Consider the following 72,089-nt stretch of genomic DNA (forward strand, 5'->3'; position numbering starts at 1 on the left):
AGGCTCGAGGTGACTGCTTTCGTCATCTCGAGGAGTCCCCATTGTCCTGGTGGAGGGGCGTAGTGTCGAAGAGCGACATTGCCTTCTTTCAGGCGGGGGTTACTGACGCTCAGAGGGTCAGTATTTCTATTCATTCAGTCGTAAGCATAGGTTTAGTTTTAACCCTTGCTTTTTGTCGTCGCAGGCGTATGTGAGGGCCGTGCGGAGCGACATGATTTTGCATGACTTCATACGGCGCTTGGGGGCTGCCCAGGAGGAGCTTGCTCGGACGAGGGCTTGGCTAGCTCAGGTCGAGCAAGGTTCACGCCGGGGGCGGAGACCGAGACACTTCGAGACCAGCTTCGTGAGGCAAAGGTGGAACTCCAAATCGCGCGGGATCAGCGCGACGGGGCCCCAATGTCCGTGGCCAAGATGGTAGGGGAGTTGACCGAAGAATGGCGAGCTTGCGAGGTGGCGTCCCGGTCAGCGGAAATTTTTCGCACTGAGGTTACCGACCTTCGGAGGCAGCTGAACGCCCGATCCGATGCTTTGGAGACGTCGCACCGCCAACTCACTTCGAGCGAAGTGTTGTCGGTCGTTTTCGGAAAACCCGAGACGCCCAGAAGACGCGTCGCTCAAAGGGCCGATGGTTAGGCCGGAGGTCCTGAAGAGCGACGAACCTTCGAGCCCTTGCCCTAAACTCTTGACTCCTTAAGTCGAGCCTAGCCCCTCGAGTCGAGACATGAGTCGGCTCCTCGAGTCGAGCCTCGCCCCTCGAGTTGAGACTGATTAAGTCTCCTTGAGTCGAGCTTCGCTCCTCAAGTGGAGCCTTGAGTCAGTCTCCTCGAATCGAGCTTCGCTCCTCGAATCGAGTCTTGAGTCAGTCTCCTCGAGTCAAGCTTCGCTCCTCGAGTCGAGCCTTGAGTCAGTCTCCTCGAGTCGAGCCTCGCTCCTCGAGTCGAACCTCGACTCGAGTCCTATCCGTCGAACAAACATTTGTGTCATAAACCCTGTTGGAAACGATCTAGGGTTTGAGAAAATAATTAACGCTTCGGTAAGCGGCGGAATTTTAAAAATTTTCTTTTACAAGTAAAACAGTTTTTACTAACCTAGACAAGTGCAAGTACATGTAATTAAAAACCAATATGAGCTAGAAGTTTACTAACCTTTCTTGAAGCTTGAACTTTGAAGAAGCTTGTGGAAAGTTTGCAACGCTTGTCTCCCCTCGCAGCACGTCTCTCTTTCTTTCCTCGGCACCTCGAGCAACCACGAAAGTTTCTATCACTAAATCACTCGAAAAGAAGGAATCAGTGAGTGGGCACTTTTAAACACTACGACTTAAGACAAGTCTCGAAGTCGCAGAGCTAAACACTAGGTCGAGTGAGGACCTAGGTGCCAAGACAAGAAAAAATCCAAAATAAACTAGAGAGAGAGAGAGAGAGAGGATTTTCGGCCACAAGTTCTAGAGAGAGAGTCTCTCAAATCTCTTAAACTTAGGATGAATGAAATGTGAAGAAAAGGGGCTCCTATTTATAGGAGAGGTCTCACCTTCTATGAGGTAGTTTCCTCTTCTATAGAATATACATATTCATGAGCCAATTACCTCTTTTCCCACTTGAGACACTCGGCCAACTCAAGGCTTCTAGAAGCCTTGATTTGTTTCCTATTTTGTTCAAGGCCTTGCCTTGTCTATCACTTGGCCGATTCCCACTTTCCTCTTGGAGGAAATTTGTTTCCTCTTTTTCATTTGGCAAGTATCTAAATACATTTATGCACAAAATAAACTCTCCTATTTCTCTATTAGGGTAGGCGCCCAAGTCTCTCTAGAAGGTGCTTCTAGAAGCTTCTTCATTTGTTCATGACAACATGAGAAAGGCCCATTAAGAATTTTCAATAAAATTCTTATGAAATGAAATTAATTCACAAGCCCCAGTTAATCATATCATGGCCGAGTGACATTAAGTCATCAAATGAACTTGTCAAAATTTATTGACATCCATTTCATCCTTATGTCTCAAAAGACAAAAATACCCTTTCGACAATTTTCGTTCTTGTTTTGACTTAGCTTCCAGTTTAACTATTCCTATCGATGTGATTCGTGACAGTGACCTCATGGACCCAAATGAACAAAGCTTGAGCTAAACACTTGGACTCAAAAGTTCACAAACCTTTTCCAAGTTTAGCTTAATGCCAACTGACTCCACTAAAGAGCTGACACTGAAAATCTCTCGGTTCAAATGAATTTGTTTTCTACTCAAGAATTCACCTAATTGTAATGAGCGGATCCACTGAATATTATCTATGCTTACCCTTCATGAATGTCATCAGCTAGTCAGGATTTACTAAATTACCATTTTACCCTTCTAGCTGTTATTTCCTCAACTCCTTTGTCGCTTGTGAATAAGTTAGAAACAATGTATTGACGAGGAGCTAACAAGTCACATTGTTTCATCCAAAAGAGTCAGGACTCAATTTGGACACTGGCCAGTTCATTTATTCACACTCCAAGGAACAAAGCATGAGGTGACATACATTGCATTTCAGCAATCTTGTACATGAATTCCATATCTATGAGAACTTCACAAAGTTACTCATGACAGACTCACAACTTAGTACTTCACCAATAGGCCTTGTTCGGAATCACATAGTGAGTCCGAACTTTGACTTTCTCAAATGAGAATACTAAGGTGTGAAATGGCATTTCTCATTTCAGGATTAAGGTAAGCATGATGCAATTCATACATAGTGACTTCGAGACATAAGAGGTTAAATGGTTTGTTCTTATATTGTCTCTAGAAGTGCACTGGTCAATTCAGTACCTTCAGAAGATACCTAGAAGAACTATAGAGTCCCCAACTCTCAATGCCTCATAACCAGACATCATAGATTCTTCTAACAATCATACTGAGGTCAATAGTCCTTTGACCCTAAGATTGCGAATATATCATTTTAAGCAAACTACGAAGAGTTTTTTCATGCAAATCTACATTTGTCTCTTCGTAAGTTGTTAAGTTTGTTTATGGACTAAAAGACTAAGGTTTTATCATAAAGCTTCAGACAAGGAAGATTGAATGAACGTTTCAACTTTTTATTAATGAATAAGCAATTACAAGCAAGAGTCTTCGTAAGACTATATGACATCAAATGTACATCAATAGACACTACTACTCTTCTTGTGGGCACCATTGACAACAAACCCGAAATACCAAGCCCACAATAGCTCAACGGGCTCGGAAGTGAGACGATCGCGAAAAGACCGCAAAGATGAAGCCCAGCGCGCGCCACGCCTGGCAGGGCCGCGCCGCGCATTGAGCAGCGCAGCCTGCGCGCCGCGCCCGGACAAGGCCGCGCCGCGCGCTGCGGGTTGTGCGCCGCGCGCCGCGCATGTTACGCCGCTGCTCCTTTGTGCGCCTCCTCTTGAAAAGGAGCGCGTTCCTAGTCCCACATGGACGCTAAAGGACCCCGTTAGGGTCCCCAAACACCTATATAAACCCCCTCTCACTGAGGGGGAAGCCATCCCTTCATCTCCTATCGATACGCTCGATTTTTCACTCTCCTCTGCTTCTATTGATGCCATTTTTGGCCTGAAGCATTCTCAACAGTCTCTCTCGTTCTCAGAGGTTCTGAAGCACTCACGGGAATTTCCCGGACGTCGCTCCCTCTGACCGAACGCCCCCCAATGCTCAAGCACGCCCCTAGGATTCTCGACTAGAGTTCCCCTCGCATGTCTAACACGTTAGACACGCACGCGATCTCCGAAGTCCTGAGACGACGCCGAGGACTCCTCCGCGCTCCATCTCCTTCGTCGAGTACGCTTCTCCACCAAGGTTCTACGCCTCATACTGCGTCTTACACGCCTGAACTACGCTCTGACCTGATCCCACGCACGGGTAAGTAGGCAGCCGACAGCCAAGGCACAGTCACTCCTCCTCCTCACCCCCTACCTCTCCCGAGAGGCGGGTTGATCGGAGAAAACGTAGCTCGAGACTTTCGAGTTCACATTCTTGGCCCGGGTACGATCACTTGGTCCGACCTTGGATCGAACCGCTCGAGGTTTTCAATAGTTGTTCATTTTCGTGCGACAACATTTTGGCGCTTGAAGGAGGGGACTTCCCGACCAATTCAGCCCGAAATCCCTTCTGTTCATCTTCTTCTTTTCTTCTACAAACTCAACTTTCTCGAACTTGAGAAAAGATGAGTAGTCAACCACCCGTACGTTCTAAGGGCGTTAACAACCCCGATAACGTCACTGGGACCAAAAAGTACTTCTTGCGCTCCCGAGCGCATGGTGACGAAGAGTCGCTCCACGAAGAGAGCTCGACCCGCTCACCATCTCCATCTCCTGATAGCAGGGACAACCGCATCATGGAATTGGAGGAGAGTATCCGCCGGCTAAAGGCGAGGAACGCAAGGTACCACAGCCGACTGGCTGCGAAGCAACCTGCGCACGACACGGTAATCCCCAATGGGGATCCTGACAACGTCAACGAGGAAAGGCGCGATCGCGACCCTGACTACGAGGGTACTGGCGATTCGGAGGATATCGAGACTTCTCTCACGAAGGACGGGGGACCCCCGTCGTGTTTGAAGCCGGTCCATCGAATCCCTTACCCTGGACAGGCGACGCGCCGACAGCTTCTCAAGAGGGGAATTCCCGACGTTCAGCCCTCGACCGACTACGTCCAAGGGAGAATGTTGCGGAAAGTCAGGGCACGCGGAGAGCGCGCCGTCGCAGACGAAGCCTACGCCTCCGTACGACCAGCCCAGACCTTAGGGACCGCCTCACTGCTCAACGCATCGGGCGTGGCAATGATCTGAGAGAGTGACTAAGCTCTAGACCCAACGTCCCGCTGGCAAACCCAACTAACGGGAACTCCCGCATAGGTCAGGGATCTAACGAAAGGCGACAGTGTTGTCAATGGTGCCCACAAGAAGAGTAGTAGTGTCTATTTATGTACATTTGATGTCATATAGTCTTACGAAGACTCTTGCTTGTAATTGCTTATTCATTAATATAAAGTTGAAACGTTCATTCAATCTTCCTTGTCTGAAGGTTTATGATAAAACCTTAGTCTTTTAGTCCATAAACAAACTTTTCAACTTACGAAGAGACAAATGTAGATTTGCATGAACAAACTCTTCGTAGTTTGCTTAAAACGATATATTCGCAATCTTAGGGTCAAAGGACTATTGACCTCAGTATGATTGTTAGAAGAATCTATGATGTCTGGTTATGAGGCATTGAGAGTTGGGGACTCTATAGTTCTTCTAGGTATCTTCCGAAGGTACTGAATTGACCAGTGCACTTCTAGAGACAATATAAGAACAAACCATTTAACCTCTTATGTCTCGAAGTCACTATGTATGAATTGCATCATGCTTACCTTAATCCTGAAATGAGACATGCCATTTCACACCTTAATATTCTCATTTGAGAAAGTCAAAGTTCGGACTCACTATGTGATTCCGAACAAGGCCTATTGGTGAAGTACTAAGTTGTGAGTCTGTCATGAGTAACTTTGTGAAGTTCTCATAGATATGGAATTCATGTACATGATTGCTGAAATGCAATGTATGTTACCTCATGCTTTGTTCCTTGGAGTGTGAATAAATGAACTGGCCAGTGTCCAAATTGAGTCCTAACTCTTTTGGATGAAACAATGTGACTTGTTAGCTCCTCGTCAATACATTGTTTCTAACTTATTCACAAGCGACAAAGGAGTTGAGGAAATAACAGCTAGAATGGTAAAATGGTAATTTAGTAAATCCCGACTAGCTGATGACATTCATGAAGGGTAAACATAGATAATATTCAGTGGATCCGCTCATCATAATTAGGTCGAATTCTTGAGTAGAAAACAAATTCATTTGAACGGAGAGATTTTCAGTGTCAGTTCTTTTGTGGAGTCAATTGGCATTAAGCTAGACTTGGAAAAGGTTTGTGAACTTTTGAGTCCAAGTGTTTAGCTCAAGCTTTGTTCATTTGGGTCCATGAGGTCACTGTCACGAACACATCGATAGGAATAGTTAAACTGGAAGCTAAGTCAAAACAAGAACGAAAATAGTCAAAAGGGTATTTTTGTCTTTTGAGACATAGGATGAAATGAATGTCAATAAATTTTTTTGACAAGTTCATTTGATGACTTAATGTCACTCGGCCATGACTTGATTATTGGGCCTTGTGAATTAATTTCATTTCATAAGAATTTTATTGAAAATTCTTAATGGGCTTTTCTCATGTTGTCATGAACAAATGAAGAAGCTTCTAGAAGCTCCTTCTAGATGAGAGATGGGCGCCCAAAATACCAAAGGAAAGAGAGTTTATTTTGTGCATAAATGTATTTAGATACTTGCCAAAAGAAAAAGAGGAAACAAATTTGCATGTAGATGCACTAGGGTAATCGGCCAAACAAGAGAGAGTCAAAGGCATGGAACAAAATAGGAAACAAATCCAAGGCTTATTGAAGCCTAGTTTGGCCGTGTGACTCAATAAAGAAATAGGGAAATTAGCTCATGAATATTTTATATTCTATAGAAGAGGAAACTACCTTATTGAAGGTGAGACCTCTCCTATAAATAGGAGCCTCATTTCCTCACATTTCATTCATCCAAGTTTAAGAGATTTGAGAGACTCTCTCTCTAGAACTTGTGGCCAAAAATCCTCTCTCTCTCTCTCTAGTTTATTTTCGATTTTTTCTTGTCTTGGCACCTAGGTCCTCACTCGACCTAGTGTTTAGCTCTACGACTTCAAGACTTGTTCTTAAGTCGTAGTGTTTAAAAGTGCCCACTCACTAATTCCTTTATTTCGAGTGATTTAGTGATAGAAACTTTCGTGGTTGCTCGAGGTGCCGAGGAAAGGAAGAGAGACGTGCTGCGAGGGGAGACGAGCGTTGCAAACTTTCCAAAAGCTTCTTCAAAGTTCAAGCTTCAAGAAAGGTTAGTAAACTCTTAGCTCATATTGATTTTTAATTACATGTACTTGCTTCTTTGTCTAGGTTAGTAAAAACTGTTTTTACTTGAAAAGAAATTTTTTAAAATTCCGCCGCTTCCCGAAGCGTTTAATCTTTTTCTTAAACCCTAGATCAAATCCAACAGACAGGTGACTCCTCCTGAACATGGGGTTACTCCGACAACCGGTCTCGATGTGGTCACTATGATCCACAATCTTCGAAATGAGGTACGAGATCTCCGAGAATACGGAGTAGGTGGAAGCACCTATGGGGTCGTTGAGGAGAACTCCTCGTGTTTCACGGCTCAGATATTGGCTGAGGTTTGTACAGGGAATTTCAAACTCCCGAACCTCACTCCCTATGATGGGAATGCAGATCCTGCTTACCACATCCACCACTATGAAACCTGGATGACGATGCAGGGTGTTTCTCCTGGCGCCATGTGCCAAGCTTTTAGTTTGACCCTCGCCGGACCTGGTTTTGAGTGGTTCAAGAACATAAGGCCAGGAAGCATCCACTCGTTTAAAGACCTGAAGGACATGTTCCTAGCACGGTTCGCTACATCTATGGTCCAAAAGAAGACCAAGATGTACCTGTGGTCAATCAGGCAAGACCTTCATGTGAGTCGAAGATTACCTCGACGGCCGCAAGAGTAACAATCACAGTTCTCGACGTCGGGAAGAACCTAGCCACGAGCAAAACGAACCTCGTAAAAGGCGAAACAAGGGAAACCAGGTTTCTAAGAACCAACCCACTATACCCCAGAAGCCGCGACTTGCGGAAAACTTCAAAGGGTACTCGTCGTTCACGCCGCTGAACACGGCGCCAGAACGGATCCTGGCTCTGGCACGTGACCAGTTCACGCCCCCGGCTCCAATGAAAAAGGATCCCGCAACTCGCGATCGATCTAGATATTGTGAGTTCCTTAGGGAATACGGTCATTTGACCTCGGAATGCTACAACCATAAAAGGCAAATCGAGGCTTTGATCCAACGGGGTGAGCTGAAAGAGTTCGTGTTACGCATGATTAGCGCTGCGGGCCCCACCACGAACAGACAACAGTCTGGTCAGGGAGGAGGAACAGCCGCTTCTGCCGACCAAACCGCGGCTGCTGCCAACGCCAATCCACAGCTCCACGTGGTAACCACCATATTGGGAGGACCACAAGATAGAGATTCAGCCCGACAACGGAATAAATTCATTAGGGCCGTAGCTCAGGAAGACGCTGCTATTCATGTTAATTTCACATATGAAGAACCTCCGTCCGTGCCTCACGAGATGATGTATTTCACCAATGAAGAGGCCAAGCGAGTTGTGCATCCGCACAATAACGCAATCGTGCTCAAAGCCCAAGTGGCCAATAACTTGGTGAAAAGGGTTCTCATCGACAACGGCAGCGCTGCCGACATAATTTTCAAGTCCACTCTAGAGCGCATGAAGCTCGGGGGGCTGCACCCGACTCCGACCCAAACGCCCTTGTTTGGGTTCACTGGGGAAAAGGTTATGACCGAGGGCATCATCGACTTGCCGGTCACCTTTGGGACCCCTGGACGAATTGAGGCCATTCACATGGTCCCATTCCTAGTGGTCAATCAGGAGTCGCCCCATAACTTAATCATCGGGCGACCCACGTTGAACCGGCTAAGGGCAATCACTTCCACGTACCACCTACTGGTGAAATTCCCCACCGAAGAGGGAATTGGCATTATGGCCGGAGACCAATCCTAAGCCAGAATATGCTACGTGCGAGGAGTTGATGCTAAATCCGTGGGAAAAACAGTCAACACAATCTTCCAACTGGAAGACGATTACCCATGCGACCCAAGGGACGCAAGGAAGTTCGGAGAACTTGACCCCCGGGATGAAGTCGAAAGACTCAAGGTCGAAACCTCCGATGATCTTGTGCCAATCGTTCTGGACGAATCTAAGCCTGACTTCCACTCGCCATCAAAACTCAGCTTACTGCTTTCCTCCGGGAATTCATGGATGTCTTTGCGTGGACTCATGCGGACATGCCCGGAATTGATCCCGAGGTAATAGTGCACCGATTGAACGACGACCCAAAGGTCGCCGAAAAAGTGCAGGCGAGACGAACGTTCAACCCAGAACGATACCTGGCCATAAATGAAGAGGTCGAGAAACTCCTCACCGCAAACTTCATTCAAGAGGCTAAGTACCCCAAGTGGGTCGCCAACGTGGTAATGGTGAAAAAGCCTAATGGGAAGTGGCGAATTTGTATAGACTACAAAGATCTTAACAAAGTCTGCCCTAAGGACTGCTTTCCACTCCCGCGTATCGAACAACTGGTGGACGCCACGGCTAGCCATGAGCTTCTCAGCTTCATGGACGCCTATTCGGGCTATAACTAAATTCGAATGCACGATCCCGATCAAATTAAGACAACCTTTGTCACCGATCGAGGTCTCTATTATTATAAGGTCATGCCTTTCGGCGTTAAGAACGCGGGAGCAACATACCAGCGCTTGGTAAATCGGATCTTTGCCGATCAAATCGGCAAGACAATGGAAGTGTACTTAGACGACATGCTCGTTAAAAGCCTACTTGAAACCAATCACGTACACGACCTAAGGGAGATTTTCATGATCCTCCGCCGATACAAAATGAAACTCAATCCCAACAAATGTGTGTTCGGGGTTGAATCCGGGAAATTCCTCGGATACATCGTCAACCGACGAGGGATAGAAGCGATTCCCAAAAAAATCAAGGCACCCCTTGAAATGAAGTCTCCAAGATGAGTCAAAGAGGTACAAAGCCTGACCGGTCGGGTCGCCGCTCTGACACGCTTCGTGTCTAAAGCCACTGACAAGTGTCAATCGTTCTTCAAAGATTTAAAGAAGGCGGACGGCTTTGAGTGGAAGGACGAATGCGAAGATGCCTTCCAAGAAATGAAGGCTGACTTTGGGTCCCCACCGTTCCTCTCTAAACCAAGAGAGGGCGAGATGCTATACGTATATGATCTCGTCGTCTCTGAAAGAGCTGTAAGTGTTGTTCTTGTCCGTGAAGAGGACAAGGTCCAATGGCCGGTTTACTACGTGAGCAAAGCCTTACTTGACGCGGAGACGCGCTATACTGAGATAGAGAAACTTTCTCTGGCTCTCGTAACGGCAGCTAAGAAGCTACGGCCGTACTTCCAAGCTCTCCCAATCGTGGTGCGAACCGAGCATCCGATCGGTAAAGCTCTTCAAAAGGGAACACCGACTCGCATGGCGATCTGGTCCGAAGAATTGAGCGGGTACGGGATTGAGTTGCACCCAAGAACGGCTATAAAGGGGCAGGCCTTAGCCGACTTTGTGGCAGAATTCTCATATACTCCCGATATGGGAAGAGCATGAAAAGATCTAAATGATGATGCGCTAACTCGGAAAAGAAAGGTAGACCCAACGGGTCCCATATGGGAGTTATACGTAGACGGAGCATCTAATGCTCGGGGAGCTGGCGCCGGAATAGTCCTTATTAACCCTGACGGGGAAAAATTGCGTTACGCCCTGCACTACGGCTTCCAGGCCTCCAACAATGAAGCCGAATACGAGGCACTCATTGTGGGGATAGAGCTAGCTCAGAAGCTCGGCTCCCATAACCTGCGAATACACTACGACTCGCAGTTGATCGTAAACCAAGTAAAAGGAGATTACACCACCAAGGAACCTAATATGGTTGCGTAACTGGCTAAGACAAACTCCAAACTCGATGCCTTCTCTTGGTTTGAGATTCACCAAATCCCGAGGGAACAAAATTCAGAGGCTGACGCACTTGCTCGCCTTGGATCTGGCATCGACGAAGAGGGATTGGGGACCGTACCCATTGAATCTCTCCCACGGCCATCCGTCTCCCAAGAAAAAATCGGGACCATAGAGGTGGCATCTCACCCAACTTGGATGGACTCGATTATCGAGTTTCTGCGAAGAGGCGAATGTTGTCGCACGAAAATGAACAACTATTGAAAACCTCAGGCGGTTCGATCCAAGGCCGGACCAAGTGATCGCACCCGGGCCAAAAATGTGAACTCGAAAGTCTCGAGCTAGGTTTTCTCCGATCAACCCGCCTCTCGGGAGAGGTAGGGGGTGAGGAGGAGGAGTGACCATGCCTTGGCTGTCGGCTGCCTACGTACCCGTGCGTGGGATCAGGTCAGAACGTAGTTCAGGCGTGAAAGACGCAGTATGAGGCGTAGAACCTTGGTGGAGAAGTGTACTCGACGAAGGAGACGGGGCACAAGGAGTCCTTGGTGCCGTCTCAGAACCTCGGAGATCGCGTATGCGTCTAGCGTGTTAGACGCGCGAGGGGAACTCTAGTTGAGAACCTTAGGGGCGTGCTTGAGCACCGGAGATCGTTCGGTCAGAGGGAGCGACGTCCGGGAAGTTCCCGTGAGTGCTTCGAAACCTCTGAGAACGGGAGAGAGAGTAGATAGAATGCTTCAGGCCAAAAAATGGCATCAAGAGAAGCAGAGAAGAGTTAGAAATTGAGCGTGTCGATAGGAGATGAAGAGATGATTTTCCCCTCAATGGGGGGGGGGGGTTTATATAGGTGTTTGAGGACCCTAAGGAGGCCCTTTGGCGTCCATGTGGGACTAGGAACGCACCCCTATTCAAGTGGAGGCGCACAAGAGGCAGCGGCGCACAACCCGCGGCGCGCGGTCTGCGTCGCTCAGCGTGCGGCGCGGCCTTGTCCGGGCGCGGCGCGCGGGCAGCGCTGCTCACTGCACGGCGCGCAGCCCTTCCGGACCCGTTCAGATGCTTGGTATTTCGGGTCGTTGTCACAAATGTTTGTTTGACGGATAGGATTCGAGTCGAGGCTCGACTCAAGGAGCGAAGCTCGACTCAAGGAGACCGACTCAAGGCTCAACTCGAAGAGCGAGGCTCGACTCGAGGAACCGACTCAAGTCTCAACTCGAGGGGCGAAGCTCGACTCAAGGAGTCAAGAGTTTGGATGAGGGTTTGGAGGCTTGCCGCTCTTCAGGACCTCCGGCCTAACCATCGGCCCTTTGAGCGACGTACCTTCTCGGTGTCTCTGGTTTTCCGAAAACGACCGACAACATTAGCCCCCCAAGTTCGTCGCTCGGGAGGTTCCTAGCGATGAACTTTTTGTCCTTTTAGTTGGGTGTTTGAGGAACATGTTTTCCAAGTCCCGTCATCCAAGGAAGTTTTTTTGTTTTTTTTGGCGCTGCCGCGCGGCGCGCGGTCTGTGCAGCGCGACCCGCACGGTGCGTGACCTTGGCGCGCGGGGCTGGTTCGCCTTGCGCGGGGGAACTCAGAATTTTTGGAGTCTTTCTCCGTTTTTTCTCCTTGTGGGAGTAGGATTTCGACTCCTACCCCCATAGGAGTCTATAAATAGACCCCCCCTTCTCTTATTCCCCCACTTTATTTTTTCTCTCTTTCTCTATGCTTGTTTCCTTTTTTACGTTTGCATTATGGGTGTGGTGTCCCTCCCCTTTTCTCAACTGAGAGTCCCGAGATTGATTTCTCCCTCTTGTTTCAGGATTCTGGACATGTAGAGGATGATCTTTTCACGGGATTAGGGGAAATTCCTCTGCACGTGGAAGAGAATCCAAGCGGAGTAGAGCAGTGGCTCGAGGAAGGCGAGCTGGGCGTGACCGTGCCTGTTGCTCAGCCTAAAGAAGAGTGCGCGCCGGCTAGGTGCAAAACAGGTGGGGAGTTCGATCATCCCACGTCCGGGGGACCTGCCCCTCGTCTCGTGATCAACTTAGTGGGCGAGGGGGTTCGCGACAAAGCCTGCCTCAGTGTGCCGCAGTCCGACTTGGACCCCCATGGCGCGTCGGGAGATATTGCGGGCGTGGATGCAGTGACTCCGCTAGATTCGGTCCTCGACGAGATTGACTGCGTGGATGACTTTGGTCCCGAGTCTGAAGATCCCGGAGGTGATTTGGAGACATGTCCGGGGGCCGAAGGCCTCGCATCGGAGTGTCCCGAGGCGCCGTCGGCGGCTTCCGTGCCCGTGCCGGAGGGCAGGGGCCCTTCCATGGAGCCAGAGGGTTCTCAGCCCGAGACCCCTGACGCAGAGGCGATAGTATCGGCGAGGTCGCTTGCTAGGACGGAGTGGTATCCGGAGGAGGGCTTTGCTGCTCCCGAGGACTTCGATTGTTCGGGGGTCGATGCTTCGAGCTCGCTCACCTACCGAACAGTCATCGGTCTCAGGGAGGCATTCGCCGTTCCATCGTCCGTGGCACTTCTCCGTCCCTTACAGGGCGACCGTCCTTTCCGCCCTCGCCGTGGGTTTGTCGCAGTTTCAGTTGCGAGTCTCAACTGCGGGTTACGGTTGCCGTTTCAACCCATCATTCAGCAGCTTCTCGCCCGTCTGGGGGTGCACGCGTGTCAGATGAGTCCGGCGTTTTACCGCATCGTGGCGATGTGCCACATTGAGTGGCATTGCCAGACTGAGCGGGTGATGACCGTGAGCGACTTTGTTAATCTCATCGCGATCTTCACTGCGCCCGGGCAACCCAGTTTCTTCATGGCCCGCGATCGTCGGAACACTAAGCTGATCACGGACTCAGAGAAGTACAACCGACGACCCTGGGTGTGGGTCTCGACAGAGGCTTTTGGCGATGCGCCGCTCCGATTCGGCCCCTTGACTGAGTTTTCTGCTGACGCGGGGGCCGATGATCTCGACTTCGTCAAGGAGATTCGGGGTATGTCGGAGGCTCGGAAGGCCGTCGAACGATGTCGTTCCCCGGAGCTGATGGCTTCCACTGGGTGGTTCCCGCCGTTTCCACCTAGCCATGGCGACAGTCAGTGGACAGAGAGTGCTCCCAGTGCCGCATCATCTCTCTCGAGCGGCGGTCCTCAAGGTATGTCGTCGTTTCGCATTTTTTGTTTTTGTTCTTAGCTTAGGGTTTTGACTTCGTCACTTTTGTAGTCTCTTCGGCTAGGGTGAGGGCTCGAGCGCATTTAGCGAACGCTTCTCGGGACCCGAAGTCGTTGGCGGCGGTCCGTTGTCGGATTGCTACGCGGAACGGTCGGGAGAAACCCGATACCGATCATCGGACGGAGAGCGGTCCTCGCGCTTCTTTGAAGCGACCCACCTCCTCGGCTTTACCGGACACGTCTTCGGACTCCAAGCGCGTAAACTCGATGGTCGACGTGGAGGCTGCGGAGGTTAGGGGGAATGTTCCCTGGGCCTTTCTCAATCTTCGATGAAGATGTGGAAGAGCGTCGTGGCTAGCAGCGACGTGGAGTTCTTCCGTCACGGCGTTTCCGATGCACAGAGAGTAAGTTTCTCTTGCTTCGTTTGCTATGAATCTATCTTTCGCTGAATTATCTTTTTGCCTTCTCAGGTGCTTGCTCGAGCGACCCGGGGCGAGAAGATCCTTCACGATCTCATCACGCGGATGAGCCGGGCCCAGGAGGAGCTTGCTCAAGCGGAGTCTCAGCTGGCCCACGCCGAGCGAGGTTCTCACTCAAAGGCGGAGTTTGCGAGTCTCCGCGAGCAGATTCAGGAGGCTCGCGTGGAATTGGGAGTTACCCGCGGCAAGTGCGACCATGCTCAGGCGGCGGTGGCGAAGATGGCTGAGGAGCTAAGGACGGAACGTCAAGCTCTCGAAGTGGCGACTCGATCGACAGAGGTCTTCCGGAGCGAGGCGCGGGACCTTCAACGCCAGTTGGAGTCGCGCACAGAAGAAGTTGGCATTCTCCAGGGCCAGCTTACATCGAGCTAGGCTGCCTGTGTTCGAGCGGAGCGCGAGCATCACTCCTTGGCGGAGGAGGTGGCTCGGGTAACCGAGGAGAAAGCCGCGGCGGAACAGCTTGCGTCCGACCTTCAAGACGACTTTGATGTCGGAGTCGAGGAGGCAAGACATGCGGCGGCGGTGGAGTGTCGGGATGCCACAGCTACCGAGAATGTTTCTCGGGGGGTCACCTTCCACTTCTTCGATTCGTTGTTCCCACCACTCGACGGGGCCGATCCAGTAGGTGACGATCCCGCCGAGTGACACATTTGTTTTTCTTTATTTTTCTCGCGCAAGTGTTTAGCGCATGCTTTCTTTTAGGTTTTTCCATTCAGCGCACTTGTCTTAGCGCATGCTTACTAGGATTTTGTCCTTTCAGCGCACTTGTTTTAGCGTATGTTTTCTAGGGTTTTGGGGCAGTTGCCCTTTTCTTTGTGAGATATTATTAATTATTTTTTATGAACGTTTTCGCACATTTATCTTTTATGGCGTGTTTAGATAGGCAAGTGTTTGTGTCAATGGTCTTGCCAATTCTTTTACCTCAGCAGGATACCTTTTCAGAAGCACTAGTCACTTGGATGGTTTGTGCTTTGTGAGTTTTTTCAACTGCGAGTCAGCCATGTTACGTAGGCGCCTTGCGTGCGCCGGATTGTGCAACGTAGATGTCTCAGGTCGCGCCAGGTAGGGGTCCTGGTTGCGCCATGTACGCGTCTTAGGTGCGCCATGTAGGCGTCTTAAGTGCGCCATGTAGGCATCTTAGGTGCGCCATGTAGGCGTCTTAAGAGCGCCATGTAGGCGTCTTAGGTGCGCCATGTAGGCGTCTTAGGTTGCGCCATGTAGGCGTCTTAGGTTGCGCCATGTAGGCGTCTTAGGTGCGCCATATAGGCGTCTTAGGTTGCACCATGTAGGCGTCTTAGGTTGCGCCATGTAGGCGTCTTAGGTTGCGCCATGTAGGCGTCTTAGGTGCGCCATGTAGGCGTCTTACGTGCGCCATGTAGGCGTCTTAAGTGCGCCATGTAGGCGTCTTTGGTTGCGCCATGTAGGCATGTTACGTGCGCCATGTAGGCGTCTTAGTTGCGCCATGTAGGTGTCTTACGTGCGCCATGTAGGCGTCTTTGGTTGCGCCATGTAGGCGTCTTACATGCGCCATGTAGGCGTGTTAGTTGCGCCATGTAGGCGTCTTACGTGCGCCATGTAGGCGTCTTTTGTTGCGCCATGTAGGCGTCTTACGTGCACCATGTAGGCCTCTTAGTTTCCCCATGTAGGCGTCTTAGGTTGCGCCATGTAGGCATCTTACGTGCGCCATGTAGGCGTCTTTGGTTCCGCCGTGTAGGTGTCTTACGTGCGCCATGTACGCGTCTTAGGTGCGCCATGTAGGCATCTTACGTGCGACATGTAGGCTTCTTTGGTTGCGCCATGTAGGCCTCTTATGTGTGCCATGTAGGCGTCTTTGGTTGCGCCATGTAGGCGTCTTAGGTGCGCCATGTACGCGTCTTAGTTGCGCCATGTAGGCGTCTTAGGTTGCGCCATGTAGGCGTCTTACGTGCGCCATGTAGGCGTCTTTGGTTGCGCCGTGTAGGCGTCTTACGCGCGCCATGTAGGCGTCTTAGGTGCGCCATGTAGGCGTCTTATGTTGCGCCATGTAGGTGTCTTACGTGCGCCATGTAGGCGTCTTTGGTGGAGCGTGTTATTTTGAGAGTTTCCTTACCATAGCTAGCCCCCCCTAGTTTTTGGGTTATAAGTTAATTTTTTATAACCAGAAAACTTGCACAAAACGAAATTTGAAACGGAAAACTCGAGTTTTATTACTTTTGCGAAAAACTTGCGAGAAATTTTAAAATCCTAAAACATTGGCTCGTAGGCCTTATTGAAAATAGAGAATAAAAGCGGTAAAAATGCGGAGAACGCTAGCTACTAGTAGTACAGCCTCAAGTGCTCCGCGTTCCACGGGTGGCGAATCGGAGTTCCGTCCGTGTGCTCGATGTAGTATGTCCCGTCGTGAATGACTTTGCGGACTCTATAAGGACCTTCCCAGTTCAGGCCTAGGACGCCGGCGCCTTGGACTTGTGTGTTCTGGAACACTCGTCTGAGTACGAGGCTTCCGACAACAAAGGTTCGCCTTTTGACTTTGGAGTTGTAGTATCTTTCGACCTTGCGCTTCTGTAAGGCGAGGCGTATGAATGCTTCCGCTCTCTTTTCATCGATCAAATCCAACTCAAGGCGCATGGTCTCGTCGTTGTCCACTTCGTCGAACGTATCGACTCGGAACGTGGGTATCTCCGTTTCGATTGGAACCACAGCCTCGATCCCATACGCGAGGGAGAATGGCGTTTCGCGCGGTTGTCCAGTACGCCCATAGGACGAATGGCAATTCCTCGGCCCAGGCGCCCTTTTTATCTTCGAGCTTCTTTTTAAGATTGCCCTTGATGGTCTTGCTGACTGCTTCGACCTGGCCGTTGGCCTGAGGGTGACAAGGCGAGGATAAGGTCTTGCTGATCTTTAGCTGATCGCAGATATCTCTTTCTCGCGCATTGTCAAATTGGGCGCCATTGTCGGTCACGATCGAGGCGGGGATGCCGTGTCTGCATATGATGCTTTTCCATATGAAGTTTGTCGGGTTTGCTTCAGTTATTCTAGCAAGCGGCTTGGCCTCTACCCACTTGGTGAAGTAGTCAATGGCGATAATGGCATACTCGTATTTCCTTGGCGCTCTAGGGAGTTTACCAATGATGTCCACGCCCCACTTAGCAAAGGGACGTGGGACGACGATGCTGCTTAATGGGGTCGGGGGCTATCGCGGAATTTCCGCGAAGCGCTGGCATTTATCGCAATGCCTTGCCCATTCGCAAGCATCTCGCTTCATGGTAGGCCAGAAATAGCCTTGCTTAAGCGCTTTGAGCGCGAGGGAAGTTCCAGCGGCATGGTTCCCACAGATGCCCTCATGAATTTCACGGAGGACCTTGGTCGACTGCACGCTATCGAGGAATCGGAGCAGCGGTGTTGAGTAACCGCGCTTATAGAGTATGCCTTCACGGAGCGTGTATTTGGATGCTAAGGCCCTCAGCTTATCGGCTTCCTTGCGTTGTTCGGGGAGTTCCCCTCTTTGCAGAAACTCGACAATTGAGTCCATCCAAGTGGGCTGAGATGCCACCTCTATGGTCCCGACTTTGTCTCGGGAGACGGATGGCTGTGGGAGAAATTCAATGGGTACGCTGCCCAACCCGTCTTCATCGATGCCGGATCCGAGGCGAGCAAGTGCGTCAGCCTCTGAATTCTGTTATCTCGGGATTTGGTGAATCTCGAACCAAGAGAAGGCATCGAGTTTGGAGTTTTTCTTAGCCAGGTACGCAACCATATTAGGTTTCTTGGCGGTGTAATCTCCTTTTACGTGGTTTACGATCAACTGCGAGTCGCAGTGTATTCGCAGGTTACGGGAGCCGAGCTTCTGAGCTAGCTCTATCCCTACAACGAGCGCCTCGTATTCGGCTTCATTGTTGGAGGCTTGGAAGCCGTAGTGGAGGGCGTATCGCAGCCTTTCCCCGTCGGGGTTAATCAATACTATTCTGGCACCAGCCCCCCGAGCATTAGATGCTCCGTCTACGTATAACTCCCACATAGGACCCGTTGGGTCTACCTTCCTTTTCCGAGTTAACGCATCAATGTTTAGCTTAGTTTCTGCTCTTCCCATATCAGGAGTATAGGAGAATTCTGCCACGAAGTCGGCTAAGGCCTGCCCCTTTATAGCCGTTCTTGGGTGGAACTCAATCCCGTACTCGCTCAATTCTTGGGACCAGATCGCCATGCGAGTCGATGTTCCCTTTTAAAGAGCTTTACCGATCGGATGCTCAGTTCGCACCGCGATTGGGTGAGCTTGGAAGTATGGCCGTAGCTTCTTATCTGCCGTTACGAGAGCCAGAGAAAGTTTCTCAATCTCGGTATAGCGCATTTCTGCGTCGAGTAAGGCTTTGCTTACGTAGTAGATCGGCCACTGGACCTTGTCTTCTTCGCGGACAAGGACAACACTTACAACTCTTTCAGAGACGGCGAGATATACGTATAGCGTCTCGCCTTCTCTTGGTTTAGAGAGGAATGGTGGGGACCCAAAGTAAGCCTTCATTTCTTGGAAGGCACTTTCGCATTCGTCCGTCCACTCAAAGCCGTCCGTCTTCTTTAGAGCTTCGAAGAACGGTTGACACTTGTCGGTGGCTTTAGACACGAAGCGTGTCAGAGCGGCAATCCGACCGGTCAGGCTTTGCACCTCTTTGACTCGTCTTGGCGACTTCATTTCAAGGAGTGCCTTGATTTTTTCCGGATTCGCCTCTATGCCTCGTCGGCTGACGATGTATCCGAGGAATTTCCCGGATTCAACCCCGAACACGCATTTGTTGGGGTTGAGCTTCATTTTATATCGGCGGAGGATTGTGAACATCTCCCTTAGGTCGTGTACGTGATTGGTTGCCAGTAGGCTTTTAACGAGCATGTCGTCCACGTATACTTCCATTGTCTTGCCGATTTGATCGGCGAAGATCCGATTTACCAAGCGCTGGTACGTCGCTTCCACGTTCTTAAGGCCGAAAGGCATGACCTTGTAACAATAGAGACCTCGATCGGTGACAAAGGTCGTCTTAATTTGATCGGGCTCGTGCATTCGAATTTGGTTGTAGCCTGAATAGGCGTCCATGAAGCTTTGATGTTCATGGCCGGCCATGGCGTCCACCAGTTGTTCGATGCGCGGGAGTGGAAAGCAGTCCTTAGGGCAGGCTTTGTTAAGATCTTTGTAGTCTATACAAATTTGTCACTTCCTATTAGGCTTTTTCACCATTTCCACGTTGGCGACCCACTTGGGATATTTAGCCTCTCGAATGAAGTTTGCGGTGAGGAGTTTCTCGACCTCTTCATTTATGGCCAGGTACCGTTCTGTGTTGAACATTTGTCTAGCCTACACTTTTTCGGTGACCTTTGGGTTCTCGTTCAATCGGTGCACTATTACCTCGAGATCAATTCCGGGCATGTCCGCATGAGTCCATCCAAAAACATCCTTGAACTCCCTGAGGAAGGCAATAAGCTGAGTTTTGATGGCGAGTGGAAGTCGGATGCCGACCTTTACAACCTGATCAGGCTTAGATTAGTCCAGGACGATTGGAACAAGATCATCGGAAGTTTCCACCTTGAGTCTTTCGACTTCATCCCGGGGGTCAAGTTCTCCGAACTTCCTTGCATCCCTTGGGTTGCATGGGTAATCGTCTTCCAGTTGGAAGATTGTGTTGACCGCTTTTCCCGCGGATTTGCCATCAACTCCTTGCACGTAGCATATTCTGGCTTGGGATTGGTCTCCAGCCATAATGCCAATTCCTTCTTCGGGGGGAATTTCACCAGTAGGTGGTACGTGGAAGTGATTGCCCTTAGCCGGTTCAATGTGGGTCGCCCAATGATTAAGTTATAGGGCGACTCCTGGTCGACCACTAGGAATGGGACCATGTGAACGGTATCAATTCCCCCAGGGGTCCCAAAGGTGACCGGCAGCTCGATGATGCCCTCCGTCATAACCTTTTCCCCAGTGAACCCAAACAATGACGTTTGGGTCGGAGTCGGGCGCAGCCCCCCGAGCTTCATGCGCTCTAGGGTGGATTTGAAAATTATGTCGGCAGCGCTGCCATTATCGATGAGAACCCTTTTCACCAAGTTATTGGCCACTTGGGCTTTGAGCACAATTGCGTCATTGTGTGGATGCACAATTCGCTTGGCCTCTTCATTGGTGAAATACATCATCTCGTGAGGCACGGACGGAGGTTCTTCATATGTGAAGTTGATGTGCATAGCATCGTCTTCCTGAGTCACGACCCTAAGGAATTTCTTCCGTTGTCGGGCTGAATCTCCATCTTGTGGACCTCCCAATATGGTGGTTACCACGTGGAGTTATGGATTGGCGTTGGCGGCAGCCGTGGTTCGGTCGGCAGCAGCGACTGTTCCTCCTCCCTGACCAGACTGTTGTCTGTTCGTGGTGGGGCCGCAGCGCTAATCATGCGTAACACGAACTCTTTCAGCTCACCCCGTTGGATCAAAGCCTCGATTTGTCTTTTAAGATTGTAGCATTCCGAGGTCAAATGACCGTATTCCCGATGGAACTCACAATATCTGGATCGATCGCGAGTTGCGGGATCCTTTTTCATTGGAGCCGGGAGCATGAACTTGTCACGTGCCAGAGCCAGGATTCGTTCTGGCGCCGTGTTCAGCGGCGTGAACGACGAGTACCCTTTGAAGTTTTCTGCAAGTCACGGCTTCTGGGGTACAGGGGGTTGGTTATTAGAAACCTGGTTCCCCTTGTTTCGCCTTTTACGAGGTTCGTTCTGCTCGTGGCTAGGTTCTTCTCAACGACGAGAGCTTGGATTAGTGCTCTTGCGGCCGTCGAGGTAATCTTCGACTCCCATGAAGGTCTTAGCTCGAGTCATTAACTCGGCCATGGTTGAAGGGACACGGCCGATGACTGACTTGAGGAAGTCACTCGTGCGCAAGCCTTCTATGATAGCGGCGATTGCGTCACCGTCGTCAAAGCGGTCGACCTTGTTCAACTCTTTAGTGAATCGGGCGAGGTATCGTCTAAGAGATTCGCCACTCTCTTGCCTGATTGACCACAGGTACATCTTGGTCTTCTTCTGGACCATAGACGTAGCGAACCGTGCTAGGAACATGTCCTTCAGGTCTTTGAACGAGTGGATGCTTCCTGGCGTTTAGTTCTTGAACCACTCAAAACAGGGTCCGGCGATGGTCAAACTAAAAGCTTGGCAGATGGCGCCAGTAGAAACACCCTGCATCGTCATCCAGGTTTCATAGTGCTGGATGTGGTAAGCAGGATCTGCTTTCCCATCATAAGGAGTGAGGTTCGGGAGCTTGAAATTCCCCATACAAACCTCAGCCAAAATCTGAGCCGTGAAAGGCGAGGAATTCTCCTCAACGACCCCATAGTGCTTCCACCTACTCCGTATTCTCGGAGATCTCGCACCTCATTCCGAAGATTGTGTATCATAGTGACCACATCGAGACCGGTCATTGGAGTAACCTCTTGTTCGGGAGGAGTCACCTGCAGCCTCTCGTTAGACCCTTGACCCGCGCGGCGGTTCCCGTTAGTTGGGGCTGCCAGCGGGATGTTGGGTCTAGAGCTTAGCCGCTCTCTCAGATCATTGCCACGCCCAATGCGTTGAGCAGTGAGGAGGTCCATCAGGTTAGGGCTGGTTGTACGGAGGAGCAGGCTTCGTCTGCGACGGCGCGCTCTCCGCGTTCCCTGACTTTCCGCAACATTCTCCCTCGGACCTAATCGGTCGAGGGCTGAACGTCGGGAATTCCCTTCTTGAGAAGCTGCCGGCGCGTCGCCTGTCCGGGGTAAGGGATTCGATGGACCGGCTTCAAACACGGCGGGGAGTTCCCCGTCCTTAGTGAGAGAAGTCTCGATATCCTCCGACTCACCAGTATCCACGTAATCAGGGTCGCGGTCGCGGCTTTCCTTGTTGAGGTTCTCAGGATCCCCGTTGGGGATTACCGTGTCACGCACAGGTTGCTTCGCAGCCAGTCAGCTGTGGTACCTTGCATTTCTCGCCTTTAGTCGGCGGATACTCTCCTCCAACTCCATGATGCGGTTGTCCCTGCTATCAGGAGCTAGAGATGGTGAGCGGGTCGAGCTCTCTTCGTGGAGCTACTCTTCGTCACCATGCGCTCGGGAGCGCAAGAAGTACTTTTTGGTCCCAGTGACGTTATCGGGGTTGTTAACGCCCTCAGAACGTACGGGTGGTTGACTACTCATATTTTCTCAAGTTCGAGAAAGTTGAGTTTGTAGAAGAAAAGAAGAAGATGAACAGAAGGGATTTCGGGCTGAACAGGTCGGGAAGTCCCCTCCTTCTAGCGCCAAAATGTTGTCGCACGAAAATGAACAATTATTGAAAAGCTCGGGCGGTTCGATCCAAGGCCGGACCAAGTGATCGCACCCGGGCCAAAAATGTGAACTCGAAAGTCTCGAGCTAGGTTTTCTCCGATCAACCCGCCTCTCGGGAGAGGTAGGGGTGAGGAGGAGGAGTGACCGTGCCTTGGCTGTCGGCTGCCTACGTACCCGTGCGTGGGATCAGGTTAGAACATAGTTCAGGCGTGAAAGATGCAGTATGAGGCGTAGAACCTTAGTGGAGAAGCGTACTCGACGAAGGAGACGGGGCACAAGGAGTCCTTGTCGGCGTCTCAGAACCACGGAGATCGCGTATGCGTCTAGCGTGTTAGACGCGCGAGGGGAACTCTAGTTGAGAACCTTAGGGGCGTGCTTGAGCACCGGAGATCGTTCGTTCAGAGGGAACGACGTCTCGGAAGTTCCCGTGATTGCTTCGGAACCTCTGAGAACGGGAGAGAGAGTAGAGAGAATGCTTCAGGCCAAAAAATGGCATCAAGAGAAGCAGAGAAGAGTTAGAAATTGAGCGTGTCGATAGGAGATGAAGAGATGATTTTCCCCTCAATGGGGGGGGGTTTATATAGGTGTTTGAGGACCCTAATGAGGTCCTTTGGCGTCCATGTGGGACTAGGAACGCACCCCTATTCAAGTGGAGCCGCACAAGAGGCAGCGGCGCACAACGCGCGGCGCGCGACCCGCGGCACACGGTCTGCGCCGCTCAGTGCGCGGCGCGGCCTTGGCCGGGCGCGGCGCGCGACCTGTGGCGTGCAGGCAGCGCTGCTCACTGCGCGGCGCGCGCTGGGCTTCGTCTCTGCGGGCTTTTCGCGATCATCTCGCTTCCGGGCCCGTTGAGATGCTTGGTATTTCAGGTCTTTGTCACAAATGTTTGTTTGACGGATAGGATTCGAGTCGAGGCTCGACTCAAGGAGCGAAGCTCGACTCGAGGAGACCGAATCAAGGCTCAACTTGAAGAGCGAGGCTCGACTCGAGGAACCGACTCAAGTCTCAACTCGAGGGGCTAAGCTCGACTCAAGGAGTCAAGAGTTTGGATGAGGGTTTGGAGGCTTGCCGCTCTTCAGGACCTCCGGCCTGACCATTGGCCCTTTGAGCGACGTACCTTCTCGGTGTCTCGGGTTTTCCAAAAATGACCGACAACAGGGAACTCCCCGAAGACCACAAAGAAGCCGATAAGTTGAGGGCCTTAGCATCCAAATACACGCTCCGTGAGGGCGTACTCTATAAGCGCGGTTACTCAACACTGCTGCTCCGATGCCTCGATAGCGTTGAGTCGACCAAAGTACTCCGCGAAATTCATGAAGGCATCTGTGGGAACCACGCCGCTGGAACTTCCCTCGCGCTCAAAGCGCTTAAGCAAGGCTATTTCTAGCCTACCATGAAGCGAGATGCTTGCGAATGGGCAAGGCGTTGCGACAAATGCCAGCGCTTCGCGGAAATTCCGCGACAGCCTCCGACCCCATTAAGAAGCATCATTGTCCCACGTCCCTTTGCTAAGTGGGGCGTGGACATCTTTGGCAAGCTCCCTTAGAGCGCCAAGGCAATACGAGTATGCCATTATCACCATTGACTACTTCACTAAGTGGGTAGAGGACGAGCCGCTTGCCAGAATAACTGAAGCGAACACGACAAACTTCATCTGGAAAAACATCATATGCAGGCACGGCATCCCCGCCTCGATTGTGACCGACAATGGCACCCAATTCGACAACGCGCGAGTAAGAGATATCTGCGATCAGCTAAAGATCAGCAAGACCATCTCCTCACCACGTCACCCCTCAGGCAAACGGACAGGTCGAAGCAGTCAACAAGACTATCTAGGCCAATCTTAAAAAGAAGCTCGAAGATAGAAAGGGCGCCTGGGCCGAGGAATTCCCATTCGTCCTATGGGCTTACAGGACGACCGCGCGAAACGCCACCGGCGAAACTCCCTTCTCCCTCGCATATGGGGTCGAGGCCGTGGTTCCAATCGAGACCGAGATACCCATGTTCCGAGTCGATACGTTCGACGAAGCAAACAACAATGAGGCTAGGCGCCTGGAGTTGGATCTGATCGACGAAAAGAGATCAGAAGCATTCAGACGCCTCGCCGCACAGAAGCGCAAGGTCGAAAGATAGTACAACTCCAAGATCAAAAGGCGAACCTTTTGCCGTCGGAAGCCTTGTACTCAGACGAGTGTTCCAGAATACACAAGTCCAAGGCGCCGGCGTCCTAGGCCCGAACTGGGAAGGTCCCTATAGAGTCCGAAAAGTCATTCACGACGGGACATACTACATCGAGCACACAGACGGAACTCCGATTCGCCACCTGTGGAATGGAGAACACTTGAGGCAGTACTACCAGTAGCTAGCGTTCCCCACATTTTTATCGCTTTTATTTCCCATTTGCAATAAGACCTACGAGCCAATGTTTTATGATTTTAAATTTCTCGCAAATTTTTCGCAAAAGTAATAAAACTTAAGTTTTCTGTTTCAAATTTCGTTTTGTGCAAGTTTTTCGATTATCAAAAATTAAACTTATAACCCTAAAACTTGGGGGGGGCTAGCAATGGTAAGGAAACCCTCAAAAGAACAGGCTCCACCAAAAAATTTGTAAGACGCCTACATGGCGCACGTAAGACGCCTACATGGCGCAACTAAGACGCCTACATGGCGCACTTAAGATGCCTACATGGTGCATCCTAAGACGCCTACATGGCGCACTTAAGACGCCTACATGGCACAACCTAAGACGCCTACATGGCGCAACTAAGACGCCTACATGGCGCATATAAGACGCCTACATGGCGCAACCTATGACGCCCACATGGCGGAACCTAAGACACCTACATGGCGCACGTAAGACGCCCTCATGGCGCAACCTAAGACGCCTACATGGCGCAATTAAGACGCCTACATGGCGCACTTAAGACGCCTACATGGCGCACGTAAGACGCCTACATGGCGCAACCTAAGACGCCCACATGGCGCACCTAAGACGCCTACATGGCGCAACCTAAGACGCCTACATGGCGCAACCTAAGATGCCTACATGGCGCACGTAAGACGCCTACATGGCGCAACCTAAGACGCACACATGGCGCACCTAAGACGCCTACATGGCGCAACCTAAGACGCCTACATGGCGCAACCTAAGACGCCTACATGGCGCAACCTAAGACGCCTACATGGCGCACGTAAGACGCCTACATGGCGCAACCTAAGACGCCTACATGGCGCAACTAAGATGCCTACATGGCACACTTAAGACGCCTGAATGGCGCACCTAAGACGCCTACATGGCGCACTTAAGATGCCTACATGGCGCAACCTAAGACGCCTACATGGCCAACCTAAGACGCCTACATGGCGCAACCTAAGACGCCTACATGGCGCACGTAAGACGCCTACATGGCGCACCTAAGATGCCTACATGGCGCACTTAAGATGCCTACATGGCGCAACCTAAGACGCCTACATGCCACACTTAAGACGCCTACATGGCGCACCTAAGACGCCTACATGCCACACCTAAGACGCCTACATGGCGCAACCAAGACGCCCACCTGGCGCGACCCGAGACATCTACGTGGCACAATCCGACACACATAAGGTGCCTACGTAGCATGGCTGATGTTGGAATCGATCTAGGGATTAAGAAAATAATTAACGCTTCGGTAAGCGGCGGAATTTTAAAAATTTTCTTTTACAAGTAAAACAGTTTTTACTAACCTAGACAAGTGCAAGTACATGTAATTAAAAACTATTATAAGCTAAGATGTTTACTAACCTTTCTTGAAACTTGAACCTTGAAGAAGCTTTTGGATAGTTTGCAACGCTCGTCTCCCCTCGCAGCACGTCTCTCTTTCTTTCCTCGGCACCTCGAGCAACCACGAAAGTTTCTATCACTAAATCACTCGAAATAAAAGGAATCAGTGAGTGGGCACTTTTAAACACTACGACTCAAGAACAAGTCTTGAAGTCACAGAGCTAAACACTAGGTCGAGTGAGGACCTAGGTGCCAAGACAAAAAATCGAAATTGAATAGAGAGAGAGAGGAGAGGGGCGGCCAAGCTAGAGAGAGAAGCTCTCAATCTCTAAAACTTGGAATGAGAAAGATTAGAAGAATGAGGCTCCTATTTATAGGAGAGGTCTCACCTTCAATAAGGTAGTTTCCTCTTCTATAGAATATCACATATTCATAAGCCAATTTCCCTTTTTCCTTCATGAGGTGCACGGCCAAGATATATCAAGTAAGTCCTTGGATTTGTTTCCTCTTTTGTTTGCTTCTCCCTTGACCATATTTGGGCGCCCACCTTGTGCATCCATATGCAAATTTGTTTCCTCTTTTTCTTTTGGCAAGTATCTTGATACATTTATGCACAAATTATTCACTCCTCCTATCGGTATGTTGGGCGCCTATCTCATTCAATAAAGGCCTTCTAGAAGCTTTTCCACTTGTTCATGACAACATGAAAAAGGCCCATTAAGAATTTTCAATAAAATTCTTATGAAATGAAATTAATTCACAAGGCCCAATAATCAAATTATGGCCGAGTGACATTAAGTCATCAAATGAACTTGTCAAAAAAAAATTATTGACATGCATTTCATCCTATGTCTCAAATGACAAAAATACCCTTTTGACATTTTTTGTTCTTGTTTTGACTTAGCTTCCAGTTTAACTATTCCTATCGATGTGATTCGTGAGAGTGACCTCATGGACCCAAATGAACAAAGCTTGAGCTAAACACTTGGACTCAAAAGTTCACAAACCTTTTCCAAGTTTAGCTTAATGCCAACTGACTCCACTAAAGAGCTGACACTGAAAATCTCTCGGTTCAAATGAATTTATTTTCTACTCCAGAATTCAACCTAATTGTAATGAGTGGATCCACTGAATATTATCTATGTTTACCTTTCATGAATGTCATCAGCTAGTCGGGATTTACTAAATTACCATTTTACCCTTCTAGCTGTTATTTCCTCAACTCCTTTGTCGCTTGTGAATAAGTTAGAAACAATGTATTTACGAGGAGCTAACAAGTCACATTCTTTCATCCAAAAGAGTCAGGACTCAATTTGGACACTGGCCAGTTCATTTATTCACACTCCAAGGAACAAAGCATGAGGTGACATACATTGCATTTCAGCAATCTTGTACATGAATTCCATTTCTATGAGAACTTCACAAAGTTATTCATGACATACTCACAACTCAGTACTTCACCAATAGGCCCTGTTCGGAATCACATAGTGAGTCCGAACTCTGACTTTCTCAAATGAGAATACTAAGGTGTGAAATGGCATGTCTCATTTCAGGATTAAGGTAAGCATGATGCAATTCATACATAGTGACTTCGAGACATAAGAGGTTAAATGGTTTGTTCTTATCTTGTCTCTAGAAGTGCACTGGTCAATTCAGTATCTTCGGAAGATACCTAGAAGAACTATAGAGTCTCCAACTCTCAATGCCTCATAACCGGACATCATAGATTCTTCTAACAATCATACTGAGGTCAATAGTCCTTTGACCCTTAGATTGCGAATATATCGTTTTAAGCAAACTACGAAGAGTTTGTTCATGCAAATCTACATTTGTCTCTTCGTAAGTTGTTAAGTTTGTTTATGGACTAAAAGACTAAGGTTTTATCATAAAGCTTCAGACAAGGAAGATTGAATGAACGTTTCAACTTTTTATTAATGGATAAGCAATTACAGGCAAGAGTCTTCGTAAGACTATATTACATCAAATGTACACAAATAGACACTACTACTCTTCTTGTGGGCACCATTGACAACAAACTCCCACTTGACTCAAATAAGATGTGAGTAGTCCTACATGCCTAATCCCTCTCGAAGTTGGTCGTAGACCATGTTCGCTAGGGCCTTGGTGAATGGATCTGCCAGAGATCTACTTCACCTCCACGTCTTCGCGTTGCGCGATCTCTCGAATCAAATGGTATTTCCTCTCAATATGCTTAGAGCGCTTATGGCTTCTAGGTTCCTTTGAGTTAGCGACAGCCCCACTATTATCACAATAAAGGGTCATGGGCTCGTCGACGTTTGGAACAACTTCCAAATACTTAAGGTATTTTCTACGCCATACAGCCTCTTTGGATGCTTCACAAGCAGCCATATATTCTGCTTCCATTGTGGAGTCAGCAATGCAAGATTGGTTACTACTTCTCCACACAACAGCTCCACCATTAAGGATGAACACATATCCCGAAGTGGATTTCCTGGAATCCTTATCCGCTTGAAAATCGGAGTCAGTATATCCCGTCATAGTCAGGTCAGTACCTGAGTATGTAAGCATCAAGTTCCTAGTTCTTCGAAGATACTTAAGAACATGCTTAACAGCAATCCAGTGCTCGGGTCCAGGGTTGGATTGGAAATGGCTAACTACGCCAACGGCGAAACAGATGTCAGGTCTAGTGCAAAGCATAGCATACATAAGGCTTCCTACGGCAGAGGCGTAAGGAATTTTCCTCATGTCTTCAATCTCTTGTGCAGTCTTGGGAGACTGGTCCTTAGAGAGTGAAACTCCATGCCTAAAGGGTGTTTGACCCTTCTTGGAGTCTTGCATCGAGAAGCGATCCATTACCTTATCAATATAAGATGCTTGAGAGAGCGACAGGGTCCGGTTTTTCCTATCTCGAAAGATTTGGATTCCCAGAATGCACGCGGCTTCTCCTAGATCCTTCATATCGAATTGCTTTGCCAGCCAGACCTTAAGCTCAGATAACTTACCCACATCATTACCAATGAGTAGTATATCATGGACATATAGTACCAGAAACACAACTCTACCTTCGTGTATTAACTTGTAAACACAAGGCTCATCTATTGACTGTTCAAAGCCGAAGCTCTTTACAGTTTCATCGAATCTAATATTCCATGACCTAGATGCTTGCTTTAGTCCCTAAATGGACTTGAGCAACTCACAAACTTTGGTCTCTTGACCTTTTTCCACGAAACCGTCTGGTTGAGCCATGTAAATGCGCTCGTCAAGATTGCCATTCAGAAAGGCTGTCTTGACATCCATTTTCCAGATCTCATAGTCGAGAGCTGCAGCTATGGATAGGAGTATGCGGATGGGTTTAAGCATCGCGACTGGCGAGAAGGTTTCTTCATAGTCAATCCCTTCTTGTTGGGTATAACCCTTCGCCACAAGTCGTGCTTTGAACGTCTCGACGTTCCCATCAGGACCCCTTTTCTTCTTGTATATCCACTAACACCCTACGGGTTTAATCCCTTCAGGAAGGTCTACAAGTTTCCAGACATTGTTGACATACATCGAGTGCATTTCAACTTTCATGGCGTCAAGCCAAAGGTTTGATTCAAAACAAGCCATCGCTTGGCTATAGGAAACAGGATCATCCATGTCAGAGACGGCTACAAGAGAGTCTCCATAAGACATATACCTGTCAGGCTTTTGAGTAGCCCTCCCACTACGTCTAAGTACTACTTGACGAGATTCTGATGAGTTAGGTTGTGTTTCAGTTGGGGTAAGAACAGTTCTTACAGATGAGGTAGAAGCTTCCTCACCCAACATTTCTTCAAGCACAATTTTGCTTCTAGGTTTGGCATCCTTCATAAAGTCCTCCTCAAGGAAACGAGCATTCGTGCTAACGAAATTCTTATCGTCCTCGGGACTATAGAAAATGAAACCTTTGGCTTCCTTTGGATATCCCACAAACAGGCAGAATTCTGACCTACTAGCCAACTTGCTAGTCTTTTGCCTTAGCACATGTGCAGGGCAACCCCAAATTCGGATGTGGCCCAAACTTACTTTACGGCCAGTCCATCTTTCATAAGGAGTACCAGGAACCGTTTTAGATGGAACTTGGTTCAGAATGTAAGCGGTTGTTTCGAGGGCATGTCCCCAAAAGGAAAGCGGGAGTGATGAGTAACTCATCATCGATCTAACCATCTCCATAAGAGTTCGGTTTCTTCTCTTTGACACTCCGTTTTGTTGAGGTGTGCCAGGTGCGGTAAGCTGAGAAGCGATACCTTCTTCTTTAAGAAAGTCATCAAACTCTCCAGACATATACTCACCACCTCGATCAGATCGAAGGGTTTTGATCACTTTGCGAGTTTGCTTTTCCACTAAAGCCCTAAAGACCTTAAATACATTAATGGTCTCGGATTTGTGTTTGAGCAAATAGACAAACCCATATCGTGAGTAATCATCAGTGAAGGTAACGAAGTATTCGTATCCTCCACGTGCCTGCTGGTTGAGCGGACCACATACATCAGAATGTACTAGTTCCAGCAACTTAGTGGCTCTTCGACCCTTATCGGAGAAAGGTCGCTTAGTCATTTTTCCTTCTATGCAGGATTCATAAGTAGGTAGTGAACCTATTGCAGAGGCTTGGAGTGGACTGTTCCTCTCAAGTCTCTTAATCCTATATAGACGGATATGACCAAGTCTTAAGTGCCAGAGGTATGTTGATTTTGTTAGATCGGAGGATTCAGAAAGTTTGATCCTCTTTGGCTTCCTAATTAGATCATTATCTATTTCGGTGTCTAAAAGAGAAGGATGAGTGGGATAGATTTAGAAAAGAGCATTCTTCATACATGCATCAGTGACAAAAGAATTATTAGGAAACGAAATACGAATTCCATTCTTAATGAACTTCAAACAATAATCTTGCTCAAGAAGATGAGCAACGGATATTAAGTTCTTCCCAAAGGTAGGAACAAAATAAACATTATTCAAGTTTAAAGTGCGGTCTTCAAAAGACAGCGTCACGGATCCCACAGCCTTCGCAGACACCAGGCTCCCATCACCCCATTTGAAACAGTACTCGCCTTCCTCTAAGCTTTTGGTTTTCTTGAAACCATTCAAGGAACAACAAATATGGTTAGTAGCAGTGGAGTCAAGAATCCACGTTGATACATTATCAGCTACTAAGCAGGCTTCGGTAACTAGTACAATACTATGTTCCTTTGCTTTGAGATAGGAAGGACAGTTCTTTTTATCGGCTTTGTAAGGTCTGTTCTTAGTTCCAGAGGCGGAGGCTTTTTGCTCAGTAGCATGTGCCTCTCCTTGATTCCTATTTCTCTTAGTGAGACCTACAGCAGTGTGAAGTCCCTTCATAAGCTTGGTAACAGTGTACTCAAGCTTGTTTATGAAGTAGTTCATCTTGGAGGTATCAAAAGATGCGGGGAGAGTTTCTAAGCTCATATCTATGATATTCTTCCCATCAATCTCAGATCCTAGGATTTCCATTTTATTCAGAAAACTAATGATCAGTATCATGAAGTCTCCAACATGAGTCCTAGCCTGCATATGACAGTTTATAAACTGTCGGACTGCTTGTAGCCTTGTTTGACGCCTTTGCCCTCCAAACATCTCAAGGAGATTGTAAAGCATGTCAGCGGCAGTCTCGATGTCACGATGTTGCTCATTCAGCATATTGTTCATAGATGCCAAGATATAGCACCTCACAATCTCATCGGATCGAAGCCTGGCCGCTAAGGCGTCATTGTCCTCTTGAGTTGAATCATCATTCGTCAGAGGAGGACATGGGGTGGTGAGTACCCATTTGTGCTTGTTAACGGTAGGTATTATGTCGAGGTTACGTTTCGAATCTACGTAGTTTTCGTTTTCGAGTTTGATCGAGGAAAGAAAGATTGAGAGATGGTTGAGAGACATATTGCCTATATAAGTTGAAACAAGTTTATGATTAGTCTTTGGTTTAGGATTTAAGTTGGTTTAAGACTTTATAAAATCCAAAGGTGTTATGAACGAAATGACACTTTACTCCTTCGAGGGAAGGCCACAACGAGTCTCCTTTCATAAGTAAATGACTCATCATTAATGCATAGCCAAGATGTCAATACATCAATTTTGACTAGCCACCTTGTAAATTGGTTTGATCACTCACATCCTTTCGCAGGTCCTCGAGGGAGGATTACTAGGGATTGAGTCTAAGTGTGTAACCAACCACTTAGTCGAAAAGATTGACTTTGAAAAACAATCCGCCGAGGGGAGGTCTTGTCTCATTGTCTCACTTTCGGATTTAGCTCATTGAGCAATGATCAGTGCAAAGCGCCCTTGAGTACTCTCATTTAAGAGAGGGCCACGAGGGTGACTCTTAGTCTGGCGACACTTGCACTTTTCATTAGTGTTGGAGATCGTGGGTTACAAACAACAAGTATAACCCTCCAACTCTCAATGCCTCATAACCAGACATCATAGATTCTTCTAACAATCATACTGAGGTCAATAGTCCTTTGACCCTTAGATTGCGAATATATCGTTTTAAGCAAACTACAAAGAGTTTGTTCATGCAAATCTACATTTGTCTCTTCGTACGTTGTTAAGTTTGTTTATGGACAAAAAGACCAAGGTTTTATCATAAAGCTTCAGACAAGGAAGATTGAATGAACGTTTCAACTTTTTATTAATGAATAAGCAATTACAAGCAAAAGTCTTCGTAAGACTATATTACATCAAATGTACACAAATAGACACTACTACTCTTCTTGTGGGCACCATTGACAACAACTGACTCGCAGTCGAAAAAACTTTTAGAACGTAAACCAACCAAGCGACTGGCGCGTTCGAAAAGGTATCCTGCTGAGGTAAAAGAATTGGCAAGACCATTGACACAAACACTTGCCTATCTAAACACGCCATAAAAACTGAATGTGCGAAAACGTTCATAAAAATAAATAATATCTCACAAAAGAAAAGGGCAACTGCCCCAAAGTCCTAGAAAGCATGCACTAAGACAAGTGCGCTGAAGGGGAAAATCCTAGTAAGCAAGCGCTAAAACAAGTGCGCTGAATGGAAAAACCTAAAAGAAAGCGTGCGCTAAACACTTGCACAAGAAAAATAATAAAGAAAAAAAATGTCACTCGGCGGGATCGTCGCCCACGGGATCGGCCCCGTCGAGTGGTGGGAATAACGAGTCGAAGGTGACCCCCCGAGAAACATTCTCGGTAGCTGTGGCGTCCCCACACTCCACCGCCGCCGCGTGTCTTGCCTCCTCGACTCCGACATCGAAGTCGTTTTGAAGGTCGGACGCAAGCTGTTCCGCCGCAGCCTTCTCCGCGGTGACCCGAGCCACTTCCTCCGCCAAGGAGTCGCGCTCACGTTCCGCCCGAACACGGGCAGTTTCGCTCGATTAAAGTTGCCCCTGAAGGATACCTATCTCTTCTGTGCGCGATTCCAGCTGGCGTCGAAGGTTCCGCACCTCGCTCCGGAATACCTCCGCTGATCGAGTTGCCACCTCAAGAGCCTGGCGTTCCGTCGTTAGCTCCTCAGTCATTTTCGCCACGGCCGACTGAGCATGGTCGCACTTGCCGCGGATAACCCCCAATTCCATGCGAGCCTCTTGAAGCTGCTCGCGGAGACTCGCAAACTCCTCCTTTGAGTGAGAACCTCGCTCGGCATGGGCCAGCTGAGACTTCGCTTGAGCAAGCTCCTCTTGGGCACGGCTCATCCGCCTGATGAGGTCGTGAAGGATCTTCTCGGCCCGGGTCGCTCAAGCAAGCACCTGAGAAGGCAAAAGGATAAGTCAGCACAGGACAGGGCCTTAAACAAACAACGCAGGAGAAATGTACCCTCTGTGCGTCAGAGACGCGGTGACGAAAGAACTCCACGTCACTGCTGGCCACGACGCTTTTCCACATCTTCATCGAAGATTGAGCAAGGCCCAGGGAACATTCCCCTCTAAACTCTGTGGCCTCTACGTCGACCATCGAATTCACGCGCTTCGAGTCGGAAGACGTGTCTGGTAGAGCCGAGGAGGAGGGTCGCTTCAAAGAAGCGCGAGGACCGCTCTTCGTCTGATTACCGGTATCAGGTTTCTCCCGACCGTTCCGCGCGGCAATCCGAGAACGGACCACCACCAACGACTTCGGGTCCCGGGAGGCCTTCGCTAAACGTGACTGAGCCCTCGCCCTAGCTGAAGAGACTGCAAAAGCAACAAAGTCAAAACCCTAGACTAAGAGCAAAAACAGAAAGAGTGAAACGTCGAAATACCTGGAAGACCGCCGCTCAAGAGAGATGATGCGGCACTGGGAGAACTCTCGGCCCACCGACTGTCGCCACGGCTAGGAGGAAAAAGCGGGAACGACCCGGTGGAAGCCATCAGCTCAGGGAAACGAAATCGTTCGACGGCCTTCTGAGCCTCCGACATTCCCCGGATCTCCTTCACAAAGTCGAGATCATCGGCCCCTGCGTCAGCAGAAAACTCGGTCAAGGGACCGAACCGCAGCGGCGCGTCGCCAAAAGCTTCCGCCGAGACCTACACCCATGGTCGTCGGTTATACTTCTCTGAGTCCATGATCAGCTTAGTGTTCCGGTGATCGCGGGCCATGAAGAAACTGGGTTGCCCGGGCGCAGGGAAGACCGTGATGAGATTACGAAAGTCGCTCACGGTCATCAATGCCACTCCATGTGACACATCGCCACGATGCAGTAGAATGCCGAACTCATCTGACATGCATGCACCCCCAGACGGGCGAGGAGCTGCTGAACGATGGGTTGAAACGGCAATCGCAACCCGCAGTTGAGACTCGCAACTAAAACTGCGGCAAACCCACGGCGAGGGTGGAAAGGACGGTCGCCCTGCAAGGGACGGAGAAGCGCCACGGACGATGGAATGGCGAATGCCTCCCTGAGACAGATAAATGTTCAGTAGGTGAGCGAGCTCGAAGCATCGACCCCCGAACAATCGAAGCCCTCGGGAGCAGCAAAGCCCTCCTCGGGATACCACTCCGTCCTAGCAAGCGACCTTGCCGAAACTATCACCTCGGCGTCAGGGGTCTTGGGCTGAGTACCCCCTGGCTCCACGGAAGGGCCTCCGCCCTCTGGCACGGCCGCGGCAGTCGCTGACGGCCCTCGGGACACTCCAGCGCAGGGCCCTCGGCCCATAGACATGTTTCTGAATCACCTCCGGGATCTTCAGACTCGGGACCAAAGTCGTCCACGCAGTCAATCTCGTCGAGGACCGACTCTAGCGGCGTCACTGCATCCCCGCCCGCAATATCTCCCGGCGCGCCATGAGAGTCCGAGTCGGACTTCGGCACGTTGGGGTAGGGTTTTTTCGTGAGCCCCCTCGCCAACCAAGTTGATCACGAGGCGAGGGGCAGGTTCCCCGGACGTGGGATGATTAAACTCCCCACCCGTTTCGCGCCCAATTGGCGCGCACTCCTCTTGAGGCTGAGGAACGGGCGCGGTTGCGCCCGACTCGCCTCCTTCGAGCCACTTGGATTCTCTTCCACGTGCAGAGGAACTTCCCTCAATCCCGCGAAGAGATCATCCTCTACATGTTCAGAATCATGAAACAAGAGAGAGAAATCAATCTCGGGATCCTCAGCTGAGAAAAGGGAAGGAATATCCATAATGCTAGCGATAGAAAAGAAAAAAGTGTATAGGAAGATAGGGAAAAATAAAGTGGAAGCATGAGGAGAAGGGGGGGTCTATTTATAGACTACTGGGGGAGTAGGAGTCGAAATCCTACTCCCACAAGGGGAAAATCGGAGGAAAAACTCAAGAAAAGTCTAAATTCCCCGCACGCAGCGAACCAGCCCCGCGCAAGGGGCGCGCCGCGCACCAAGTTTGCGTGCCGAGCGGGTCGCGCCACACAAACCGTGCGCCGCGCCATCCAGGGCGCGCGCCAGGCGGCTGCATAAAAAAAAAAGAGGAAAAAAGGGAAATTTTCCTTGGGCGACGGGACATGGAAAATATTTTCCTGAAACACCCAACTGAAAAGACAAAAAGTTCATCGCTGGGAACCTCCCGAGCAACGAGCTTGTTGTCAATGGTGCCCACAAGAAGAGTTGTAGTGTGTATTTATGAACATTTGATGTCATATAGTCTTACGAAGACTCTTGCTTGTAAGTGCTTATTTATTAATAAAAGTTGAAATGTTCATTCAATCTTCCTTGTATGAAGCTTTATGATAAAACCTTAGTCTTTTAGTCCATAAGCAAACTTAACAACTTACGAAGAGACAAATGTAGATTTGCATGAACAAACTCTTCGTAGTTTGCTTAAAACGATATATTCGCAATCTAAGGGTCAAAGGACTATTGACCTCAGTATGATTGTTAGAAGAATCTATGATGTCTGGTTATGAGGCATTGAGAGTTGGAGACTCTATAGTTCTTCTAGGTATCTTCTGAAGGTACTGAATTGACCAGTGCACTTCTAGAGACAAGATAAGAATAAACCATTTAACCTCTTATGTCTCGAAGTCACTATGTATGAATTGCATCATGCTTACCTTAATCCTGAAATGAGACATGTCATTTCACACCTTAGTATTCTCATTTGAGAAAGTCAGAGTTCGGACTCACTATGTGATTCCGAACAGGGCCTATTGGTGAAGTACTAAGTTGTGAGAATGTCATGAGTAACTTTGTGAAGTTCTCATAGATATGGAATTCATGTACAAGATTGCTGAAATGCAATGTATGTCACCTCATGCTTTGTTCCTTGGAGTGTGAATAGATGAACTGGCCAGTGTCCAAATTGAGTCCTGACTCTTTTGGATGAAACAATGTGACTTGTTAGCTCCTCGTCAATTTAGTAAATCCCAACTAGCTGATGACATTCATGAAGGGTAACAAAGATAATATTCAGTGGATCCGCTCATCATAATTAGGTTGAATTCTTGAGTAGAAAATAAATTGATTTGAACCGAGAGATTTTCAGTGTCAACTCTTTAGTGGAGTCAGTTGGCATTAAACTAAACTTGGAAAAGGTTTGTGAACTTTTGAGTCCAAGTGTTTAGCTCAAGCTTTGTTCATTTGGGTCCATGAGGTCACTGTCACGAATCACATCGAGTAGGAATAGTTAAACTGGAAGCTACGTCAAAACAAGAACGAAAATTGTCAAAAGGGTATTTTTATCTTTTGAGACATATGATGAAATGAATGTCAATAAATTTTTTAACAAGGTCATTTGATGACATGCATCACTCGGCCAATACTGGTCTTATTGGGCCTTGTTGGATTAATTTCATTTCATAAGAATTTTATTGAAAATTCTTAATTGGCCTTTCTCATGTTGTCATGAACAAATGAAGAAGCTTCTAGAAGCTCCTTCTAGAGACCATTTGGGCGCCCAACATACCCATAGGAAGAGAGAATTTTTGTGCATAAATGTATCAAGATACTTGCCAAAAGAAAAAGAGGAAACAAATTTCCTATACTTGTATAGGGAATTTCGGCCAAGGCAACCAAGAGAGAACAAAAGAGGAAACTAATCCCTTGGGGATTAGCATGAGGTGGGCGCCTATCTTGGATAGGAATGGGCGATAAAAGATTGCTCATTAAGGCTTGGAAAATAAGAGGAAACTACTTCTTTCCATGGCCAGCCCTTCTCCTATAAATAGGACCCTCATTCCTCTCATTCTATTCATTCCACATAAGTTAGAGATTGAGAGCTTCTCTCTCTAGAACTTGTGGTTGCCGCCCCTCTTCTCTCTCTCTCTAGTTTATTTTCGATTTTTCTTGTTTTGGCACCTAGGTCCTCACTCGACCTAGTGTTTAGCTCTGCGACTTCAAGACTTGTTCTTAAGTCGTAGTGTTTAAAAGTGCCCACTCACTGATTCCTTTATTTTGAGTGATTTAGTGATAGAAACTTTCGTGGTTGCTCGAGGTGCCGAGGAAAGAAAGAGAGACGTGCTGTGAGGGGAGACAAGCGTTGCAAACTTTCCAAAATCTTTTTCAAGGTTCAAGCTTCAAGAAAGGTTAGTAAACTTCTATAATCATAATAGTTTTTAATTACATGTACTTGCTCTTTGTCTAGGTTAGTGAAAAACTGTTTTTACTTGAAAAGAAAATTTTTCAAATTCCGCCGCTTAACGAAGCGTTAAACTATTTCTTAAACCCTAGATCAATTCCAACAAATGGTATCAGAGCTATGGTCAAAGATATGCATGTACGTGTATTTAAAAATATGAGCTTGAAAATCGTTTTCGAAAGTTTACTAATTTCGTGACAAGTTAGAATTGTTTTCTTAGATTTTTTTTTTAATTTATTGCTCATGTCTTTAAATTAAAAACCATGTTGTTTTTCTATGATTTTGGGATTTTTTTAAAACACATTAGAATCAGTTCTAAAAGTTTTTAATTTTTTATATTGAAAAACGTGTTTTAAAGGTTTGAGAAATTTCGAGTAAAATTTTGTGACTAGTTTTCTTGTCTTACTAGTTTCTTATTTTTACTTGAATCGTATTATGCATGTTGTTATTTCTTTTATGCCTTGTTATTACCTGGCTAATAAAACACAAATAAAAGCTTTAACAACCTTCATAAAACGTTCCGTTACACTCGATTCTTTTTCGCACCTAAAAAGGACCAAGCTTTAATTATATCTTTTTCTTCGAGCTGGAGTAAACCCGCATTAAAAGTGGAATAACTCTCTCCTCAGAAATCGAAATTTAATGATTCTAGAATCAAATTAAAGTTCTGTCTGTCCTCTGTCCAATTCCACTAGTTTCGGCTCAAAAGGACATCGGAGCCGCCAGATATGGCGATTTTACTCCGAGGTGCGCGGCTGTTCCGAAACTCCAGTTTTTTAGAAATCCGGATTTTCAAACCCCACTACCATGAGTTATAGAACTCTAATGAGAAAATTTCCTTGAGCAAAAATGTTTTTCATATGATTGTAAACATGATGTTAAAGATTAAAATGTTTTGATTTTTGAAAGTTTAATTGAAATTGAGTTTTTACAAAACTAGTTTGAATTTTGAAAAACCGTTTTCACTTTCAAACTTGAAAATATTTTGTCATCCAAATCAAATAAGTTTTCAAAATGTTTTCAAAACTATATCTATATCACATATGTTCAAAATCTATATGATCTTGAAAATTTGAGTGGGAGGTCTCCTTGTAGACAAGCCGAAAAATAAAAAGATGTGTAATCTCAAACTTTCCAGTGTTCGAGTGAGTTGAAGTTCACACTTCCCTCACGCACTTTCCCGAAATAGAAAATAGGAAAAGATCGAGTATGTACCTTGTGCCTTTATGCACTAATACTGCTCTGAACATGTCGATCTAGGATTCTCTTCTAGTTGTCCGCTCTGTCGCTCTTAAACTAGGAAATCTGTTTCCGAACTTATAAGAGTCGATGAACCAACTCCAAAAACTAAGTGGGAGGGTTATACTTGTTGTTTGTAACCCACGATCCCCAACACTAATGAAAAGTGCAAGTGTCGCCGGACTAAGAGTCACCCTCGTGGCCTTATCTTAAATGAGAGTACTCAAGGGCGCTTTGCTCTGATCATTGCTCAATGAGCTACGTCCGAGAGTGAGACGATGATGACAAGGCCTCCCCTCGGCGGATTGTTTTTCAAAGTCAATCTTTTGGACTAAGTGGTTGGTTACACACTTAGACTCAATCCCTAGTAATCCTCCCTTGAGGCCCTGCGAAAGGATGTGAGTGATCAAACCAATTTACAAGGTGGCTAGTCAAAAATGGTGTATTGACATCTTGGCAAAGCATTAATGATGTGTCATTTACTTATAAAAGGAGATTTTTTGCGGCCTTCCCTCGAAGGAGTAAATTATCGTTTGGTTTATAACACCTTTGGATTTTATAAAGTCTTAAACAAACTTCAATCCTAAACCAAAGACTAATCATAAACTTGTTTCAACTTATATAGGCAATATGTCTCTCAACCATCTCTCAATCTTTCTTTCCTCGATCAAACTCGAAAACGAAAACTACGTAGATTCGAAACGTAACCTCGACATAATACCTATCGTTAACAAGCACAAATGGGTACTCACCACCCCGTGTCCTCCTCTGGCGAATGATGATTCGACTCAAGAGGACAATGACGCCTTAGCGGCCTGGCTTCGATCCGATGAGATTGTGAGGTGCTATATCTTGGCATCTATGCACAATGTGCTAAAAGAGCAACATCGTGACATCGAGACTGCCGCTGACATGCTCTACAATCTCCTTGAGATGTTTGGAGGGCAAAGGCGTCAAGCAAGGCAAAAAGCAGTCCGACAATTTATGAACTGTCGCATGAAGGCTAGGACTCCCGTTGGAGACTTTATGATATTGATCAATAGTCATCTGAGTAAAATGGAAATCCTAGGATCTGAGATTAATGGGAAGAATGCCATAGATGTGATATTAGAAACTCTCCCCGCATCTCTTGATACCTTCAAGATGAACTACTCCATTAACAAGCTAGAGTACACTGTTACCAAGCTTATGGAGGAACTTCACACTGCTGTAGGTCTCACTAAGAGAAAGAGGAATCAAGGAGAGGCACATGCTACTGAGCAAAGAGCCTCCGCCTCTGGAACTAAGAAGAGACCTCACAAGGCCGATAAAAGGAACTGTCCTGCCAATCTCAAAGCAAAGGAACATAGTATTGTACTAGTTACCGAAGCATGCTTAGTAGCTGATAATGTATCAACGTGGATTCTTGACTCCGCTGCTACTAACCATATTTGTTGTTCCTTGAATGGTTTCAAGAAAACCAAAAGCTAAGAGGAAGGCGAGTTCTGTTTCAAATGGGGTGATGGGAGCCTGGTGTCTGCAAAGGCTGTGGGATCCGTGACGCTGTCTTTTGAAGACCGCACTTTAAACTTGAATAATGTTTATTTTGTTCCTACCTTTGGGAAGAACTTAATATCCGTTGCTCGTCTTCGTGAGCAAGATTATTGTTTAAACTTCATTAAGAATGGAATTCGTATTTCGTTTCCTGATAATTCTTTTGTCACTGATGCATGTATGAAGAATGCACTTTTCTACATCTATCCCACTCAACCTTCTCTTTTAGACACCGAAATAGATAATGATCTAATTAGGGAGCCAAAGAGGATCAAACTTTCTGAATCCTCCGATCTAACAAAATCAACACACCTATGGCACTTACGACTTGGTCATATCAGTCTAGTAAGGATTAAGAGACTTGTGAGGGATGGTTCACTCCAAGCCTCTGGAATAGGTTCACTACCTACTTGTGAATCCTGCATAGAAGGAAAAATGACTAAGCGACCTTTCTCCGATAAAGGTCGAAGAGCCACTGTGTTGCTGGAACTAATACATTCTGATGTATGTGGTCCGCTCAGCCAACAGGCACATGGAGGATACGAATACTTCGTTACCTTCACCGATGATTGCTCGCGATATGGTTTTGTCTATTTGCTCAAACACAAATCCGAGACCTTTAACGTATTTAAGGTCTTTAGGGCTTTAGTGAAAAAGCAAACTGGCAAAGTGATCAAAACTCTTCGATCCGATCAAGGTGGTGAGTATATGTCTGGAGAGTTCGATGACTTTCTTAAAGAAGAAGGTATCGCTTCTCAGCTTACCGCACCTGGTACACCTCAACAAAACGGAGTGTCAGAGAGAAGGAACCGAACTCTTATGGACATGGTTAGATCAATGATGAGTTACTCATCACTCCCTCTTTCCTTTTGGGGATATGCCCTCGAAACAGCCGCTTATATTCTGAACCAAGTTCCGTCCAAAACGGTTCCTGGTACTCCTTATGAACGATGGACTGGCCGTAAAGTTAGTTTGGGCCACATCCGAATTTGGGGTTGCCCTGCACATGTGCTAAGGCAAAAGACTAGCAAGTTGGCTAGTAGGTCAGAATTGTGCCTGTTTGTGCGATATCCAAAGGAAACCAAAGGTTTCATTTTCTATAGTCCCGAGGACGACAAGACTTTCGTTAGCACGAATGCTAGTTTCCTTGAGGAGGACTTCATGAAGGATGCGAAACCTAGAAGCAAAATTGTGCTTGAAGAAAAGTTGGGTGAGGAAGCTTCTACCTCATCTGTAAGAACTGTTCTTACCCCAACTGAAACACAACCTATCTCATCAGAATCTCGTCAAGTAGTACTTACACTAGGACAAAAGACGTTATCCGGTGCGACGAATGTCGCACCTAATGCCTCAAATGTCGCACCTAAAGGTTTATTAGGTGCGACAATAGGTGCGACACTGTCGCACCTGATAACCCGTCGCAGAAGGTATTGGGTGCGACATGTCGCACCTAATAGGTACCCGATTAGGTGCGACACTTTCAGGTGCGACTTATCGCACCTAATGCCCAAGTTATTTTCCTGCCAAATTTTATAGAATTGGCGGGTAATGGCATATCGGGTGCGACATGTCGCACCTGAAAGTTTTCGCGCCATGGTATTCGGTGCGACAATGTCGCACCCAATACGTTTGTTTAATTAAAAAAAATACAAAATTAAAAAAAGTAAATTAACAAAATAAAAATGAATTACATAATTCTAAATGAATTAAAAATAAAAATTCAAATAATATTAATTAAACAAAATTCTAAATGAATTAGAAATAATATTCTGAAAATAGAATTCTTAATTAAAAATACAAATTCTTTCCAAAAAACGAAAAAAATGAATTCCTATTTTTTTTTCTTATAAAACTTATCGATAGTAGAATTTCCTCTACCGAATAAGTTGCCAGAACTTCGAGAACCGCTTCCGCGTCCTCGTCCACCGCTGCCTGACGCGCTGCCGCTCGTCCCGCCTCTTCCGTAAGGACGGTCTCGCAAGTAATCCATAGAACCTCGCGTGGAACCTGGCGTGGAACCTGGCGTCTGCTGATCCGTCCCACCTGGTTGCGATGCAGGCGGAGGTTGAGGAGTCGTGGGAGGCTGGTTGTGCTGCTGGCTGAGGAAGGCGATCTGTTGCCGCATCAGTTGCAGCTCGGCTTGTTGGGCATCCATCTGAGCTCGCATCTCGGCAACCAATGGATCGGTCTGAGATGACGAACTTGACGAGCCTCCATCTAGCGTTTGGGCAACACCCAACGATGACCTTGGGATCGAAGGCCCTAAACCGACTTCCCAGTCTCTGCGCACTCCCAAAACATCGCGCATCGCGTACATCTCCGCATCTTCTTGGGAGATCACGATGTTTTGTTCCTCCGCTTGCCGCAAAATATCTATCGTCTGGGCGGTGACTTGATCCTTCAAAATAACACCACAAAAAACTTATCAGATAAGAAGAAATAAAGTAATTAAATATAGTAAATAAAAAAAATTAACTTACGTATTGCGTCTTCGCGAAGTCCGTCGTCCACGATCCCTTAGCGTCCTGGTGTTTTTCTAACCATATCGCTAAAGCCGAGCCTATACTCCCATCTTCTCTTCGCTGTAATTTTTCAACATTAAAATATGAATCACATATATATTACATATTAATTTTAAGAGACTTACGTTCCTCGAGCGATGACCAAAAAAACTAAGCGAGCCTTGCCTCGCCTTCGTCTTCTTCATCTTCGAATTTTCCCGGTTGCGGAGAGATTTCGCCTGCAACACATAAATACGTGAAGTTTAATTTTAAGAAATTCGAATAATCATCGGAAGTTCAACTCATACCTTATGCTCTGGCGAGTCGAACACCTCTATTGCTTTCAACCAGGCTTCCTGGTTGTAGCCATCGGGAGTTTCATTTTTAGCGAGATCCTTACTCCCGCAAAATGTCTTGAAGAAGAGCTGCGACAACCTCGACTTCTGGCCACGACGCATCCTCTTCGCATCGCGAATGATAGCCATATCAATCTCGTTGCGAATAGGATCTGCAGCCACAAGCTCGCCACTCTCGGGATGTGCATAAACGAAGTTATACTCGTTATGAATCGAGTTCATAAGAGCCGCCACACTCTGCGCAGGCACATGATTCCAGTCTGGGAGGTCGACTGGAATGGTACTCTTGATCAGGTTTCCTAATCGGTTTTGGAACGTCCCGATCAACGGATTTTGCTCCCTGACGTCTTGGTAGAACGCCTGCGCATTCTGATCGTAGCGAACTGTGTTCGCTCCAGGGGTCCCAACACGAGCTCTCGCAGAAACGACGCCAGTCGTTGGTCCCCGCTTCTTCCTCGGCATCTGCGGGAGGTCACGCTCTCCTCCTGATGGGTCCTGACCTGAAGTAGACATCCTGCAAAATGAATTATAGTTAGTATTTTTAATTACTATGTAATTACTATTCGACGACTACGGTTATTACATGGTGTTAGTCATTCATCGTTGTAACTCGATGTAATGTTAGTATCGACATCAACATCGTCTCCCTCAAAAACGGCAAGCGCCTCATCTTCTTCATCCACTTCTTCATCATCTTCAACGACATTAACAAGCTCGGCCGTAGCAGTTTCGTGTCGATGATTAAGACGGTCGATATTTGACAATTCTATTGTCAATGGAATCAATGCTGAAGTGGTCGGATCAACTTCAGGAATGTCCCATATCCCACGTTGACTGCATTCCTGAACGATTTCCCATTCGCGACCCTTAACGAGATCTTGGATGTAAAACACTTGTTTCGCTTGAGTCGCGAGTATAAACGGCTCTTCTGTAAACCACTCTTTGGCGGTATACGAACTCGTTGCTCCGGTGGTCTTATCAACGTGCACTATACGTCCTGCATTGTACTTGTCACCATACCATATGCATTTGAACAGTACGACACGACAGTTATGTGTATAGTTCAGCACAATTACGTCTTCCATTCGACCGTAAAAGTTGAAGTCGTTCAGGGGCACACAAACACCGCTATTCTGGGTGATTCGTTGGTTATCACGACGACGAGTGATGAACTTCACGCCATTCACAAAGCAACTCGGATACTGATGAGCAATTTGCATAGATCCCGTAGACAACGCGTAAAGTTCTTCAGACACGTCGAAACCACTAACTTTCATGTCATAAATCTGGAATATACAAATTAAGATGATGTCATTAGCAATTTTAGTAGCAATTTTTCGCAAATGAATTCTTTCGGTTTACCTTTTTCGCAAACCAAATTTTGAATTCTTTTCTGTGCATTGCTTCGAGATCAGAATCTGCAGTTCCCGCTTCAGAGTTATTTTGTATAAGTTCCAAATGCTCACTGTTAACATTACGTAATTAGATGTAAATCAATGAGCTAGATTATGTACATATTTAAATGAAAGAATCCCTTACATCAAATACGGATCGATTTCTGGACAATTGGTAAAAATGTACCACTCCGCCTTCTCTTTTTGGTCGTCGTCTAAAACTATCGGCTTCATCATCCCGTAAGGCACACAGTTTTCAGATCGAAAAACACTAAGTTCCCGCACTTGAACTTCATCGACAGTTTTCTTATCTTCGAGATACCTTGCAACAAATGTCAATGCCTCTTCTACAACGTACGCTTCCGCAATGGAGCCTTCGGGTCTAGCTCTATTGCTGACAAATTGTTTTAACGTTCCAAGGTATCTCTCAATTGGGTACATCCATCGCATATGCACCGGACCGCCACACAACGCTTCATCTGGTAGATGAATTGTCACGTGAACCATGATCGTGAAAAAAGCTGGCGGAAATATCATCTCAAGCTTACACAATATCTCAATGATTGAATCTTGCGCTTTTTCGAGATCGTCCACTATCAGGGTTCTAGAACTGATCAACTTGAAAAAGTTGCAGAGCTCTGAGATCGTCTCTTGTATCGGTTTTGGCACAAAAGGGCGAATACCATCAGCCAACAGCCTCTGCATGATCACGTGACAATCGTGCGACTTCAAACCTGTGAGTTTCCCGTCAGCAGTTACATTTTCTTCAAATTTCCAGCGAGCCCGTCTGGGAATTTAACAGATTGAAGGAACTCGGTAAACCGGTGTCTCTGCTAAAGCGTTAACGTGTACACTGCTGGCGGTTTGTACCACCCATTCCTTTGTTGTCTCAAGTGCAGAGAAGACTTGATTTTCAAGTCCATCAAGTCAAATCTCGACTTCTCCGTATCGTAGTTCTTCTTTTCCAAGCTGAGCATCGTCCCGAGAAGATTCTCGCACACGTTCTTCTCTATATGCATGACGTCCATGTTGTGCTTCAACTCCAATTCTGACCAGTAAGACAACTTATAAAAGATGCTCTTTTTGGTCCAATTCAATTCGCACTCAGCACGTTTTCGTTTACCGATATTCTTGCCGGTTTTCGTGGAAGACACACTAGTCAACTGATCGAGTATGTCTTGCGCAGTCAACTTGACAGGTTTCAGGCGCTTCTCGTGACGATTTACGTAGTGATCAGTGCTTTTCCTCAATCGGTGAGGCGTAGGCAAGAATCGACGATGGTCATAGTAGACAATCCTGTTTCTAATTTTCATAGATGGCGTCTCAATGTTGCACGTGGGGCAAGCAAGATACCCTTGGCCACTCCATCCCGACAAATACGATCGAGCCGGAAAGTCGTTTATCGTCCATAGAAGCGCGGCACGCAACCGAAACACTTCATCGTTCGCCCCGTCTCGCACTTGGAATCCATTATCCCACAATTCTTTCAGCTCTTCAACTAGTGGTTCTAAAAATACGTCCATGTCTTTTCCAGGTGAGCTCGGTCCAGGTATCAAAAGCGTTAGCATCAAGTACTCTTTTTTCATGCACAACCAAGGTGGCAAGTTGTACGCAGTTAGTACCACGGGCCACATACTATACGCTAGACTCATTTCCCCAAACGGGTTGAACCCATCAGAAGCTAGTCCCAGACGTACGTTACGAGGCTCTACAGCGAAATTTGGGTGTCTCTCATCTAGATTCTTCCACGTCGAACCATCTGCCGGATGTCGCAAAACGCCTTCTTCTTTGACGCGATCTCGTTCATGCCACTGCATCTCAAGCGACGTGTGTCGAGAAGCGTACAATCGCTTCAATCGATCTTTCAAGGGAAAGTATCGTAATATCTTTTGTGATACATTCTTCCCCGTTGGCTTCCATCTACTCTCATTGCAAATTGGGCACACTTCAGCTTTCTCGAGATCTTTTCGAAATAACACACAATTGTTGATGCACGCGTCAATCATATCGTATCCCATGCCGAAACGCTTCAGCTTCGCCTTTGCCTCGTAGTGTTTTTCCGGAATTCGATTACCAATTGGGTGAGACTTCCTCAAGAGCTGCAACAATTCTGTAAACGACTTGTTCGTCCAATGGTTCGTGACTTTGATGTGCATCAACGAAACCAAGAACGACAAAGACGAAAACTCTTTGCACCCAGGGTACAATTCTGCTTCCAACTCAGCGAACAAATCTTCCACTTGCTCATCTGCACGCACTTCACTCGAAGTCGGATCCGTAAAATCGTCGAAGTCCTCGTGATCCATTATATCATGGAGAGCATCGTGCAATCCACCGACTCCTCTTTGGTTAGTCTCGCTGGCAGCTTCTACCATTCGACGTTCGCCGTGATGATACCATTCGGTGTATCCCGGAGTAAACCCCTTGTTCAAAAGGTGATTCTTTACGACCCCGATGTCCAGACATCTCACGTTATTGCAAGACTTACAAGGACAACGATAATGACCGTTTTCGTTCGGGAGTCTGCTTGCAACGCGGATAAACTCGTTAACCCCTGTTTTATATTGCAAACTCAACCGATTGTTCTCGGTAATCCAGTCCCTACTTGGATTTGACATTCTTCTGAATGAGACAGGAAATTGGGGGATAAAACTGAATCGTTAGAATTCATTTTGTAGGATTGAATTATTAGGAAATTGAGAGGTAAAATTGAGAGTGAATCGTTAATATTTGAAATTTAGAGTGAATTATTATGAAATTAAGAGTGATGAATTGTTAGGAAATTGATAGTGGATCGTTAATATTTGGAAGATTCGAGAGCGAATTTGTAAGAATGAAAGAGAAATTGTGATTGACATGTATTAATTTTGAAAAGTGGTTAGAATTCGTTAATATATACAAATTCACTACTGATTTCATTAACGAGTTAACCAATTTCGACAAATTAGTTAATTCGTTAAAATATATTATCAAAAGAGTTAATTTTCTTGAGAAATACGTTTTATTCTACCGAAAATTCGGCAGAGTTTCCCCTAAAATATTGACTAACCAAAATCTGCAATTAAAAAAAAAACACATATATAACCAACCAAGACTATCTTATTAACATACTAAATACTAAATTGAACCTATGTAGCTCCATTTATTATCTTATCAATAAATTTTCAATAAGTTTAAATTAAATTAAATATGTTACTAATTCATTTTAAAATATATTCATATATATTATTAATTAATCTAACTAAAAAAGTATTAAATTAATTAATTAACCAAATTTTCAACAAATTGCAATCAACTAAAACAAATCATGTTACAATTACATTAAATTACACTAAACACGTTACTAATTAATTTAATATATTACTTTTAACTTAATTAATCTAATCTATCATATTACACATTATTAAAAAAAATTGACTATTACTATATGCTACTATTTTCATCAAAGTTATATTATCATTTAATCTAACATGTTACTATTTTCATATATATTACTAATTAATCTATATGAAATAATCTAAAAATATTAAATAATCTATAAATATTAATAATTACAAATACCTAACGTTTTTCCGAGGCGACGACGAGGCACTGAGACGACGGGGCTGCGAGTGACCAAGCTGCGGCGATGGCTGGGCCGAGGGTGGGCCGAGGGCTGGGCCGAGGGCTGTTGTGCGTGAGTGAGGGTTGAGGCCGTTCACTGAGACGACGGGGCTGCGAGTAAAATACCGGGATCTAATCACACACAGACACACATTGCAAAAAAAAAAAGCCACGGAATTTGGATTCGTCATACCGGGATATTCTTGTCTGAATCCAAAAGGCGAGTGAGAGAGAGAATGGAACGAACGGGTGTGCAACGGAGTCGAGCCTCTCGGTTTTCGTTCTCGGTGGTGTTCGAGGAGGGAGCGAGGTGGTGAAGTACCGGGGAGCAAGGCCGGAGCGGTGAGAGGGTGGGTCGGGCCTGGTCGCCGGAGGATGTTTGGGTGGGTCGGGCCTGGTCGGAGAGAGACAGAGTAAGATTGACGGACAGAGAGTGAGACAGAGAGAGAGAGAGAGAGAGAGAGAGTGAGTCGTACCTGGAGGACGGCGAGCTTCACGGCGCCGGGGAATAGAGGCGGGGCTGGTCGCCCGGGGACGAGCGTCGGGCGCTGGAGGCAGGGCTGGTCGCGCCGGGGACGAGCGTCGGGCTGGAGGCGGGGCTGGTCGAGGAAGAAGGCGCTCGTCGGAGAGAGAGAGAAGAGAGAGTTAGAGAGTTAGAGAGTTGGTTTGGGCAAAGAAGAAGAAGCTCAGGTATTTAAAATACCCTAAACCTATTAGGTTATGTCGCACCTAATAGTCATAAGTGTCCCACCTAATATGACTATTAGGTGCGACACTGTCGCACCCAATGTGAAATTCCAGAACCCAAAATATTCGGGGGGAATTTCTGACCGTTTTAAATTTTTAAACCCATTAGGTGCGACACAAGTCGCACCCAATGGTATTTGGTGCGACATATGTCGCACCCAATAGTATCCGGTGCGATAGTTGCATATCAGGTGCGACAAAGTCGCACCGGATAGCCATAATCATCAGCGAAATTTTTAGGCGCTTGGAAGACTATCGGGTGCGACATGTCGCACCTAATATGTTCTTAGGTGCGACATTTAGGTGCGACATGTCGCACCTAATACCCTTCCGCACCCAATATGTTAATTTGTAGTAGTGTTAGACGTAGTGGGAGGGCTACTCAAAAGCCTGACAGGTACATGTCTTATGGAGACTCTCTTGTAGCCGTCTCTGACATGGATGATCCTGTTTCCTATAGCCAAGCGATGGCTTGTTCTGAATTAAACCTTTGGCTTGACGCCATGAAAGTTGAAATGCACTCGACGTATGTCAGCAAAGTCTGGAAACTTGTAGACCTTCCTGAAGGGATTAAACCCGTAGGGTGTAAGTGGATATACAAGAAGAAAAGGGGTCTTGATGGGAACGTCGAGATGTTCAAAACACGACTTGTGGCGAAGGGTTATACCCAACAATAAGGGATTGATTATGAAGAAACCTTCTCGCCAGTCGCGATGCTTAAATCCATCCGCATACTCCTATCCATAGCTGCAGCTCTCGACTATGAGATCTGGCAAATGGATGTCAAGACAGCCTTTCTGAATGGCAATCTTGACGAGCGCATTTACATGGCTCAACCAGACGGTTTCGTGGAAGAAGGTTAGAGACCAAGGTTTGTGAGTTGTTTAACTCCATTTATGGATTAAAGCAAGCATCTAGGTCATGGAATATTAGATTCGATGAAATTGTAAAGAGCTTCGGCTTTGAACAGTCAATAGATGAGCCTTGTGTTTACAAGTTAATACACGAAGGTAAAGTTGTGTTTCTGGTACTATATGTCGATGATATACTACTCATTGGTAATGACGTGGGTAAGTTATCTGAAGTTAAGGTCTGGCTGGCAAAGCAATTCGATATGAAGGATCTAGGAGAAGCCGCGTACATTCTGGGGATCCAAATCTTTCGAGATAGGAAAAACCGGACCCTGTCGCTCTCTCAAGCATCTTATATTGATAAGGTAATGGATCGCTTCTCGATGCAAGACTCCAAGAAGGGCCAAACACCCTTTAGGCATGGAGTTTCACTCTCTAAGGACCAGTCTCCCAAGACTGCACAAGAGATTGAAGACATGAGGAAAATTCCTTACGCCTCTACCGTAGGAAGCCTCGTGTATGCTATGCTTTGCACTAGACCTAATATTTGTTTTGCCGTTGGCGTAGTTAGCCGTTTCCAATCCAACCCTGGACCCGAGCACTGGATTGCTGTTAAGCATGTTCTTAAGTATCTTCGAAGAACTAGGAACTTGATGCTTACATACTCAGGTACTGACCTGACTATGACGGGATATAGCGACTCCGATTTTCAAGCGGATAAGGATTCCAAGAAATCCACTTCAGGATCTGTGTTCATCCTTAATGGTGGAGCTGTTGTGTGGAGAAGTATTAAGCAATCTTGCATTGCTAACTCCACAATGGAAGCAGAATATGTGGCTGCTTGTGAAGAATCCAAAGAGGCTTTATGGCTTAGAAAATTCCTTAAGTATTTGGAAGTTGTTCCAAACGTCGACGAGCCCATGACCCTTTATTGTGATAATAGTGGGGCTGTCGCTAACTCAAAGGAACCTCGAAGCCATAAGCGCTCTAAGCATATTAAGAGGAAATACCATTTGATTCGAGAGATCGCGCAGAGCGGAGACGTGGAGGTGAAGTAGATCTCTGGCAGATCCATTCACCAAGGCCCTAACGAACAAGGTCTTCGACCAACATCGAGAGGGTTTAGGCATGAACGACTACACACATCTTCTTTGAGTCAAGTGGGAGTTTGTTGTCAGTGGTGCCCTCAAGAAGAGTTGTAGTGTGTATTTATGAACATTGGATGTCATATAGTCTTACGAAGACTCTTGCTTGTAACTGCTTATTTATTAATAAAAGTTGAAACGTTCATTCAATCTTCCTTGTCTGAAGCTTTATGAGAAAACCTTAGTCTTTTAGTCCATAAACAAACTTAACAACTTACGAAGAGACAAATGTAGATTTGCATGAACAAACTCTTCGTAGTTTTCTTAAAACGATATATTCGCAATCTAAGGGTCAAAGGACTATTGACCTCAGTATGATTGTTAGAAGAATCTATGATGTCTGGTTATGAGACATTTAGAGTTGGAGACTCTACAGTTCTTCTAGGTATCTTCCGAAGGTACTGAATTGACCAGTGCACTTCTAGAAACAAGATAAGAACAAACCATTTAACCTCTTATGTCTCGAAGTCACTATGTATGAATTGCATCATGCTTACCTTAATCCTGAAATGAGACATGTCATTTCACACCTTAGTATTCTCATTTGAGAAAGTCAGAGTTCGGACTCACTATGTGATTCCGAACAGGGCCTATTGGTGAAGTACTAAGTTGTGAGAATGTCATGAGTAACTTTGTGAAGTTCTCATAGATATGGAATTCATGTACAAGATTGTTGAAATGCAATGTATGTCACCTCATGCTTTGTTCCTTGGAGTGTGAATAAATGAACTGGCCAGTGTCCAAATTGAGTCCTGACTCTTTTGGATGAAACAATGTGACTTGTTAGCTCCTCGTCAATACATTGTTTCTAACTTATTCACAAGCGACAAAGGAGTTGAGGAAATAACAGCTAGAAGGGTAAAATGGTAATTTAGTAAATCCCGACTAGCTGATGACATTAATGACGGGTATCATAGATAATATTCAGTGGATCCGCTCATCATAATTAGGTTGAATTCTTGAGTAGAAAATAAATTCATTTGAACCGAGAGATTTTCAGTGTCAACTCTTTAGTGGAGTCAGTTGGTATTAAGCTAAACTTGGAAAAGGTTTGTGAACTTTTGAGTCCAAGTGTTTAGCTCAAGCTTAGTTCATTTGGGTCCATGAGGTCACTGTCACGAATCACATCAAGTAGGAATAGTTAAACTGGAAGCTAAGTCAAAACAAGAACAAAAATTGTCAAAAGGGTATTTTTGTCTTTTGAGACATATGATGAAATGAATGTCAATAAATTTTTTGACAAGGTCATTTGATGACATGCATCACTCTGCCAATACTGGTCTTATTGGGCCTTGTGGATTAATTTCATTTCATAAGAATTTTATTGAAAATTCTTAATGGGCCTTTCTCATGTTGTCATGAACAAATGAAGAAGCTTCTAGAAGCTCCTTCTAGACACTATTTGGGCGCCCAACATACCCATAGGAAGTGAGAATTTTTTGTGCATAAATGTATCAAGATACTTGCCAAAAGAAAAAGAGGAAACAAATTTCCTATACTTGTATAGGGAATTTCGGCCAAGGCAACCAAGAGAGAACAAAAGAGGAAACTAATCCACTTGTACAAAAAACAGCATTGGGTGCGACTTTTTTCGCACCTAAAGGTCGAAAGTCGCACCCATTGATACCTTTAGGTGCGACTTTAGGTGCGACAAAGTCGCACCCGAAAGTTCGCACCTAAAGGTCATGGGTGCGACTAGTCGCACCCGAAGGTCATGATTTTTAGGTGCGACTTTTAGGTGCGGATATTCGCACCCATAAGTCAGAAAAAATGTGCGAAAAAGTCCGCGCGAAGGCCAGTGGGTGCGACTAGTCGCACCCATAAATTTGGCGCGTAGGCCAACGGGTGCGACTAGTCGCACCCAATGGCCTTCGCGCCAAGTCTTTGGGTGCGACTAGTCGCACCCGTTGGCCTACCCGCCAAATTTATGGGTGCGACTAGTCGCACCCGATAGTTGTTTTTAAGTTTTTTTTTTTATTATTTAATATTTATTAATTAGAAATTCATTAATTACGAATTCTATAATTGTAATCAAATAACTAAATAGTTTATTAATTAGAAAATTCATTAATTAGTATTTATAATCATAATATATTACGAATTCTATAATTGTAATCAAATAACTAAATAGTTTATTAATTAGAAAAGTCATTAATTAATATTTATAATCATAATAAAAACTAACCATTTGTTGTTCGATTACAATAATTATTATAATGTACGACAAATAATTAAAATAAATGTTCATTCTTTTCCTTTTCCTTTTCCTCGGTTTGTAAACCAATCCTTGAACATTTTACTCCCTCTTCCGCCAAATCTTCCTCCAGAACTGCTGCTACCTCCTCGTCCACTTCCGCTCGTACGCTCTCGCTGGTAATCTGCTGAACCTGGCGGCGTCGTCTGAGCATCTGCCATTGAAACTGATGGCGGCGTTGTCTGAGGCATCTGTGGCATCATGCCGGGCGACATTTGAGGCATCTGTGGCATCGTGCCGGACGACATCTGAGGCAAGGGCGAAAACTTCTGCGTGAACGCGAACATTTGTCGCTGCATCTCCTCCATCTGCTGTTGTTGTGCTGCCATAGCGAGTTGTTGTGCCGCCACCTGAGCTTGGAGCTCGCCAACCACTGGATCTGGAACGCGGCACCGCGACGAGCCTGAGCCTGACGACGAGCTTTCGTCCTGAGCCTGAGCAATAGCCCAAGATGTTCTCGGGACCGTTGGACCTATTCCAACGTACCAATCTTGACGGTTCCCGAGAATTTCTAGCATCGCGTGCTCCTCTGCGGCGTCCTGGTCAAAGACTACGCCTTGCTCTTCTGCTTGTCGCTGAAGATCCGCCAGTAGAGTAACTATCCGCGCCTTTACACATAAAAAAATTATTAAAAATTAATTATTATGTAAGTAACGTACTATTAATTATAACATATGACTTACATGTGCTCGTCTCGCCCAATCTGTCGTCCATTCACCTTTTCTATTATGGTGTTTTTGCTCCCACGTCGTTAACGCGGAGCCCAAAGTCCCATCATCCTTACTCTGTAATTGTTATGAAAATATAAGTACTGAATTTATTTCAAATTAAGTACTTCAAAATTAGAATAACTTACATTCAAATGACGATGAGCCAAGAAAGAAAGAGATCCTTGAGTCGACCTCGTCTTCTTCTTCTTCGAATTCTCCTTGTTGCGAGTAGATTTTTTCTGCAAATAATTAATTTTGTCATTATTCAATCTGATAAAGATATTGTGATTTATTACAATCATACATTACGTACCTTCCAATCGTCAGTCGCGAACTCGTCTACCACCGCCTCCTAATCCTCTTTCTTATATCCCGGTGGTGTTTCCGCCTTAGCGTTTTCTGTGCTCCCGCAAAACTCCAATCTGAACTTCTCTGATAGCTTGGACTTCTGGTTGCGTCGCCTGATCTTGGCATTCCGAATGATAGCCTGATCAATCGTATTCTGAAAGCAATCCGCAGGCAGATCCTCGCCGGTGTCAAGATCCGTGTACACAAATCTGAACTCGGAATGAAGTGCGCTCAAAATAGCAGCCAACATATGTGGCGTCACTTCACTCCAATCACGAGTCGTAGGCGGGATATGTGGCGTCACTTCACTCCAATCCCTTTCTATGCTCCGCTTCAATATCGCGAACTCCAGATTCGTTCAGGAAATCCAAATGCTCGCTGTTGCATGTTTAAAACATTGCGTAAAGAAAATACAACAATGAAATAAGTTAGAGAAGCAAGTGGATCGATTACTTACACCAAATACGGATCCACTTCAGAACAGTTGGTATAGATGTACCACTCCGCTTTTTCTCTTTGCTCATCGTCTAATACTATCGCGTTCATCATCCCATAAGGCACACACATCTCGGATCGAAAAACGGAGAGCTCTCGCACTTGAACTTCTTCAACTACCTTCTTATCTTCAATATACCTTGCAATGAACGTTAGAGCTTCTTCTACAACATAAGCTTCAGCAATAGAGCCTTCTAGTCTAGCTCTATTTTTGACAAAATGTTTTAACGTCCCAAGGTATCTTTCAAAAGGGTACATCCACCGCATATGCACCAGGCCGCCGTGCAACGCTTCCTCTGGTAGATGGATCGCCACGTGAACCATGATCGTGAAAAAAGCAGGTGGAAATATCATCTCAAGCTTACATAAGATCTCGACGATAGACTCTTGCGCTCTTTCAAGATCTTCAGCTCTTAATGTTCTCGAACTTATCAACTTGAAAAAGTTGCAAAGCTCAGTGATCGTATCATGTATTGGTTGTGGCACAAAAGGACGAATACCAACAGCCAACAATCTTTGCAAGATCACGTGGCAATCATGCGACTTCAAACCTGTGAGCTTCCCATCAGTTGTCACATTTTTTTTTAAATTCCCAGCGAGACCATCGGGAAATTTGACAGATTTTAAGTACTCTGTAAATCGCTGTCTCTGCTCAAGGGTCAAAACGTACGACGCTCGCGGTTTGTAATACCCACCCCCATTTGGTTCCATGTGCAAAGCGGTCTTGATGCCCAAGTCCATCAAGTCAAGCCTCGCCTTCTCGGTGTCATAGTTCTTCTTTTCCAAGCTGAGCATCGTCCCGAGAAGATTCTCACACACGTTCTTCTCTACGTGCATCACGTCCATGTTGTGTTTCAACTGCGACTCAGACCAGTACGGCAACTCGTAAAAGATGCTTTTCTTGGTCCAATTCAGTTCGCTCTCAGCTCGCTTTCGTTTTTTGCCTACAGAGGCAGCGTGTTTGCCAGTAGTCGTGCAAGAAACACCAGTCAACTGAGCGAGTATGTCTTGCGAAGTCAACTTCTCGGGTTTATTTCATTTCTCGTGTTTATCTTTGTAGTGATCGTTGCTTTTCCTCAATCGGTGACACCTTTTTAAGAACCGACGATGGTCGTAGCAGACGATCCTATTTCTGACTTTTAGGGACGGCGTGTCAAAGTTGCACGTAGGGCAAGCGAGATACCCCTGGCCGCTCCATCCCGATAAATACGATCTAGCCGGAAAATCGTTTATCGTCCAAAGTAACGCGGCACGCAACCGAAACACTTCATCTCTGGCTCCATCACGAACGCGAACTCCATTCTCCCACAGTTCTTTCAACTCTTCAACCACAGGCTGCAAAAAAACGTCCATGTCTTTTCCTGGTGAATGGGGCCCCGGGATCAGAAGCGTTAGCATCAGGTACTCTTTCTTCATGCACAACCAAGGCGGCAAGTTGTACGTCGTAAATACTACAGGCCAAATGCTGTATGATAGGCTCATATCCCCAAACGGGTTGAATCCATCCGCAGCTAGCCCAAGCCGCACGTTCCGAGGCTCTGCAGCAAAACCTGGGTATCTCTCGTCCAAATTCTTCCACGCGGTACCATCAGCAGGATGTCGAAAAACGCCAGCTTCCCTGACGCGATCTCTTTCGTGCCACTCCATATGAAGCGCCGTGTGTCGAGATGCGTACAGTCGCTTCAATCGATCTTTCAAGGGAAAATATCGCAATATCTTCTGCGGTATCTTCTTACCAGTTGGCTTCCATCTACTCTCGTTACATATCGGACACACGTCGACGTTCGCGAGATGTTTTCGAAATAGGACACAGTCATTAATGCACGCGTCGATCATCTCGTATCCCATGCCAAAACGCTTCAGCTTCGCTTTTGCCTCGTAGTGCTTCTCCGGTATTCGATTACCGGCTGGATGAGACTTCCTCAAAAGCTGCAGAAGTTCTGTGAACGACTTGTTCGTCCAATGGTTCATGACTTTAAGGTGCATCAACTGAACCAAGAATGACAACGACGAAAACTCCTTGCATCCAGGGTACAATTCCGCTTCCAACTCAGCGAACAAGTCTTCCACTTGCTCCTCCGCACGCACATCGCTCGGAGCCGGCTCCGTAACACCATCGAAATCCTCGTGATCTCTTATATCCTCCACAGCAGCATGTATTCCTCCTACTCCTCTCTGGGCTGTTTCTCCGATGGGGACTTCTTCAAGATGACCGACGGAACGCACGAACTCGCCATGATGATACCATTCTGTGTAGCCCGGGGTAAACCCTTTGTTTAGCAGATGATGCCTTACAACCCCAATGTCGTGCCATCTCACGTTGTTGCAAGGCTTGCATGGACATCGATATTCGTAATTATCGTTCGGAAATCTTCTTGCAGCGCGGATAAATTCATTAACTCCGAGTTTATACTGCAAGGACAACCGATTGTTCTCGGTGATCCAATCTCTACTTGGATTGGACATTGATTTCGCTAAACGAAAGAGAAAATTAACAATTATTAATAGTTGTTGCTAAGGGACGAAGACGACTGAAATCGATTACTTATGTTGGCGCTGATGCCGAATAGTGCGGCTTAAGGGTTATTACTAATTAAGGGACGAAGAACTATAAAGGTGAAATTATGAATTTTATTTTATTTGAAGTCGAATTACATAAAACATTTTACCAATTTTACTAATTATATCAAATAATTAATTTCAATTACATAATTAACAATTTTTATAATTGTATCAAATTAATTTCAATTACATAATTAACAATTTTACCAATTATATCAAATTAATTTCAATTACATAGTTAACAATTTTTATAATTATATCAAATTAATTTCGATTTCAAAATTAACAATTTTATCATACTAACTACATTATTAATACATATATACGTATAAAAAACTATTTAATTACCTAATTAATTAACAATTAGACTAATTATACTAATTACAATTAATCTAGAGTAATTAAAAACACAATTAAAAGGACTACGAGAGGCTAACCTATAGAGTACGACGAGGCTGCCAGAGGCACGACGGTGCTGCGACGGGGAGTTGAAGCGCGCGGGTCTCGAGCACAGCTTGGCGGGACAGCAGCGATGCTGCGACTTCTTGGCTGATCGAGAGACTCACGGCCGGACTGAGACTTCTTCGCTGAGAGACTCACGGCCGGACACACATAAACACACCACACACATAAACACACACCACACACATACACAACATACATAAAACACACACCACACACATACACAACATACATAAACACACACCACACACATAAACACACACACACATACCTAAACACGCCGAGCTGAGAGACTTGATCTTGGCTGAGAGACTCACGGCCGGACTTCGACGGGTCGCGCGAGGAAGAGCGAGGCTTCAACCTGGACAAATGGAGATAGGGCTCAAATTAGATCATCCTTCAAGTGGTATTCTTCTTAATCTCACAGTTTTTAATTCTTGTTCAATTTTCTTGAGGGTTGAAATTACATCTATTCATAATCTCAAAGCTAAACATGACTTCACTGATTATTCAAAAAAAAAAAACTAATTTTTGTGTAAAAACCATGCTACTTTAGTTAAAAAGTGCATTTTTTTTACCAATTAGGCTGTTAAACTATTTTTTTTTGTAAAAGTCGATTAAAATAAACAGAACATAGTTACGATCCATATTTAGTCCCAAATATCTGGTTTCGTCCCTGCGCGCATATATTTCATTCTAATTCCGTGGCAGTAGAAAAAAAAGATATAGTAAGATATTTGATTTTTGAGCTGAAGCTATGATTTGTTTTTTGTGAAAAAAAAGAAGAAGCTATGATTTGTTTGTCCGATTGTACTCTGATTCATCACTGACTTCTAATGAATGAAGCACAAGAGCAAGTACTGGAATCATTTGCTGAATTGTTGTCAAATTCAAGAATTATGGAGGCTCTAAAAAAAACAAACACCACACACATAAACACACACCGGTACATAAACACACACCACACGGCCGGGAACACACATAAACGAACACACACACACACATACCTGAGAGACTCACGGCCGGACTTCTTGGCTGAGGCTTCGACGGGTCGCGCCGGTTCAGACCGAGTCTGGCGCGAGGAAGAAGGACGCCGGCCGGTTCAGATCGAGTCTGGCGCGAGGAAGGAGCGGTCCGAGGCTGAGAAGTGGTGGCGGTCGGAGGCTGAGAGAGAGAGCGGTGGCGGTCGGAGGCTAGGAAGAGAGAGAGAGAGAGCGGTGGCGGTGGAAGAGAGAGAGAGAGAGCGGTGGAAGAGAGAGAGAGAGAGCGGTGGCGGTCGGAGGCGGTCGGTGGCGGCGACAGGGGTGGGAGAGAAGAGAAATCGGGGAGAGAGAGTTTTTTTTTAGGTTTGGCTCGGATAAAATGAAAACCCGAGCGGCTGTATAATTTATACAGACTTTTGAATTTGAAAGTCGCACCCATTGGCACCTTTGGGTGCGACTTTGTCGCACCCAATGACCTGTTTTAGTGGTTTCCGGTGCGACTTTGTCGCACCCATTGACATTTTCTAAATAAAGGGGGAAGTTTTGGCCGCCGAAAATTTTAGATCATGTAGTTGCGACTGAGTCGCACCCAATACTTTAGAGAAAGTATTGGGTGCGACTAAGTCGCACCCAATAGTGGTACCACACTTTTGGGTGCGACTAGTCGCACCCAAAGTCAAAAAATTTCGCGAAAATTTTCCAGCGCTTAATTGATTTTTGGGTCCGACTATTCGCACCTGAAAGTCTTATTGGTGCGACTTTTAGGTGCGAATAGTCGCACCCAAAAGTCATCCGCACCGGAAAACTGTTTTTGTAGTAGTGATCCCTTGGGGATTAGCATGAGGTGGGCGCCTATCTTGGATAGGAATGGGCAATAAAGATTGCTCATTAAGGCTTGGAAAATAAGAGGAAACTACTTCTTTCTAAGGCCAACCCTTCTCCTATAAATAGGACCCTCATTCCTCTCATTCTATTCATTCCACATAAGTTAGAGATTGAGAGCTTCTCTCTCTAGAACTTGTGGTTGCCGCCCCTCTTCTCTCTCTCTCTAGTTTATTTTTGATTTTTCTTGTTTTGGCACCTAGGTCCTCACTCGACCTATTGTTTAGCTCTGCGACTTCAAGACTTGTTCTTAAGTCGTAGTGTTTAAAAGTGCCCACTCACTGATTCCTTTATTTCGAGTGATTTAGTGATAGAAACTTTCGTGGTTGCTCGAGGTGCCGCAGAAAGAAAGAGAGACGTGCTGCGAGGGGAGACGAGCGTTGCAAACTTTCCAAAAGCTTCTTCAAGGTTCAAGCTTCAAGAAAGGTTAGTAAACTTCTATACTCATAATAGTTTTTAATTACATGTACTTGCTCTTTGTCTAGGTTAGTAAAAAACTGTTTTTACTTGAAAAGAAAATTTTTAAAATTCCGCCGCTTAACGAAGCGTTTAATTTTTTCTTAAACCCTAGATCAATTCCAACAGAGCTTGGGGGGCTAATGTTGTCGGTCGTTTCCGGAAAACCCGAGACGCCAGAAGACGCGTTGCTCAAAGGGCCGATGGTTAGACCGGAGGTCCTTAAGAGCGACGAACCTTCGAGCCCTTGCCCCAAACTCTTGACTCCTTAAGTTGAGCCTAGCCCTTCTAGTTGAGACTTGAGTTGGCTCCTCGAGTCGAGCCTCACCCCTCGAGTTGAGACTGATTTAGTCTCCTCGAGTCGAGCTTCGCTCATCGAGTCGAGCCTTGAGACAGTCTCCTCGAATCAAGCTTCGCTCATCGAGTCGAGCCTTGAGTCAGTCTCCTCGAATCAAGCTTCGCTCCTCGAATCGAGTCTTGAGTCAGTCTCCTCGAGTCGATCATTGAGTCAGTCTCCTCGAGTCGAACCTCGACTCGAGTCCTATCCGTCGAACAAACATTTGTGTCATAAACCCGAAATACCAAGCCCACAATAGCTCAACGGGCTCGGAAGCGAGACGATCACGAAAAGCCCGCAAAGACGAAGCCCAGCGCGCGCCGCTCCCGGCAGGGCCACGCCGTGCATTGAGCAGCGCAGCCCGCGCGCCGCGCGCCGCGCATGGTGCGCAGCTGCTCCTTTGTGCGCCTCCTCTTGAAAAGGACCGCGTTCCTAGTCCCACATCGATGCCAAAGAACCCCCTTAGGGTCCCCAAACACCTATATAAACCCCGTCTCACTGAGGGGGAAGCCATCCGTTCATCTCCTATCGATACGCTCGATTTCTCACTCTCCTTGACTTCTCTTGATGCCATTTTTGGCCTGAAGCATTCTCACCAGTCTCTCACGTTCTCAGAGGTTCTGAAGCATTCACGGGAACTTCTCGGACGTCGCTCCTTCTGACCGAACGTCCCCCGGTGCTCCAGCACGCCCCTAGGGTTCTCGACTAGAGTTCCCCTCGCACATCTAACACGTTAGACACGCACGGGATCTCCGAAGTACTAAGACGACGCCGAGGACTCCTCCGCGCTCCGTCTCCTTCGTCGAGTACGCTTCTCCACCAAGGTTCTACGCCTCATACTGCGTCTTACACGCCTGAACTACGTTCTGACCTGATCTCATGCACGGGTACGTAGGCAGCCGACAGCCAAGGCAAGGTCATGTTGGAATCGATCTAGGGTTTAAGAAAATAATTAACGCTTCGGGAAGCGGCGGAATTTTAAAAATTTTCTTTTACAAGTAAAAACAGTTTTTACTAACCTAGACAAGTGCAAGTACATGTAATTAAAAAACTAATATGAGCTAAGAAGTTTACTAACCTTTCTTGAAGCTTGAACCTTGAAGAAGCTTTTGGAAAGTTTATAATGCTCGTCTCCACTCGCAGCACGTCTCTCTTTCTTTCCTCGGCACCTCGAGCAACCACGAAAGTTTCTATCACTAAATCACAGGAAATAAAGGAATTAGTGAGTGGGCACTTTTAAACACTACGACTTAAGAACGAGTCTTGAAGTCACAGAGCTAAACTCTAGGTCGAATGAGGACCTAGGTGCCAAGACAAAAAATCGAAAATAAACTAGAGAGAGAGAGAGAGGGGCGGCAACCACAAGTTCTAGAGAGAGAGGCTCTCAATCTCTAACTTATGTGGAATGAATAGAATAAGAGGAATGAGGGTCCTATTTATAGGAGAAGGGTTGGCCTTGGAAAGAAGTAGTTTCCTCTTATATTCCAAGCCTTTATGAGCAATCTTTTATTACCCATTCCTATCAACATAGGCGCCCACCTCAAGCAAATCCCCAAGGGATTAGTTTCCTCTTTTGTTTCTCTCTTGGTTGCCTTGGCCGAAATTCCCTATACAAGCATGGGAAATTTGTTTCCTCTTTTTCTTTTGGCAAGTATCTTCATACATTAATGCACAAAATATTCTCTCTACCTATGGGTATGTTGGGCGCCCAAACTCATTCTAGAAGGAGCTTCTAGAAGCTTTTCCATTTGTTCATAACAACATGAAAAAGGCCCATTAAGAATTTTCAATAAAATTCTTATGAAATGAAATTAATCCACAAGGCACAATTAATCTTATTATGGCCGAGTGTTACTTGTCATCAAATGACCATGTCAAAAAATTTATTGACATTCATTTCATCGTATGTCTAAAAAGACAAAAATACCCTTTTGACAATTTTCGTTCTTGTTTTGACTTAGCTTCCAGTTTAACTATTCCTAATCGATGTGATTCGTGACCGTGACTGTAAGGACAAGTTTCTGCGTCACTCGTATTTGGAGATTTGGAAGTAAATAACGAGTTTCCGTTGTTACAACTAAATTCTCGAGTGAATTATACTCCAATGGATTTATCGAATTAATTTTAAATATATTAAGGTTATGGAAATCTCGGAATAAACAAAGGAATTATCGAGTATAACTCGATTAATAAATTAATTCCGAGGAAACATTCCGGAAATTAATTTAAGAAATAAATTCTTAAGGACGAGAATTAATTCCGAGAAACCTTAAATATATTTAAATTATTCGAGAACGAACGAGAAAATTCTCGGTTCGAATCATATAATTATAATCCGTTCGGTGATGGATTTAATTAAATAATTATATGAAAAGGACGTGGTTGTAACAATTTTAAGGGACCCATTTGAAAGAAAACAAGAAAAAGAAATTGGTTTGAGAATAAAAGGATAATTGTTAAGCCTTGCCTAGTCATCACACATGTGTCACGCTTCTATCATTGCCAACCCAACACTTATCTTCATCATTTACTTTGCTATCAAGTCTCTCCAGCCGAAATAAACAAACCCACGGGAAAAAAAAAGAAAAGAAAGAAAGCACACGAGCGAGAGAAAGAAAGGAAAAAGAAGAAGGAGAGATAGCTGAGAGAGAGAGGGAAAGAGAGCGAGAGAGCGGAAGAGACCGAGAGTGAGAGAGATAGCGAGGGTGAGGGCTGAGCGAAACCAAGAAGAAGGAGGAGGAAGCTCGGCCGATCGCGAGCCACCGAGCCCTAGCGCCACCTGCGCGCGGCCGAGAAGGAGCGAGCGCCGCCGAGGACGCCGGACCGAGAGGAATCGCCGGTGAGAGGAGGAGGGATTTCATCTGGGTGATTCGATTCTTCAAGCTAGGTAAAGGGATTCTTCACCCCAATTTTAATTGAATCTGATTTAGGATCTGTTATTTGGAATTGGGGCTTTTGGTTGTGAGTTAGGATTTCGGTGATGATCCCTCTGATTATGGTGGTGTTCTTGGTTTTGGACGGGTTTGGTTGTGGTTTTGGTCTTGGCCGTGTAGAATGGTTCTGGCCGTGTGTTTGATCTTGATTTTTGGGACGTGATTCTGAGCTTGATGTTGTTTTTCTAGTTTGAGAATAGGAGTTAACGGTTGTTTCGTTGTTGTGCGTGTGAGTTATATATGTTGAGAGTCTAGGCTCGTTTTAGGTGGGCTGAACAGGTCTCGGGGCAGCGGCTCGGGAAGGCGAAGAGGCTGTCCGAAGGTTGGTGGAGCTGTTGCGCGAGTGACGACGGAGTGGGGCTGGTCAGCGAGGTTCATCGGCTCGGTTGGGACGAGCTGTTGGGCCGGGGACGGCAGCGACGCTGTGGCGGCTCTCAGGGGGCTGTTTATGGCAGTCTCAGCCCGGTGTTAGCGAGTCGAAATTTCCCGAGTTCCGACTCGAGTCTAAGACGTAGTGAAGTAGTTTTTCTTTTAGTTAGTTGCGAAGTTTTGATGGATTGTATGAGTGCTCGGAGTTAGTGCGTTATTATATTTTATGTATAGTGTTGTTATGTTTTATTGTTTGACAATGATTTTATTTTCCAAGTTGGTTTCGTTTGAACCGTTAAAATTAGTACGTTATTATTATCCAGAATTAGTACGTTATAATTAGTATGTTTTATAATCGACCTCGTTTTATGTAAGTAGTAAAGAAAAAAATAATTAATATGTATCATTATTAAACTCGTTGATTATTCACGTAATTATTTAGTATATTTATCTTAATTATGTATTAAAAATCGAGTTCGACTATAAGCTCGACTCTTTTAATTTTGAAAAAGAATATCAACGAGAAATGTTTTATTTACGTTCTCAAACGTTATAACTTGTCAATAAAAAGAGACAAGTCATAAAAGATTTTCTAAACCACATTTGAGAAGTGTCGGTTTGAGTTATTTTCATATAACTTACGTATTCTATAGATTGTTAGTAAGAGTTTCTTTATACGTTCTTTTCTTTTAGTTTCGACCTTCGGGAACCTATCCTAAGCAATGGGCTTTGTCCCGTCAAAAGAATAGGTGGTCGAATAGCGGGGCGTTTCTTAGCCTAGATCAGGGAAGTTGTTAAGGCCTTGTTCTTAGGCGTCGATTCTTTCCCGTCTCTGTTCTGTCATGTATTCCCTGATGTTTGTTCTGTCATGTATTCCCTGATGTTTGTTCTGTCATGTATTCTCTGTTCTGTCACTAGGAGGACGTTTTGAATACGTTCCTTATGAGCTTTCTTTTAGTAGAAGTGTGTACGTTAGTAGATCAATGGACGAGATACTGAGTATGCTCGATGTTCGATCTTTCTCTTCCATAGATACGTCCAGATTGCTATAAGGATTAGCAGGAGAAGCTTACGAGGACTGGGTTATACGTGAAGTTAAGAAGAACCCTTTTATCTGGAAGAGAAGATCTCAGGATTCGAAAGAATCGTTATCCGGGTAAGTGGATTATAGGCACCTACAATATCAAGAAATATTATATATATCTTTATATATATACATATATTGTACGTGCATTTTCTATATGCTTTCTAGTAAGCAAGAGTAAGATAAACCAAAAGACAATTCACTATCAAGATTAAGGGCTTTAAGCCGCTAACGAATTGAGAAACGGAATTATTCCGGCTAACAAAAATGGCTAGAGGTAACTAGGAACCCGAGCCTTTGCTATGTGTTTAGTTAGCCACCTTCCAGAGATCCAGTCCTAGTGAACTGGATTATGAGAGACTGAAGCTAAGACTCGTATTCAAAAGCGAGAATATTATGATAGGATCTTTGGGAGTCGCATCTCAAGATCTTATAATTCACGAGTTAATAAGCGAAAAGAATATATGTTAAGATCGGGATTAAACCCGAATTAAGCAGTCTCTCATGTTAAGTTAATTAAAGAGAAAACACAGAATGATACCGCCTCCGACATATACCCCTTGTTAGCAGGTACCTATTATGCTTCGTGCTGGTACCACATGGGGATTAGGCAGGAGACTGTGCACCCTCCTGTCTGGCGCCAATAAGACATGTGTCGTGCGGATATCATTAAGGGATCCCGAGCAGGGAATGTATTGTATGATGGGAATTGCCGGGACCTAAGCTGGCATATTCTCAAGTAAGAGGAGTTACCGGGACCTAAGCTGGTAATTCCATAGTTATGATTAAAGCAAGTATGTTTAAGATGTGAATCACCGGGACCTAAGCTGGTGAATTCTTAAGTAAGAGGAATCTCTCGGGACCTAAGCTGAGTGATTCCTAAGCAGGATGAATCTATCGGGACCTAAGCCGATTGATTCTCAAGTAAGGTGGATTTATCGGGACCTAAGCCGATACTTCCGCAAGTTATGAAAAGATATGAACTCATGTTATGTATTGCTTATGTGTTATGTGCATTGTGCATTAAATATGTAGATATCCGCTTACTGAGTCTTTCGACTCACAGTTATTATCTTGATATTGTAGATAAAGGAAAGGCTAAAGAAGACTGAGCAGAGCATCAGCGAAACCGGTAAGTAAGTAGGCGTGTGTATGTACGGCTGCCGACCTGTGGCTAAGTCAAGGGCGAATGAGTTTGTTTTGTTTTTAAAAGACGAGTCTTTTGTTTGTAAAGTTTTAAATAGTATGTTTTAAGAAAAACGAAAAATTCGCCCATATTTTTGAGACGTTTATGTAAATATTTTAAAAGTTTTTCTAGAAAATGTTTTCTGGAAGCGCTTCCACCAAAGTTTTTATGAATTTTATTTATGTCAAGTAAGATACGGAGAAATCTGCCGCGGCTCGCGGGCGATCTAAGGCTCGCGGGTCGTGACAGAATTTTTGGTATCAGAGCCCAGGTTGAGCCGTTTCTGTAGACTTGTGGTCGTACATACACTATCTTACTTACTTATAAGTCAGTTGATGTCCAAGATAGCCTTATCTATAATATCTTGTTGAGTCTTTGTGAAAGATAGTGGTTATATTAGGATAACCGTGTGCTTACCCATTCCTACTTATAGGTGAAGTAGAGATTAAGAATGGGACCTAAGAAGCAAACGCAGACGAATCTTTCACAAGAAATGACTGAGATTAGCAGGGCTCTAGATCGTCAAGCTGAAGATGGCCGTCGAAGGGATGCTCAAATAGAAGAGCAGAACAGGTTGATCACGCAACTTATTGCGCGAATGAATGAGCAGCAACCTCCACAGGGACAACAAGACCCTGAACCCCAGGCGCATCGACCAGAACAACCTGGAGGACAAGGTGAGCACGTGCCAGATATGAATAGGAATCCAGATGGTCAGAATGTACAAGCGCCACCACAGGCTCAAGCTATGGCGCCAGATGAGGTTCCGCTGTTCCAGATTCCGATAATGGCACCGACTGTCGGGGAGCCTGTATATGAGCGTTTTCGTAAGCAGAAACCACCGACTTTCGATGGAAATGCTGATCCTTCCCTTGCAGAAAATTGGATTAAAAGGATCCAACAGATCTTCACGTACATGCAACTTACAGATGCTGAGAGGGTTGCATGTGCTGTGAACCAGCTGGAACTTGAAGCTCGAAGTTGGTGGGAAGTAATCGCACTCTATGATGATGTTTCTCATATTACATGGAATCGTTTTATCAACCTATTTTATGAGAAGTACCTGGGTGAAGCTAATCTCTCGGGTAAGGTACGAGAGTTTATGGATCTTAAGCAAGGGAAGCTCTCTGTAGCTGAGTATATAGCCAAGTTTGATGAGCTTGCAAAGTTTTCGCCCTCTATGGTACCGACGGATCAGTCGCGCAAGATGAAGTTTATGCATGGACTCAATGTGGAAATTGTGCGTCAGGTTGATAGTGGCGACGTTGGGCCACGAACTTATGCGAATGCCGTTCAAAGGGCATTAAGGATTGACGGTTGGCGTATAGCACAAGTCAATCCAGCTAGCGAGTCAATGACCATCCTACAGGAATCTGTAGCGGAAGTCGAGAAGAAGAACTTCATCGACAAGAAGAAAAAGAGTTGGGATAGAAACTCCAGGTCTAGGGCGCAAGGAAATGAAGGAAGCTACAGAGGAAATCAAAGCGAGAACAAGTACAAGAGGCCAAGGGTTAATGATTTCCCTACGTGCAACAAGTGCGGCAGAAAGCACTCAGGCGAGTGTCGCATAGGAACCTCAAGCTGCTACCGGTGTGGCTTAGAAGGTCATTTTGCACGGGATTGTCACGTTTCAGAAGAGAAGATCGCTTACCTGAAGAATCAACCTAAGGCCAAAGCTCGCGTCTTTAGCATCTATGGAGAAGAAGTAAAGGAGTCATCGTCTGGAAGAACCGGTTAGATTCCTATCCTTTACTCTTCAGTTATGCATTCCTGTATGTGGGAACTATGCATGTTCGTTTGTTGTGTCCTAGTCAAGTTCTTGATCTTGGTAGATGATGGAGTAGATTCCTGGTTAGTTATATCTAACAGTTAGGAAGTGACTATCTTAAGACCAGAATCAATCTGCTGTTCATTAGGCGATGAGATGTTTAGAGGAAGTTATATCCTCTCTTCTTTTCTGAAGATGGAAAATTATTTGGAAACTCAATAGTGTGATGCAAAACGAGTACCCTGCTTTTCTTTAAGTTTCGAGGACGAAACTAACTTAAGGGGGTAGGGATTGTAAGGACAAGTTTCTGCGTCACTCGTATTTGGAGATTTGGAAGTAAATAACGAGTTTCCGTTGTTACAACTAAATTCTCGAGTGAATTATACTCCAATGGATTTATCGAATTAATTTTAAATATATTAAGGTTATGGAAATCTCGGAATAAACAAAGGAATTATCGAGTATAACTCGATTAATAAATTAATTCCGAGGAAACATTCCGGAAATTAATTTAAGAAATAAATTCTTAAGGACGAGAATTAATTCCGAGAAACCTTAAATATATTTAAATTATTCGAGAACGAACGAGAAAATTCTCGGTTCGAATCATATAATTATAATCCGTTCGGTGATGGATTTAATTAAATAATTATATGAAAAGGACGTGGTTGTAACAATTTTAAGGGACCCATTTGAAAGAAAACAAGAAAAAGAAATTGGTTTGAGAATAAAAGGATAATTGTTAAGCCTTGCCTAGTCATCACACATGTGTCACGCTTCTATCATTGCCAACCCAACACTTATCTTCATCATTTACTTTGCTATCAAGTCTCTCCAGCCGAAATAAACAAACCCACGGGAAAAAAAAAGAAAAGAAAGAAAGCACACGAGCGAGAGAAAGAAAGGAAAAAGAAGAAGGAGAGATAGCCGAGAGAGAGAGGGAAAGAGAGCGAGAGAGCGGAAGAGACCGAGAGTGAGAGAGATAGCGAGGGTGAGGGCTGAGCGAAACCAAGAAGAAGGAGGAGGAAGCTCGGCCGATCGCGAGCCACCGAGCCCTAGCGCCACCTGCGCGCGGCCGAGAAGGAGCGAGCGCCGCCGAGGACGCCGGACTGAGAGGAATCGCCGGTGAGAGGAGGAGGGATTTCATCTGGGTGATTCGATTCTTCAAGCTAGGTAAAGGGATTCTTCACCCCAATTTTAATTGAATCTGATTTAGGATCTGTTATTTGGAATTGGGGCTTTTGGTTGTGAGTTAGGATTTCGGTGATGATCCCTCTGATTATGGTGGTGTTCTTGGTTTTGGACGGGTTTGGTTGTGGTTTTGGTCTTGGCCGTGTAGAATGGTTATGGCCGTGTGTTTGATCTTGATTTTTGGGACGTGATTCTGAGCTTGATGTTGTTTTTCTAGTTTGAGAATAGGAGTTAACGGTTGTTTCGTTGTTGTGCGTGTGAGTTATATATGTTGAGAGTCTAGGCTCGTTTTAGGTGGGCTGAACAGGTCTCGGGGCAGCGGCTCGGGATGGCGAAGAGGCTGTCCGAAGGTTGGCGGAGCTGTTGCTCGAGTGACGACGGAGTGGGGCTGGTCAGCGAGGTTCATCGGCTCGGTTGGGACGAGCTGTTGGGCCGGGGACGGCAGCGACGCTGTGGCGGCTCTCAGGGGGCTGTTTATGGCAGTCTCAGCCCGGTGTTAGCGAGTCGAAATTTCCCGAGTTCCGACTCGAGTCTAAGACGTAGTGAAGTAGTTTTTCTTTTAGTTAGTTGCGAAGTTTTGATGGATTGTATGAGTGCTCGGAGTTAGTGCGTTATTATATTTTATGTATAGTGTTGTTATGTTTTATTGTTTGACAATGATTTTATTTTCCAAGTTGGTTTCGTTTGAACCGTTAAAATTAGTACGTTATTATTATCCAGAATTAGTACGTTATAATTAGTATGTTTTATAATCGAGCTCGTTTTATGTAAGTCGTTAAGAAAAAAATAATTAATATGTATCATTATTAAACTCGTTGATTATTCACGTAATTATTTAGTATATTTATCTTAATTATGTATTAAAAATCGAGTTCGACTATAAGCTCGACTCTTTTAATTTTGAAAAAGAATATCAACGAGAAATGTTTTATTTACGTTCTCAAACGTTATAACTTGTCAATAAAAAGAGACAAGTCATAAAAGATTTTCTAAACCACATTTGAGAAGTGTCGGTTTGAGTTATTTTCATATAACTTACGTATTCTATAGATTGTTAGTAAGAGTTTCTTTATACGTTCTTTTCTTTTAGTTTCGACCTTCGGGAACCTATCCTAAGCAATGGGCTTTGTTCCGTCAAAAGAATAGGTGGTCGAATAGCGGGGCGTTTCTTAGCCTAGATCAGGGAAGTTGTTAAGGCCTTGTTCTTAGGCGTCGATTCTTTCCCGTCTCTGTTCTGTCATGTATTCCCTGATGTTTGTTCTGTCATGTATTCCCTGATGTTTGTTCTGTCATGTATTCTCTGTTCTGTCACTAGGAGGACGTTTTGAATACGTTCCTTATGAGCTTTCTTTTAGTAGAAGTGTGTACGTTAGTAGATCAATGGACGAGATACTGAGTATGCTCGATGTTCGATCTTTCTCTTCCATAGATACGTCCAGATTGCTATAAGGATTAGCAGGAGAAGCTTACGAGGACTGGGTTATACGTGAAGTTAAGAAGAACCCTTTTATCTGGAAGAGAAGATCTCAGGATTCGAAAGAATCGTTATCCGGGTAAGTGGATTATAGGCACCTACAATATCAAGAAATATTATATATATCTTTATATATATACATATATTGTACGTGCATTTTCTATATGCTTTCTAGTAAGCAAGAGTAAGATAAACCAAAAGACAATTCACTATCAAGATTAAGGGCTTTAAGCCGCTAACGAATTGAGAAACGGAATTATTCCGGCTAACAAAAATGGCTAGAGGTAACTAGGAACCCGAGCCTTTGCTATGTGTTTAGTTAGCCACCTTCCAGAGATCCAGTCCTAGTGAACTGGATTATGAGAGACTGAAGCTAAGACTCGTATTCAAAAGCGAGAATATTATGATAGGATCTTTGTGAGTCGCATCTCAAGATCTTATAATTCACGAGTTAATAAGCGAAAAGAATATATGTTAAGATCGGGATTAAACCCGAATTAAGCAGTCTCTCATGTTAAGTTAATTAAAGAGAAAACACAGAATGATACCGCCTCCGACATATACCCCTTGTTAGCAGGTACCTATTATGCTTCGTGCTGGTACCACATGGGGATTAGGCAGGAGACTGTGCACCCTCCTGTCTGGCGCCAATAAGACATGTGTCGTGCGGATATCATTAAGGGATCCCGAGCAGGAAATGTATTGTATGATGGGAATTGCCGGGACCTAAGCTGGCATATTCTCAAGTAAGAGGAGTTACCGGGACCTAAGCTGGTAATTCCATAGTTATGATTAAAGCAAGTATGTTTAAGATGTGAATCACCGGGACCTAAGCTGGTGAATTCTTAAGTAAGAGGAATCTCTCGGGACCTAAGCTGAGTGATTCCTAAGCAGGATGAATCTATCGG

At 45.6% G+C, this 72,089-nt stretch overlaps 1 protein-coding gene and 1 long non-coding RNA gene across 3 annotated transcripts in view; one reads left to right on the forward strand and one right to left on the reverse strand.

Annotated features, from left to right (window-relative positions):
- Positions 1-34,364: 34,364 nt before the first annotated feature.
- Positions 34,365-44,076, reverse strand: LOC149407750 (uncharacterized). The gene is made up of 5 exons (XM_089621756.1): positions 43,900-44,076; positions 43,738-43,830; positions 43,571-43,672; positions 43,363-43,488; positions 34,365-34,466 (listed from the first exon to the last, which is right to left on the reverse strand). The coding sequence occupies exons 1-5, from the start codon at positions 44,074-44,076 to the stop codon at positions 34,365-34,367; spliced, it is 600 nt and encodes a 199-aa protein (XP_089477882.1).
- Positions 44,077-65,428: 21,352 nt separating this feature from the next.
- The window catches only part of LOC149407751 (uncharacterized), a 7,140-nt gene continuing 479 nt past the window's right edge, over positions 65,429-72,089 (forward strand). Inside the window, exons 1-2 of one of the 2 annotated variants that reach the window (XR_016297094.1) lie at positions 65,429-65,634; positions 71,137-71,260. This is a non-coding gene — a long non-coding RNA (uncharacterized LOC149407751). Of the gene's footprint in view, positions 65,635-69,240; positions 69,690-71,136; positions 71,261-72,089 lie in introns of those variants that run through there. The other variant, XR_016297095.1, reaches the window with a different exon arrangement.

The sequence above is a fragment of the Urtica dioica genome, chromosome 1 (genome assembly GCF_054948205.1).
Source record: "Urtica dioica subsp. dioica isolate 48M chromosome 1, U.dioica_male_clone48M_v1_H2, whole genome shotgun sequence".
NCBI lineage: Eukaryota > Viridiplantae > Streptophyta > Magnoliopsida > Rosales > Urticaceae > Urtica > Urtica dioica.

Excerpts from the sequence above, each read along its gene's own strand:
- LOC149407750 (XM_089621756.1), bottom strand. The coding sequence starts at position 44,076 with ATGGCTATCATTCGCGATGCGAAGAGGATGCGTCGTGGCCAGAAGTCG. Across the intron at positions 43,489-43,570 it reads ACTTCGCGAAGACGCAATAC|GATCAAGTCACCGCCCAGAC; the intron begins GTAAGTTAATTT and ends GTTATTTTGAAG. Across the intron at positions 34,467-43,362 it reads GAGTGCGCAGAGACTGGGAA|GGCGAGGGCTCAGTCACGTT; the intron begins GTCGGTTTAGGG and ends CTCTTCAGCTAG.